This window comes from Ochlerotatus camptorhynchus, unplaced genomic scaffold (genome assembly GCF_037179485.1).
Source record: "Ochlerotatus camptorhynchus isolate MF236.1 unplaced genomic scaffold, CSIRO-AGI_Acam_v1.1 ptg000033l, whole genome shotgun sequence".
NCBI lineage: Eukaryota > Metazoa > Arthropoda > Insecta > Diptera > Culicidae > Ochlerotatus > Ochlerotatus camptorhynchus.
The window spans coordinates 2,843,505-2,915,593 of NW_027040524.1; the positions used below are offsets into that span (position 1 = coordinate 2,843,505).

The 72,089-nt window shown below is 38.6% G+C and overlaps 2 protein-coding genes across 4 annotated transcripts; both read left to right on the forward strand.

The window, feature by feature from the left end:
* The first annotated feature begins 11,563 nt into the window (after window positions 1-11,563).
* LOC135709224 (uncharacterized) lies at window positions 11,564-46,184 on the forward strand. 3 transcript variants are annotated; one of them, XM_065231483.1, is made up of 7 exons: window positions 11,564-11,907; window positions 12,220-12,763; window positions 30,513-31,202; window positions 33,757-33,834; window positions 44,865-45,002; window positions 45,281-45,377; window positions 45,440-46,184. In XM_065231483.1, the coding sequence occupies exons 2-7, from the start codon at window positions 12,595-12,597 to the stop codon at window positions 45,591-45,593; spliced, it is 1,326 nt and encodes a 441-aa protein (XP_065087555.1). In that variant the 5' UTR covers window positions 11,564-11,907; window positions 12,220-12,594; the 3' UTR covers window positions 45,594-46,184. The 3 variants fall into 3 exon arrangements, with proteins under 3 accessions (XP_065087555.1, XP_065087565.1, XP_065087574.1); XM_065231493.1 differs by having other exon boundaries at window positions 11,564-11,895; XM_065231502.1 differs by having other exon boundaries at window positions 11,564-11,808.
* Window positions 46,185-64,630: 18,446 nt separating this feature from the next.
* LOC135708800 (ribosome biogenesis protein BOP1 homolog) lies at window positions 64,631-67,728 on the forward strand. Its single transcript, XM_065230956.1, has 6 exons — window positions 64,631-64,847; window positions 64,911-65,768; window positions 65,829-66,504; window positions 66,564-67,051; window positions 67,116-67,411; window positions 67,476-67,728. Exons 1-6 carry the CDS (start codon window positions 64,698-64,700, stop codon window positions 67,627-67,629), a joined length of 2,622 nt encoding a protein of 873 aa, XP_065087028.1. The 5' UTR covers window positions 64,631-64,697; the 3' UTR covers window positions 67,630-67,728.
* The last annotated feature ends 4,361 nt before the right edge of the window (window positions 67,729-72,089 follow it).

The following is a 72,089-nucleotide window of genomic DNA, read 5'->3' on the forward strand; positions in this document are numbered from 1 at the left end:
ATGTTAGTCCGACACTTACTTGAGAGAGATGCAGAGGACTCTACGACCCCTCATAAGTGTCACGGGAAGGGTGGATTTTTGTTAGTAGGGAGAGTAAGCCATAGGATACGCCCAGCCGGCGTTGCTGGCAATCGTTATATTAAGCATTTAATAAATATAAGCTGTAAGTAGTTTATCTGTCTGTTGTTGCTGCCCATTATCTTAACATATTATTCAAAACGGTCTTCAGATTTTGGAATTAAGAAACGTTGTCAGCTCGATCCTGTTGCTCCTTTGCGCCTGAAAATGTTGATCCTAAACATATGCACAATTCATTCTGATGTGTAAAAGGTGGAATCGTAGATTAGAATGAAGATTCGCCTTTGGCCTAACTCCCACTGTCTGGCAGTGGTATTATGGATAAAATCTGCCTGCAATCATTTCTTGTGCAAAGAAGCTTGAACCCGGGAGTTAGAAGGTGACAGCTCTACCACAGCTATAATAGCCCATTTCAAGATGACAAGCATTCCGAACACATGTTAAGCCCCGCTCCAATACATTATCGATGCAAATATACACCATTAATAATGTACTGAAACTTCCAATCAAGCAGTAGTGCAATACTTGATTGACACGTATTTAGTAAGTTTTAAAATGATCGTCTTGAATTAGATGGATATTTTCTGGGAGGGAGAAGCAGATAGCACGCACGGAATTCATTGTATACTTGTTCTTCTTGTCATGAAAATTTGTGCCGTTCAAATTAAATCAAAACAGGCGTAGCAAAATAGCGTGTTTTGCTTTGAGCGTGTAGTGATTGTTTGGGATTTTTCAGTGTGCAGTGAGAAACTGTACTTTTTTTTATATACAATGAGTTTATTTTTCCAGGCTCATTTGCTGTAGCTTTGCCGAGCCGATATTCATTTTAAAACTAACGTTAGTAAAGCGGGGGCCGATTACTCGCGCCTATTTCGAGGTTAGGGGTAACAAATTGTAACAAATGGATGGCAGACGGGATGTGGATAACTCAGATCTGACAACACGTTGTAAGGTACATGACCAAACAACATGCTCAATATCGTGATAATCACTGTCATACGCACATAAATTGCTGCCTAAGAGCCCAATTCGATAGAAGTGCGAGTCTAACGAGCAGTGATTGGACATAAGCCTTGATATAACGCGTATAAAGTCGCGGCTCATGTTCAACCCTTTGAACCATGGTTTGTTTGACACCTGTGGGAGAATAGAATGTAACCATTTTCCCAATTCACCATCATTCCATTTTTTTTTGCCAACTGATGAGGACTTGCTGACGAGCAATGGAGAAAAATTCGTTGAAGGCGATTTGTCGCTCAAAAATATCGCCTTCCATAGCGCCCACCTTAGCCAACGAGTACGCTTCCTCATAACCCGGAATTAAGCAACGAAATGGGACCCAAGCTAAGGTGATAGTATAGGAGCAGTTTGATAAAGCACTCAGTTTAGATCGTATTTCAGGCAGGAACATTGAACGAATAGCCTCCAATAAAACTGTACTTTCCTGTTTGGTATTTTACTATGCCACTAGATGTTTTGACAAAACCTTGGCTAATGGTATCTTTCAATATTGATTTGTGTGTATTTTGAATTAATTAAAAAGAAACGGTGTCCCATTGAATAAAATAGCTTGAAACGACAGTTTGTCACAAATTACTTTACGCAAGATTTCAATACCGCCTTGTGCATTCTTGTTCAACTGTAAGAAAAGCATCATACAATTGCTTGGCTCCAAATGACAGTTCGTAACAGCAGCCGTCTGGCTGCATTTGACGTTCCATTTTTCTCTCTTCGCGAGTCTCCCTCAGGATATTTCCTATCGAGGACAGAGGACCGAAAAGGTAAATAAACTTAACTGAGCGTAGCTACGCGTAGATTAAAACAGTCGGCACCATATGCAATGGATAGGAATTTGAAAATTTTCACTTAATGCACTTTTCAACATCACTTCTATACTTTCAAATTAACACTTTTCTTAAAATGAAATTGTAAATTTATAACATTTTCACAAGAACGAAAACGACGCAGCAAAACGAAAACACGTTATTTTCGCGGCGCTGCCTACTTCGATCGGGTGTATTCGATAAAAATGGCAAACCAAAAATCTTCTGTAACTTTTGAACCGTATGAGTAAAAAACCTTAAAATTTGAGTAAATCTTATTCATATTGTATATTTTACATCTGTCAAGTTTCATAGTTATTCATTCAGTAGTTCCAGTCATGTCATCGAAACAAGAAATAGTCCGTGACAAAATGTTGTGCACTTACAATCAAAATCCAGAGGCGTCCCACGTGGATCGCTAAAAAGCTTGGAATTGCAATTTATTTTATTTATTTTATTAAATCTTCAACATAATGTTGTACAAATATTTTCTAGGCTAGGTGTCGAATTCTATGTCTGTAAGTAGACTTACTAATGTTAAAATCATATACATCAAACGTTTCATTAAACACACGACAGCACAAAGTCCACGGTTCGTTGAATCCATAGTTGGTCCGATGGGTAGGTTGCCACAGAAGCGTGTAACTACGTAGAACTCTTTGAGGAGCATTGACGTAGATTTGGCTCACAAGAGAGTTGCAATCCACGTCACCATTAAGTAATCCAAACACGAAGAGTCGCTGAAGTAGTTTTCTCCTTGCTGCCAACGTGTTCAGGTCAATCAGCCTGCACCGTTCTTCGTAAGGCGGAAAATTTACCTAATCGTTCCAGGGCAGAACACGTAAAGCATATCTTACGAAGTTTCGCTGAATGGCTTCGATTCTGTTAGCTTGAATAGCGTAAAAAGGTGCCCACACAACAACAGCATACTCTAGAAGACTGCGGACGAGAGCACAGTATAGTGATTTCAGCGCGTAGATGTCCTGGAATGCGTTTGTGTTTCGTTTCAAGAAACCTAATGTGGCGAATGCTTTAGCAGTTATCATGGAGATGTGCTCATTGAATCTGACTTTAGAGTAGATGATAACACCCAAATCCTTAACTGAAGAAACGAAGAGCAAACTACTGAGACCTATCCTATGATCATGTCGTAAGGGCTCGCGTGAACGGCTAAAAGATATTGCGCAGCATTTTGTGACATTAACCTGCATACCGTTCAATGTACACCAGCGCAAAAGGGAATCAATATCCTTCTGGAGTGCGCAACAGTCAAGTCTTGACTTAATTGTACGAAAGATCTTCAAGTCATCGGCGAACATAAGTTTCGAAGAACACAGTCGACTACACAGATCGTTCACGAACAGGATGAAAAGTAAAGGCCCCAAATGGCTACCTTGGGGAATACCAGAGGGTATCTCGAAACTAGGCGAATTAACACCGTTAATGCTCACATAGGCTGAGCGGTCAGTTAAGTAAGACTGTAGCCACTTCGTGGCCCAATTAGGTAATCCCATACACCTCATTTTGTCCACTGCAAGCACATGTGGAACGGTATCAAACGCCTTACTGAAGTCCACGTAGATCGCATCAACTTGTCGTCGTTTTTCAATGGAGTTGATCAGCGAGGCCTCCCTTAGCTCAGTCGGTAAAGGCGCAGCTACAAAACAAGACCATGCTGGAGGTGGCTGGGTTCAATTCCCGGTCCGCTCTAGGAATTTTTCGGGTTGAAAATTTCTCGACTTCCCTGGGCATAGAAATATGATTGGACTTGCCACACAATTATACAAATGCAAAACTGGTACAGGCATCGAAAGCTCTCAATTAATAACTGTGGAAGTGCACCTACAACACTAAGTTGAGAGCACGCAATAAGCTAATATGCGATATGCAATAAGCTTGAAATGCGAAGAAGAAGAAAAGAAGAAGATCAGCGAGTTGACAAACACAATTAAGTTGGTTGTTGTAGAGCGTTTCCTCACGAAGCCGTGCTGATGTTCGGTAATTATTGGCCTAACCGCTTGATATACGACCTCATATACGATCTTCTCCAGAGCTTTTGGGAGGCAGCTTAGATTTGAAATTCCGCGATAATTTTCAACGTTGTGGATGTTTCCAGCTTTGTGAATAGGTGTGATGGACGCAACCTTCCACATTCTGGGGAAAACACCACTAACTAGCGAATTATTGAAGATAATCGACACTGGTGAAGCGAGAGATGCAGAACATTTCTTAATGAACGATGGTGGCAAACAGTCTGGACCAGGGCCTTTAGAAGGATCTACAGATGAAAGAACTTTCATCACCTCTTCAACAGATACATCCATCTGCGGCAAATGCAAGTTGTAATGAGCTATGCTGCTCATCCAGTCACGACGATCATCCGGAGAATGAGCGGGAGGGTAGTCAAAAAAACATCCTTGAAGAATTTTGCGAAGAGATCAGAAGCTTCTTCCGCACGAGCTTCTTTATAGGACGCATCGAGTGGTATACCGCCATTCCGCCTAAGTATCTTCACGTAGGTCCAAAAAGACGATGGATCCCGCTTTGCCTCCGACTCAATGCGCAATACATATTCATGGAAAACTGTGTTCAACCGGCTGGTGTAGTGCTCCTCCATGTCGTGAAGTAATCGCCTGTTTTCCTCAGTCCGTTGTTTGAAAAGACTCTTCCTTGCTTTCCGTAACCTGTTTCGGAGGTTCCTAAGTTCCGTGGTCCACCATGGTTGATTGTGAACACGGAGGCAATGTCGTCGAATAGGAGTATATTCGTGGATGATATCGAAAATGGCACCATAAAACCGGAAAACAGCATCGTCAACGTCACAATCAGTCAAAAGCGTCGTCCAGTCTATCGAGCCTATCCGGGCGTTGATAAGGGTTTCATTGCAGAAGTTGAAATCGTAATAACAGCGGTCCAGCCCAACGTCGTCAGTATTACGAAGGTAGTCAAATTTGATGAAAAAAATCCTCAGGGCGATTCGAAAAGTTCGATTCTGTCAGTACCACTAACGAAAGCCAGGTCAAGTAATCTCTCGTTTACGTTACGTACATCCAGAACCTGCTGTAATCCACATGCAAGTATCGGCTGGGTCAAAGCGATTTCTTGTTCAGATGAAGCGTTGGTCGGGATGTAAGAATTCATGTCGGCATCAAATTGCCATGATAGTCTAGGCAGATTATAGTCTCCCAAAACTATGACTGTATCGGTAGTTTCAGCAAGCTCACACAATTCTGAACACAAGATGCATGATTGGAGTACATGGCGCAGTCCGAGTTAGGCCTTAAGTAGACGCAACGTATGTAGACCGACTGCATTATCAACGAAACACACACGGCCACTTGCTCTAAACAGTTGGCATTAACTAGTGGGACCAACTTACAACGTAAATGCTTTTTAACGGCTGTGTCTCGTGTAATAAGAACATGCAAGGAGCGTCTGAGTGCCCGAAAGAAGAAAGGGAGTGGTCGTAAAAGTGGTAGGACTACGTCTTTGATTTATATGTGGGGGTACACTTTGTGAAAACCGAAAATGGAACATGTAACAAACGTTAATAACTCAGCTGCCCCTGGTCCAATTTCAATAACTTTATCACCAATCGATCAAAACAATGCTTCCGAATGTTGATTTTCAACAAGAAACTATTGAAAAACTGGTAAATATCCAGCATTGTCCAAAAGCGTCGAATTAACTAATATATCCACCAATTACCTACATGCATATGCTGCTTCCCCAGCACAGTCGTCAGAGAGTAGTAAGTAGACGAAACAAGTCGAAGTGGCATTCGCCTCCGATCCTCGGGCACGTGCGAATAAGGAGGATGGAATTGCGTAATATTTTGCACACTCATCGCCATACTCAGAACCACACGCTCCCAACGACCACACCACTGTGTGGTGGTATTCGGTCGTCGAAATTAGTAGCAGCAGTAGCAGTGCTTTCGGCGTGTGGCGTTGAAAATTGTTCTCCAGTAACAACGAAAGGCTGCCTGCAAGCAGCGAGTTGCATAGCCCACATAAGCAACCATCAAAGGAGGTAAAAGCTGCACCGCTATGCTATGGATCGGAATCAGTAGCTCTTCGATAGTCGCTGCGGGTCGGTCATCTATGCCAAGCGTGTCACCCTCGCTCCAAACGACATACAGCTCGACAGCCTCATCCGTGTTGAACACCCAGCTCAGAATTGCTCAACCATCACTACAAAACGGTCCTTTTCAGGGCCACCAAAAATTAGTTAAAGAGTATTATTTGGACATTGGTCAAGGTCATCAGTTCCCGCAAGCAGCTAGCTATCAAGGCTCAACCTGTCTATAGAAGGCGTGGAATTGTAGGCCTGAATATATTGGTGCAATTAGTTTTTCCTCGGCTTTCATTCCGCACGATTCGTTTCTTTCGTTTCAATCACCCATGTAGTGACGTCAAAAAGATTGTTTCAATCGGCGCTTGCATAATGAAATTTAATGTGGATTATAGAATTTTTTGTATGTTACCAAAATTTATGAATGGTTTGCCACTAAATGTTGAGATAATTTATTGATTATTGAATTATCACACTGTATACCATGAAAAAGCAGCCTGTTTGTGAGTTTTTGCCTGCTTTCAAGTAAGGAGTTATCATACACTGAGGCAAATGGATGTAAGAATTCCATAAGATCCACTTATGAATTTTAGCCACAAGAAGCCAGTATGAATTTCATAGATTTGCCTTATGAAAAATAATGTTGACAAACAAATAATAATTCTGAGCAGGACTGGAACCGAACCATGAACGATGAGATTACGAGGCCCATGTGTTGACCACTCGTCCTTCAACGCTTATGAAAATGAAATGGTTAAAAGCGTATAAGAGCTATCTAATATTACCCGAAAATCATTCATAAGTCACGCTTATGAAATTCATATGTGTTGTTCATAAGTCGAGCCTTATGAAATTCTTAAGTCTATTTACCTCAGTGTACCGAGGCTCGGTAGCTCAGTGGTTACCGTTTCTGCTTACTGAGCTGAAGGTCGGGAGTTCAATCCCAGGCCCGTCCCCTTCTTGCAATTTTTCACTTTGCCTTATTCTATTACCCACTAGATTTGAATGAAAACAAATTCTTCTTTAACACCGATCGCATCACTTACCACAGTGTGTGGGTCCTGATCTAAAAATAGAAATTCGATGAGTGCGCGCGCGCGTGTGTGTGTGTGTGTGTGTGTGTGTGTGTGTGTGTGTGTGTGTGTGTGTGTTGTGTATTATAATCGCTCTACCAAAAACGATCCCTGCGTGTGCGTGTGCAACCTTTCCCCACATCCAACATCCCAGTGATTTCTCGTGGAAGCGCAGAGGATTTCTCGGTTTCCTTCACAGCGAGTACCACGTCACAACACATTCCTTCCCATTCCCTAGTTAACCTGCATTCGGACACGGCCGGCGCTGGTATTGCTAAATATTAGATCTCCAGTTCTTACACATTGAGGATGAATGTTAGTCCCAAGCATCATCTGTTGGTTCTCTGTGTAATTGCAACTGATCTGGTAATAACAGAGCAGCAACCGTGGGCGGTCAATCATGCTTTTGCTTCATGCTTGCTTTTGCTTTCAAGTAAGGAGTTATCATAAAAAACAAATTGCCAGCTGGTATTTCCCGGCGACTTTACAAATAAATAAAATCAAACAAAATCATCATGCAGAACTAGCTAGGATTTGTTTTACTTCACGTTTCACAAAATTGCTTTCGAGTGTTAAGACATCGTCGCCCGCTTAAAAGTGACATTTCGAAAGTTATTTTCTATGTTTGAAAATCCCCGTGCTGTTGACCAACCGGTTTTCGAGCCAAGGTTGTCAAAATTTAACTTCTTGTCTGTCAGAAATAACCACGCTCGGATAGCAGGGTTAATCAATAACTTTTCATCTGTCAAATTTTAACCAAAAGTTTAAAAAATCCACAAAATGGTTCAGAGCCTGAATACACTTTAATACCAAAATGCTCAAAACTTAAAAATTCATATATAACAAAAAATCGAAAATATTCAAGTTGACAATCCCTTGGATTCTCTTCATCAACTTTCTCTTTGAAATAAATACTACAAATTTGATACGCTTACAAATAAAAAACGGAAAGAGTTAAGATAATTGATGATTGACCAATTAAAAGAACTAAATGTTTCCACTAGCGGTCCTATGTCAATATTCCGTTCGTGCCCCTAAGCACTACTACTTTTTTACATGGTCTTTTTAAACGGTTAGTGCAACTGAATCGCGATTTACACGGTCCGTTTTTAACAATTTCTCGACAACGATTAAACCTATCGACTTGATTCCAATCCGTTTCCGTTACAAGATATAGGTAATCGAATGGCATACGTTTAAAAAATCACAATTGTTTGTGTAAATACAGAAATTTTTAAGATTTGTCCATATGAACCATAGTATGCTTTAATTACGAATGGCATCAAAATCCGATTTTTTTTAAATATTAAGCATGTTAAAAATCAAAATCTCGGTAGGTTTTTTCACACGTTAAGGCTTGTACTCAAAAAAAATGCACCATTTTTATCCGTGTGTAACTTTTTTTATCCGTGGGTAAAAATTGATGAAAATCTGGGTATAACTAGTTTGGAGTGAATTGTTCACATGTGCAAAATTTTATAACAATCGGTTCAGTGGTTATTGAGATGTCATCGAAACAAGAAGAAAATCGCCGGAGAATTTTGCGCGCCGTCATGGAAAATCCAACTGCGACCATGAGATGGATCGGAAGACAACTGGGAATCACCCATACAACTGTGTCTCGGGTGGTAAAATCGTTTAAGGAGTCCCAGACGAACGAGCCGCGGGGTGGAAGTGGAAGACCCTGTGAAGGCCCGGAAGGTGTTGGATTATTTCAAGCGTAATCCGAACCATTCGATTCGCGACGCGGTTCTGAAGGCAAAGTGTTCCATGAACCATGAAACGAGCTGGGCTTCGTGTATTCAAGGTCCGGAAGGCACCGAACCGGCGTGATCAACAAAACACGGCGACCAAATCCCGCGCAAGGAAGCTGTATCGAGAGTGGTTAACGAAACCGATGTGTGTGGTTATGGATGACGAAACCTACATCAAGGCAGACGCAAAGCAGATACCGGGGCTGGAGTTCTACGTTGCCAAATCACGGTTTGATGTTCCGGAAGACATAAGGAAGAAGAAAGTGGACAAATTCGCCAAAAAATACTTGCTCTGGCAGGCCATATGCCAATGCTGTAAACTGAGTAAACCGTACATCACAAAGGGTACCATCAACAACGAAATTTACCTGTTGCCCTTCCTGCGGTCCCACGGAGGCGAGACATTATTTTGGCCGGACCTGGCATCATGTCATTAGGCGCGATCGACGTTGGATTGGTACAAAGACAATAACGTTGTTTTTGTACCAAAAACCGCCAACCCTCCAAATTCACCAGAGATTCGTCCGGTGGAAAGATTTTGGGCCATAATGAAGGCCAAAGTTCGAAAATCGTCCAAGGTGTTTAAGAACGAGCTGGAGTTGAAGAAAGAATGGATGAAAGTGACCAAAAAGGTCGGCTCCACCATTGCACAAAATGTAATGAGGGGTCTTAAGGGAAAGGTGCTGGCTTTCATCGATGGAAAGGAAATTAAATAAAGGAATTATGCCGAAACATAATCCATATGTGTTAGTTCATTCCCTGAAAGTTTCAAGAAAATCCGACTTAAAATAAATTTTTGGCGAACACTTCTGTCTGGTGGATTTTTTTCGAGTACAGGCCTTACATATCCTCCGTATAAAAAAGACCTGAGTGCACACTTAGAAATTATTACCGTATTCGGTAATTTTTTACCGAACTTTCAACAGCTGAACGTTTGGTAATCAGTTCGGTAAACGAAAAGACTACTGAACGATCGGTAAACAGATTTTTCGATGAACTGTCAAAACTACTGAACAATTCGGTATTTATGTACCGAACGATTCGGTTATTTTTTACCGACCTGTTCCGTGATACAAACATTGTTGATATTTTATATTTTTTGATTTTTTTCGGTGAATTTGAGTTTCAAAATCTTAACTATTTTTTATTCAGTAGATAAATTATATATTTATAATAATAATTGTACATATATTGCTCACTAAAGTGTCCTTATGGCAGGTTGCTGTTTTCGTGGCGATGCAGTTCAGAAACAGTACGGATCTTGACTGCTGATCAGGGATGGATTGCTTTTTTGGAACTTTCTCGTTACTTCCTTATTTAGAATGCTTACGTTAAATCCAATGGAATTTTCAGTTAACCCATCTTAAAAAATATAGTTAGTGCTATATTAATCTCCCTATCAAAATTCAAAATTTCCGCACCACAAAGCCACACTCTGGTGAGGTAATATTTTGACAGTTGAGTGTGGTACCCTACAAGAGATAACCCTTCATCCATTGATTTAACGTTGGCCTCTGTTCCGCAATCTAGTGCCAATCACCGACGGACATCGATTGCCATCCATTGACGACCGAATGTGCAAGAAGGCAACTTCCACACCTGCGTAGGATATCTCACCCATTGAAACACACATGCTTTACTTCCCTTCCGAAGGAAGACGTGATCAGAGATTTTTATGCCTCAGAAAATTCCCACCGACCTCGGTTGGGATTGAACCCAGACCCATTGGGATGATAAAGCAGTCACGTTTACCACTACACCACCGGCGCCGACGCATAACTGAGTTCTTGGCATTAAATTCTACTGAGATCTCAGCAAACATGGCGTTTGTTTGCTGAAATTCAGAAAAACATTTTCCGAACAGCGACCAAGCGTCACTTTTGCTGAGATCTCGGGAAAATGTGGTTTCTGGGAGATTCGCGAAACAAAATTAAGCGTCTATGTATTTCCATTTTTTTATACAGGAAACTACTAAACTGTTACTGAAATAGAGGGAACCTGCCCCTCTCCGACTATTTTCTTAAATCCTCACAACTTTCACTAGTTCAAGTAAATTGATAAATGTTCGGAAATCATGTAGAAGACGATGAAGGTAAAGCGGAAAGTATCCAAAAACACCATTCATATGGAAAAATGGGTGTATTAAAATTTGCAAAACGGCAAATGAAACAGGTGTGCGATGGTTGATTAACCGGCTTGCGGGAATAGTTTGGCAATTTATTAAAAATAATTACCTGTTTTTTTAAATACTCATAAAATTATTTTTTTTTTAATCTCAAACCAAAATACAAGCAATAACATAACAATAACATTTGTAAATGAAGTATGCTTTAGCAATCGAAAATTGGCCAAAAAATAGAATTTTGTACAGATATGAAACATGTTTACAGCAAATTTCTTCAATTTAAAGTTTTGAAACATAGAAATGAAGCATGAAAAGTCTTCTGTAAATATTCACAAAATAAACGAAAAAAAGAAAACCCATCCTGTTTTTGATTCTCCAACTCATAGGAATAACGGAAATAAGAATATTTTACATCGAACCACTAGGTGAGTCGATTCAAAATTGTTTTCTTGTTTCATTACAGACAGTGGTTCACTACATCTGATGGCGATCAACGACCACCAGCACCGCCACCACCACCACTATCACCATTGCAGATTACTCGGAAAATCTCTATTTTCAGTCTCAGATCTGGGCCAAACAGTAACAACAGCAGTGCTAGTAGCAACAAGATAACCGCGGTGCGCAAAGCTTTCTCTCCCGACTCGAATTGCCACCAGTTCAGTTGGTCGGTTGGTCGGTCGGTCGGTCGTTCGGTCAGTTGGTGTGGGAAGAAAACGCAGCATTTTCTACTGCGCACAGACGGCGCGATAAGAACTAGTCGAACTTTTCCCTGATCTGTTTCCTGACTAACCATCACGAGAGGGAGAGAGAATTTCACGCACTCGGCTTGATCGTGTGCAGACCAGTAGTACGAATCGTGCGTGCGTGCGTGACAGACGGTGATGATGGCGTCCGAGTGAATGGGAACGTGATCTGTATTCAAATCAGCGCTGCAAGTGGTGCTTATTTTTGGAAGCAGTTTATGTGTAACAATTGGTGTGCTCTTGAGCGAGATTTTATGTTTCTTTGGAAATCGTCGAAAATATTCAAAATCTTTGAGTTTGGAAAAGTCTTTTCAGAAGAAAATTTTCCACTTTTCAAATGAATCACTTCTTGTCGGCAGAAAATGTCTTGCAGTGAAATTGAATAAATCGGCTCGGTGCGAATCAGTGCATTGTCCCAGAGGATTATTTTTACAGCGCTCCCGGCTCACTTCGTAAATAACAGTGAAAAGTTATCTGTATTTTCATCAATTTCAGCCGGTTTACGATTCGCGACGTTGGAGCGTTAATTTTTCTTCTTTTATTTAGGAAACTACGGATCGAAAAGGCAAAAAGAAGAAAGTGAATAAAAATGTGACTTTCAATCTCACGATACGACGTTTGATGAGATATCAGATAAGTTTGAATGTTCAAAAATAAATCTCCACCATAGTGAATAGCGTACATAGGTGAATTACATTGTGAGCAGTGGCAAGGTGCATCCATTCGGAAGAGAGTCAAAAGTGTGATAGAAGTGGGTCAAGCCGAAGAAAAATCCCAACACTGTTCAGTGAACGAGGTGAAAATCGTTTCATTGCCTAGGAATTAACCAAACCCACTTGAAAAGTGTTCAAACGGCTGCCAATCAACAATTTGCCAACATAAATTGAGCGTGAAGCGCTCCGTTATAAGCAGTTAAGAAAAATGTCCACCTCATCGATTGGTCGCGAGGAGGAGCGGAAACCTCTAATGGAGGAGTTCTACCGGCAACGGCGGATACTGCTCGGATGCACCCTGCTGATCGGCGTCGCTGTGATAGTGTGGATCGTTGCCATTTCCACCGATCATTGGTTCGTCGTAACAGGTGGTCAAGGTACGTACGTCTGACTCCGGCAATGTGTGTTTGTATGTGTGGTGTATCAACAACATTTCCTCGACCGCGAGCCGATTCTATTAGGAGCGGAACGTGAACACGTACGCATGGAGGATGGACTGAAATAATCTAATTTGGCCACGCGCTTTATAATTTTAGACTGCTCTCTCATTTCCTTCACCCCACTCTGATTGTCGGTCGGTGCGCGGCCGGCGTAGTGCAACTTAATTTGCATTCATGATTGCAACGATTTACCACTTGTGGAGTGAAAATTTGCGAATAATTAGCGGATAAATCGTTTGGAGCCGGAGAATTTTTCCTGAATTTTTTTGCCAGAACATTTTTTTGATGGCTGATTTGAACATTAAATTGAGGCCGGTTTTAATGAGATTTCTTTTCAAGTCAAAATACGGGATGAAAATAAGGACATACAAATGTTGTCAAATATTGTCTCAAAGTAGGACGATTGAATGATTTATCATTAGTTAATGTATTGCAATTAAAGATTCACGCAGCATGATAGATGATAACCATATTAATTTATGTCACCATGACTTGACCTGAGTTCTGTCTCTTTTAGAATAAAAAGTCTGGATTTGTCAGGATTTTTTTTTTTTAATAATAATGTTTTCATCAAAATATGCCAATTATGTTCAAGACGTTTTGATTTATTTTGTAATGAGTATGACTTTTCAGTCTCGACAAAATCAAAATACTACTATTTTATATTTTGTCCAACGTTTCGGTCCATTTGGGACCTTCTTCAGGGACTCAATAATTACAGTTTTCTCGTCTAGTGTGGTTCTGTGGAACCTGAAAATTGTCCAAGGTCAGAGTTTTCCCGCTTAAACGCAAACGGTTCGGATTCATTTATCCGTCGAAAACCCTTTCCATTTTTTTACGCTCTGGCATTACGTACTCAACGTTGGACAAAAAATTAAATAGCAGTATTTTAATTTTTCCGATACTAAAAAGCCATCACGCATCAATTCCCAGTCGAACCATTCCAAATATATTTATTTTAACAAAACAAAGTTATAAATTTGTTGCTTTTTGACATGCTTTGAAATAATATATTTATATTTATTATCGCACCAAGCTACTATAAATGTTGAGGTTTACATGATTATTTGAAACTAGAACTAGAAATTCTAGTATTCCATGCATTGTCAAAAATGTGTATCTGTATTAAGATTTCGGTCAATTTATACTGAATTCTCATTGGAATCCTCCAAACAGTCGGTTGACGGAAGAAGATGAGTGTGCAAGGCCAAAATACTTAGAATAAATTTTCATAGATGAGGAAATGCCAGTTCACCACCACTTTTTGTTATGGCTCAAACTTAAACCCCAAAACTTAACCGCATTGCTTGGTTCATCCATCAAATAATTCAAAAAGTTAAGATTTATTAACTTAAAAATTGTATTTTGAAATGTTCCGTGAGCGGTAAAATCATTAGATGCATCTCGACTACTTTGGGCAGCTTGAGCCCTATAATGGAGTCTTGTGGAACTCCCGCCGTGATCCTAAGCAATTTCTGCGCCGTGTCTGCCTCGTAGACCAGGACCCGGTTCTAGAAGAAACTACTTAGAATCCTACAGAGGTAGCCTGGAACCCTCATTCTATGGAGCGTCTCGGTGATGGCCTCCCAGCTGGCACTATTGAATGCATTCTTTACATCAATCGTAATCACGGCACAGTATCGATCTCCTTTCCGCTTCTGTTTGGAAGTTTTCTCGGATCTGTCAACCACTGTCCGAATTGCATCCACCATTGGTCTCCTTTTCCGGAATCTGAACTGCCTCTCCGACAATGCATGTTCACTCTCCGAGTATTTCGTCAGCCTGTTCAGAATGATCCTCTCCAAGAGCTTTCCTACAGTATCCAGTAAGCATATTGGCCTATACGATGCAGGATCCCTCGGCGGTTTTCCGGGATTCGGCAGCAGCACAAGTTTTTGTATAACCTATCAGGGAACTGACCCTCGTCCAGACATTTCTGCAACACCATCCTGAACATGTCCGGGAGCGACTGGATCGCCACTATCGTTCTCCTCATTTCCACCGGTGTCCGTTCTCCGATACTGTACCGGATCACCTGATGGTCACTATGGGTGTACTCTTCGCACACTCTCCAGTTCATACTTGCCACTAGCGGCAGAGCACAGAAAGTTACGACGATAATGGATTCCCTACCATCTTTGCCGAAGGTGCTGATGGTTCATAAGTTGCCCAGACTGACTTTCAACGTTGCCAGAGCTTACAGCAGACTATACCCTCTTGCGTTGGTACATCTGCTCCCCCAATCCACTTCCCAAGCATTGAAATCTCCTGCGGGGACGACTGGTCTCCATCCAATGGGCTCTCCAGTGAGCCTATCTAGCATCTGGTGGAACTGCTCCATTGTCCATCTCGGAGGTGCGTAGCAACTACATACAAAGATTCGATTGATTTTGACGATCACGAAACCTTCGTATAAGCCCACCACCACTTGTTGAATGGGATACCTGTCCATGACTTGTATGGTAGTCATTCCTGCTCTATCCGCCACCCAGGTACCATTATCGAGAGGGACTCGATATGGCTTTGCAATGATTGCAACGTTGAATTTTGTTTACGATGTCGACTGCCACAACAGTTGCTGTGCTGTGTTACAATGATTGAGATTTATTTGGGTTACCACCATTATTATTGGCCCACCATCCTCCTTTTTACAGAGCATGCACCTCGGTTGTTTCGTACAGTCTTTTGCATTTCCTGCACATATCAGATCTGTCAGGGCCTTTGCAGTTTCTCACCTTGTGACCCAAGCTTTACTGGCGTCGATCCCAATGTTCCGGTTGGTACTCCTTCGGGTTGACGAAGCATTTCCTCTATAGTCGTGCTATGGTTAACGCGCCAGTTTACGTATGTAACGTATAAAAATGTAATAGTGTATAGGTCTTGAAAATCATAGCTGAACCACTTAATAAAGCCCAGCATACTACTTGCTTTCGTAATGATGGTATTATAATGTTCTACAAAAGTGAGTTTGGAGTCTAGGATTACACCTAGGTCCCTACCATTTTTCTACTTTTTGGTTGCCTAAAAATATTTAAAAAAGAGTTTGAGTAGACATTTATTACCTTAATGCCTTGATGAGAACCCTAAGGCACCCCAGAGGTGACCGAAATGGGTTTTGAACGTTTATTTTGAAAAAGAACTATTTGTTTGCACGCGATTAGAGCCAATTAAAAAGTCTAGATTCCATCCCTATTTTTTACAATTTAAAGAGAAATAATGGTGTGTCGATTCGGTCAAATGCTTTTCTTAAGTCAGTATAAAGAGCTTATAGAGGGTGTATTCGATGAAAATGGCACACACACATTTAATCACCAAAATTATACCGATAATCGGATCGGAAATTTTCAGGGAATGAAAAACTACTAATGAGTATAGAATGAGTAAAAAAAATATCAAAAAATCAAATCTCACCAAAGCCCAAGATCACGTAGACAAAAATCAACAAGCACACAACTGCGGTTGATATTGCAAGCTGTGAATATCAAGCTCGGAATATCAAGTTAACAAAACTCATCAGCTGCAAATCTCTCCAAACTTTGGTGAGATTGAGTTTCTTAATTTTTGCTTTACACCCGAATGCAACCGAAACTTCCATAACGGCTGGCAGCAGTCGTTTCGTGTCTGCCATCGGTGAAGATAATAAAGAGAGCATTAGTATACCTTCTCTTTCTAAGAAAACGAGGTGCAACGGAATCATTTTTGCGTCCATTCAACTCTCAGCTTCTATCGAGGCTTCAACTTTACACTTTGTTAATAGTCATATTGCGAGACTTGTAAAATCAATATTAAGCATCAAGCGTGAGATTGAGAGCGTATGAGGGCTGCAAAATATCAATTTGCTCATGATCATGCCATCACTGGTTATGTTTTACAAAATTAGTTTTATTCAATTTTGTCTCCCATCTCGAATGCCAGCACATTCCTTTTCGCTCCACCCATCAAATTTTGTACAACTGATTTTCCCAGTGTTTTTGTTGTTTTTACCCAAATTTTCTTCAACTCCAACTCTGTTTTAATAGTTTTGGGATGTTTGCGAAGTTCCGTCTTCATAATTGCCCAAAATTTTTCAATTGGCCGAAGCTCCGGTGAATTTGGTGGGTTCATATCTTTTGGCACAAAATTGACTCCGTTTGCTCCGTACCACTCCAACACGTTTCGAGCGTAGTGGCAGGTGCTAGATCAGGCGAAAACTGAGTTGATCCTTTGTGCTTTCTTATGAATGGCAAGAGACACTTCTTAAGGCACTCTTCCGTGTAAATCGCACCGTTGATTGTTCCGGAAGTGATGAAGGGAGCGCTTATTTCACCACATCCGCAAATCGCCTGCCACATCAGGAAATTCCTTGCAAATTTCGATAATTTCTTCTTTCGACCATCCTCCGGAACATCGAACTTAGACTTGGCAACGAAATATTCTTGCCCAGGAAGTTGACGGAAGTCGGCCTTGACGTAAATTTCGTCATCCATCACGATGCAACACGATTTGGTGAGCAACTTCGTGTAAAGTTTCTGGGCACGGGTTCTCGTAGTGATGTTTGGCTTTTCACTCCGGTTTGGCGCTTTTTGCAACTTGTAAACATGTAACCCAGCACGCTTCATGGTTTTCTGCACAAAACCGACTGACACCTTGGACTTTTTAGCAACATCTCGAATTGACATGTTTGGACGGGCCATGAACGGTTGCACCACTTTCCTGGCCATTTTACTGTCCATTGGACCACTTTTACGACCACTCATTTCCTTCCTTCGGACACTCAGACGCTCCTTGAAGGTTCTTATTACACGAAACACAGCCGTATTTGCAATTCTAAGCTTTTTAGCGATCCATCGGTGGGACGCATCTGGATTGTAAGTGCACACAATGTTTTGACGGGCAATTTATTGTTTCGACGACATGACTGGAACTACTGTATGAATAACTATGAAACTTGACAGATGTAAAAAATATACAATACGGTTCTAAAGATACAGAAGATTTTCGGTGTGCCATTTTAATCGAATACACCCTTTACTTGCTTGCCATTGTCCATGGCGTTAAGAATGAAGGCTACAAATTCATGGAGATTTGATGTAGCTGAGCGACCTTTGAAGAAGCTGTGCTGATTGTTTGTAATTTGATTTTTTACTTGCTGAAGAATATTACCTTTTACTATTGATACAACAAGTTTTAAGATCCAAGAGATAATAGCAATTTCACGATAGTTGCTGATGAAAATAGTCACCAAATGAGACGATTTCCAAATTTCGGGGATTTTTTCAGAGACATATTGAAAAGGCGATCTAAAGGAAGAGAAAGTTGTTCTGAAAGATTTTTCAAGAATACAGGTGCAATTCCGTCAGGACGCATCCAAATTGTTTAGTGCATTGAGGACTTCATGTTGACATAGTTGATTGACAGATATGTTGTTAGAAATTTCGGGAATGAATCCAAAGAAGTCGCGGTCGTGGTCTTTTTCAAAATATGTGGTATCTACATCCTTAAATAAATTTGCAAAGGGATTGCAGATTTCAGAAGGATTTGCCCTGCATTTCCGTCAAAATGCATTCGTGACGGAAAATTATTACTTTTCAATTTCGTTTTTACAAAATTGATTAGATTTCATTTTCGACGATTATATTCTTCATGTGCAGAGTTAATGGCTGTGTTGAGTTGGTTGCATATGTTTTGATAGTGCTTAAATTTGTGCTAGGGATTTCGTTTTTGTATAATTTGTGTGTTTTCTGCTATTCATTCTTCAAATGTTTTAGTTGTGGATTGTACAACGCTGGCAGTTTGTTATTTTGTGTTCGCTTTTTTTCTATTTATTGGTACGGTTTCTGAAATTAGGTTCTGAATAAATAAATGAAAGCTGGTAACTACAGTGTCAAAAATCACATGCAGTATCCTAATTTAATGTTTATAGTCATCTTTCAAATTTCGATGAGCAGCAGAATTTTGGGTTGAGTTTAGTCACAAACTAGCTTATAAATTGAACATTTATAAATCTGCAGTGCTCGAGGTATTCCGTTTATTTTTTATTTTGTTACCATCCTAATAAGACTTTTTGAAATATTGAAAATTCAAATCAAAATTTCGTGATCTCTGGGTGGATTATTTTCAAACCCATGCAGATTACCTGATGAAAGATTAAAATCGCTATGTTCAAATATTGAAAGATTCAGTGATACTTATGTTTTGTTATAATATTGCTTCACCATGCACACCGAGAGAAAGTTTATTCAGTCGCGAATGTCATCCTCACACAGCAGATTTCACCCCTACAATACAAATGCGAAAAACAAGCGACTTACCAAAATAAACATAGGTAGAAAGATTCGTATTACGTGTAGGTAGCTCTGCGACAGACGAAAGATTGGTCGCACGAACAACGTCGGCGAATGCATCCGACAGCTGTTGGGAATTCATGTTCGATCATTTCGGATTTCATTTGGCGGACAATTCGTCCGAACTAATGTGGAAGGATGTTTGACTCAGGGTTGCCTTTTCATTTCCTATCAACTCGATGCATGTTTGGTTTATTTGGAATACAAACAAACGAAAATTAATTTGATCAGGAAACTTAACGATCGATGTCTTGTATATGTTTAGGGTCATGTGGTTTCCTGCGGTGTTGAAAGTGCTATAAATAAATATTCATTGGTAGCTATATAATATGAGCATGGTTTCCCCACAAATCTGCAGAGCTTATTTTAACGCAATGACTACGAAACATTGTTAAACATGAACTTTAAATTGAATGAACACAGACCCATCAATTTAAATATTTGTCAATGTGTGTTTTCTACTAGAAGGTAATTAAAACAATATAAATTTCCCAAACAAAAACACACTCGGTATATTAAAGCTGGTTTACTGCTGATGGTTCTCGTTGTATTTCGCGAGTTTCAATGGATGGATAAATGCTATATTATAACACCGCTTAATTTCCACTCAGCTGCATAAATAAACAGTGAATGAATTACATCAAACAAGCCCATCAATTAAGAACGTAATACCTACCATTCCAGTAGCAGGCTTTGCTCGATGATTCAGGTTCTGGATAGGCTGTAATGGAGATGATCAATGCCATTCATGAAATATATGATAGTTGATATGAAAATCCATGCATTCTTGTATCTAAATTATCTTACCTACACCCAACAGGGAAATGTAAGATTCTATTACAGATTTGCATGAAAAGTATGCAGAATTAGAAAAGTTTCGCGACATGAACAAATTGTGTAATGTGGAAGAATTTTAAAATAAGTTTGATATTTTTATGTTAGCTAATTTTTCAAACAAAGTTAATAAGCATTCTGGAAAAACTTGCTTAAACGCTGCAGTCCTTTTCACAGTTGGCCAGGAATGAAATCTAGCAAGAAACTATATCAACGCTCTGGGATTGCATCCAATTGAGTTGATGTATTCAAAAAAGTTTCTAGACTTAGTTAGGACTATAATTTGATGGATCCAAAATTTTGCTGCAAAAATGAACGTTCTCAAACAACAGAGATATACGATGTGAAATTCACGTTTTAAGTATTAAATTTTATTAATTCGTACATATTAATTCTTTTAAAATGCCAGCGCCGGTGGTGTAGTGGTAAGCGTGACTGCTTTCCACCCCAATAGGTCTGGGTTCAATCCCAGCTGAGGTCGGGCAATCGATGTCCGTCGGTGTTTGGCACTAGATTACAGAACAGAGACCGATGTTAAATAAAGGAAAAAAGAATTCTTTTAAAATTTGTCATCGATCGGTTTTGGTCCAGCCACTCTTTTTTTCAGTACAATATTTTTATTTTTGTTGTGTATGTATGTATGTAAGGTAGCCACCATCCCTTCAAAGATCTTGTCTTGTATGCAGCTCCACTTAATAGCAAGATCAATTTGAGCTACCGATATGAATTCACAATATCGCTGTATGAAGGGCCAAAAACGGAGGTGCGGACCCGTAAGCAGAGACACTTACACGAAATCTACGGGAATTTAAGAATCTCCTTCCAACGATACGATCCAACAAATCGAATAACGCAATTCGCAATACTTATTAAGCTTCCTACATGATGGTTTGTTAAGAAGGGCGCGTCAATCTCACTGAAACTGTTGAAGTAGAATTCACACCATCACAATCGAATCGGTAGGATAAAGAAAATGATAGTGTTTATTCCCTCCTAGACTCCGTTTGTCATACCACTCCATCGTCCAGTCCCAGGTCAAATGATACCCTGATGCTCCCTCCCAACCCAGTATTTATTTATATAATGAAAATATATGTAATGGAGAAATGAAATATATCAAAACATTAAATATGAAATAATGAATATAAATTTATATAGGGGAAATGACGGCTTCGGCATGACAGACTATTTTCGGCAACCCAAATTGAAACACTATTTTCACTGGATTTTCTTACGAAAACACTTCGCTGAAGGCATGCAAACGATTCTTTATGCTTTCAGCTTCAATTTGACTATATTTTTACCACTGAGAAAAAGAAATCTAGCAAAGTTTTCTTGAAATGAAACACACGCACTACAAATTGTAGCTGATTTCGAGTTGCCGATAATAGAACAGCAGATTTACATGCAGTTCAAATGGAACGGTTGCCGAAGAAAAACTGGTTGCCGACAATACTCGCTCTCACTAGAGAAGATTGGAGCTTTGTAAAAGCGTTTCAGAACAGTTTTTGACAATTCTTTCGACTGAAATTGTTAGAACAGCTGGCAGCAAAAGATTGTAAACAAACCAATACTGCATATGTGTGCGTTCCATAGAGAAAAAGGCTATAGAAAGAAGGTCGCTGCTTAGGATGCCGAGAATACGTAAATTCCCCTAGATAAAATAGTTCATATTCTGCAATGAAAATAATAATTGTTTTACATATAATAAGATGCAGCTCTATGTTTCCTCAGCTCACAATATTAAGTGGATGTAACACTGAAATTTCAAGGTTATATTAAGCAAATATATATTTTCATTTCTAATTACTAATTATATAAGGATGTAAATGTAAAGTGTAAAGTGTGATGTATAGCTAACATGACTAACAATAAAATGGGATTACGAGAAAAATAAAGGAAAGATCTCACCCGATATGTTGCAAAGGAATCCATGACATCACGATGATTTCGAAGAGCTCCAATAGATATGCTGCCGCTACTTCTTCAACCGATGTTAAAAACAATATTTTTATTTTTGTTGTATACAAAAATAAATATCACATGATTACCTACATGTACCTACATACATTGCTGTCAACGAGATTTATTATGTAGAGATGTGCGTCTAGCGAGTAGTGGTTGGACATAAGTCTTGACATCACGCGAATGAATCCCCGACTTACACCTTTGAACCACACTCTCGAAGAACAATTTGGAGTAATGGAATGTAACCACCACCAAAGAAAGAATTACTTGTCCAATCGTTTTGTCAACTTAGAAGAGAACTCTAACGTACTAATGGGAAAAATTCTTGTGAAATTCTTATATCATAAATCTCGCATTGTTGTGCGCCCACCTTTGCAAGAGAGTCTGCCTTCTCATTGCCTAGGATTGAGCAATGTGAAGGGACCCATACAAAGGTAATCCTGTATGATAAGGAAATAAGATGAGTGTCTACCTTGTTTCATCGACCGAATAGCCTCAATCGAACTGAGACTATACGAGAAGATGAAGTAATGGTGTATGGGCGTATCGGAAATCATCCCCAATGCGAAGTTGATTGCTGCTAGCTCAGCAACATAAACGGAACAAGGTTCCTGAAGTTTCCGGAAGGCGGTTGATTATTCATGAAGACACCAAAGCCAGTGGATCCATCAGGGAAAAATCTTCTATTGCAATTGACTTGTTGGTACTTTTCAGCAAAAATACGGGGAATTGCGATAGGTCGAAGTTGATCTGGAACTCCTTGAATAGCCTGTTTCATAGAGAGATCATAGTCAATGGTGGAACTGTAACGGCGCCGGTGGTGTAGTGGTAAGCGTGATTTCCTCTCACCCCAGCAGGCCTGGGTTCAATCCCAGTCGGCGCCGCCGGGATGTTCTGAGGCATAACATCTCTGATCACGCCTTCCTTCGGATGGGAAGTAAAGCCGTTGGTCCCCGGTTCATGAGTTGATGGGTCGATAGGTAGGGTCCAGGTGTGGGAGCTGCCTTCTTGGCACGTCGGTAGCATTGGTGCTCAGCACGGAAAACAAGATCGACGGAAAAAACAAACCTAAGGAAAAAAAAATGGTGGAACTGTAGTTAGTAAAGCGTACATGAGGGGGGTTATAGCACGGAAGGCTAATATCCGATGACATATAATTAAGGTAGATTCGCACGAATCTAGTCTGGGTGCTCAATTCGAGCATTGCTTCAAAGTTTTCAATCACAAGGTTGTTACTGACACTACATTTTATCAATACTCTTAATGAGAGCTCCCAGAAACGGTTCCGCAGGGGTTTTACGCCCGCGTCTAGGCTCATATTGTGTGTTGAATGCATACAGCCAAGGGCAATACGTAAACAACGATATTGAATACGTTCCAATTTAATTAGGTGGCTTTTTCTTGCCGAGAGGAAGCAAAAATAGCCATACTCAAGAACTGAAAGAATAGTCGTTTTATATAGTTTAATTAGGTCTTCCGGGTGAGCACCCCACCATGTCCCTGAAATTGATCGTAGAAAGTTGATCCTTTGTTGACAGTTTTGTTTCAAATACGTAATGTGGGTACCCCAACCAAACTCCAAGGTATTTGAAAGTTAATTATTGGGTTGCCTTGAAACAAATATTGAAAACCGATTTAAACATTGCCATTTGCCCCATTACATCTGTTTCAGAAGCAACCAGAAGTGGGTGTAAATCTGGATGACATTTTTCTTGTCGAGAATTAATATGTCATGTTGTAACTCTGTAGTCTGATCGTGGTATAAGATGTCATTTTGATCATACGTGACGTTTATTGTAAACGGCAAAGACGCCATTTTGAAAAAAAAAATCAAGTTCTCAAATGTGCTAATTTGAGACTAAATATGAATGATTTCCCATGACAAACAATTATGCAAAGTTTCATGCAAATCAAAGAAGGTTAAGTTTTTTTGATTTATTAAAATTTTGAAAATGGCTTTTCTGAAAACAAATTGGAAGATAAAGAAAGGCTGAATTTTAGCAGAAATGTGACTGATAGTCCTTAACAAACACTTATGCTAAGTTTGATGCAAATCGGAGAAGGTTGAGTAAAAAATTCAGTTTGTTTTTTGCTATTTGGCCTGGAATTTTTCAAAACCTTTCCTCAGTGATTTCTTCTATCTTCAATCTGACTGGCAGTGGTATTATGGAAGAAATCTGTTTGAAATTATCATAGAGTTAGATAGCGATCGATCCATTGTGTATCCAAAGACCCATTTCAGAATGTCTGGTAATTCACGCTCATTCCAAGGTCACTTCCTCAAGCAACAAGTTCCGCTTGTCCACAGTTCCGATATCACATATACAATGGAACTGCAAGTACACTTCAAGATTCAGAGCAATATGCTTTGAATCCAGCACGTAGGGTTAATGGGATGTAATGTTAGCCTAGCCCCTCACTTCCGCCTATCGAGCAAATGACTCATTCATTCATCAATTATACACGGAATCGGAAAATTTCCCAAAATTAAGTTTTTTTCACTCATCTCCCATGTTCCGTTCAATAAGCTAATTTTCAGTAAACCGCTTATAGTAGTATACATTTGACTGCGGCAACAATAACTACTTACTAGTGAGTATTTTCTACCCAAAATTAAGTTCAATTTACTCAAATTTGAGAATATCTCATATACTCACTAGTAGCATAGAGGTAACTCCAAGACCAGAAGGTCCCGAAGAAACGTGATCAACTTTTTGGTTCAGCTCTGGTACTATTTTCGGTCCCAAGCTAATCGATGCACCCCTCGAAACATAGGAAAATCCACGAACCCTTCATTTTATCTGTCAAACTTTCATAGCGAATCAAAAACAAAACATAGAGTGGTACTAGAATTTCTACTAGAATGAGGTAAGCTTATATATGTACTTGGGACCAATAGGCTAGTCAAGTAGTGAGCCAATTTAAAATCATCAGTTTCCACTTATTGAACGATAGTCATGAGAACGATAGTCAAATCTCTCGTTCCGTTTTTACAACAACAAAAAGTGAGAGTGGGATGCAAAACTCAAAATTAAACAAAATTAATTAAAAAGAACTTAAATTTAAGGTATTTTTTTCTCTGTTTACACAATATCAATGGACTACTAATATCACATCTGCTGTGAAATTGTAATCCGTAAATGAATTGCCTATTTTTGGGACAAATTTAAAACATTTATTGCTCTTTTTCAAACAAAAATTTTAGGGAATTTTTATATTTTTCGATTTAAGGCGCCATGATCTTGCCGTATTATTGCACTAACGAAAATATACACTGCAGTGGTCATCAGAAGACCGAATAATTTCATGAATTCAAAGGACTTACTTTTATGTAACATGCTAGTCTAATAAATAAATACATATCGCACTTTTCACTCTTATTGTAAATTAAGAAAATTTAACGCGTTTTGTGCTTTATAGCTATGGACCGAACTTTAGGGACGTAACTTTAAGACGTGTTCCTAATTATGGCCTATGAACTTTATTGGATAAACTTGTTTTAATATTGGTGAAACCCTTCGCGTCGACGACGACTCTGCAACCGTTCACTCCTATAAGAAAACCCCATAAGCAAATGTTGAATTTTGTGAAACATAGCGGATTGTTTCCACTGAAAAACCCCATAGGCAAAAGGTTAATCTTTTCGTGAAAGAACGAGTCGACAAGGCACACAAGCTATTTCTAAGCAACCCAAATTTGAGTAGGATCTACTCATATCCGTCAAAAGTAGGGTAATTCAAATTGTGTAAACAAATTGTGTAAACACAAGATGACGAATGGAAAACATCGACCTAAATCTGAACGATGTTATTAGTTTGGGGGCTGTTCATAAACTACGTAGACAGTTTAGGGGGGGGGGGGGTTGACAACTATCCAGGACCCATACAAATTTTAAAAATTTTGTATGGACAATTGTCTACGCAGGGGGAGGGGGGGGTCAAGAATCCCAAAAAACTGTCTACGTAGTTTATGAACAGGCCCTTGTCAGCTTTTCAGTTCCAACTTGTTTTGGTTAATTTAGAGTAGCCCTACTTTTGATGGATATGAGTACATCCTACTAAAATTTGGGTTGTTAAGAAATAGCATGCATTAAATCCTGCCATCAAAACAAACTGCACGGTAAATGAAACTAACTCATAATTAAGTACCGGTCACTCAAATTCGCAAAAGCGTGGATCACTTCTAGAATGAGTAAATTTTTATCGAATATGAGTAAATGTCATTCATATTTGAGTAACATTTACTTATATCCGGAGAACTTTGAGATAAGGATGAAATTGCTTTTGTAAACAAACACGTCTATCGTCGATTTCTCGCAAATTAAAACTCAACCTAAAAAATTAACGGCACAAACAGGTAGATAAATTATTCCTCTATCATTTAGCATGGTTTGTTCGTGAGATTGAGTTTAAATTCACGAGAAATTGGCGATATACGTGTTTGTTTACAAAAGCAATTACGTCCAAATCTCAAAGTTTTTCGGAAATATGAGTGACATATACTCATTCTATGATTGACCTACGTTTTTGCGAATTTGAGTAAACAAAATTATATATAATTTGAAGCATAGCTGACACATCTATTTGAGCATACGTGTCGAGGAAGGAGGGGCATAGTGAACAGGTGGGGCATAGTGAGCTTCCTGTGCTTTAGCCTTAGATTTCTTATGGTTTGAAGCAAATTCATTGCTCAATAATCATTGCAATGGTAATATTGAACCTACTACCAATTAATTTAATTTGAACCATTAGAAGTTTGGAACTGGAGTGCGGGATGCTCATTATGCCCTTCTTACCCCTATGCACGATTAAAACTGTACAGAATTGAGCGTGCTTGGCGTCCACGGGCTAGATTTGCGTTGGTAAGAAAGAGAGAGTGAAAAGTTCTAGTTGTCGCTCTCATACCTACGCAAACCACAACCAAAATCAGTAGACTTGTAAAAATATAAAATGGCTGGTGTCTATACTAGTAAAACGGCCGTAATGTTGGACTTGTTAAATTTTCGAACCAAATTAATCAAGTAATTTAACAAATAAATCGAGTAACAAGGGTACCGGTGCAAAACAAGGATTATACTTAAACATGCATAATTTTGATCTTTTAGACTATTGCAACCAATTAACTGAGTATTTTGTACAGCGTACATATTTATTTTTTAATATGCCATTCAAAATGAGCAAACTTGTATATTTGACACGTGGCTTATTTGACCCCACATTCTCCTTTAAATGTTTCCAATAGTTAATCAAAACTCACTTACTGACTTCTGAACGGTATATTTGGAAATTCCCAAAGAAAATTAATTGTCTTTTTAAGCCAATAAACCAGTTTAAATGCTTTCAATTGATAGAGGATTTTGGAGTAAATCAGGCACTAAAAATGTATTTATTTGTCCGTACACAGTATAAAAACAAGCACATTTGATGCTTGGATTCCTTTTCCCGCAAGAAAACCTAAATCTCGTGTTAGCATTTCAGCAGCAGAAATTGTTCAGTCATCAGAAATCTTTCAAAAAAAGTTTATTGTTTTGATATAAGATACCGGGGCAAAATACACTCAAAACATGCATTTGAATCAGTTTTGTCCTTTAGACTATTGTAATCCACTTTCTGAACATCTATTTTTTATTTTTTATTATTGAGTTTAAATTCGGAAAAGTTTTATATTTTATTACAAAATCTGACTTATTTGACCCTATGCTCTCCTATAAATGTTATTAATAGTTTTTAAAAGGCACAAGCTGACTACTAGAAGACAAATTGGCTATTTCTGATAAAAGGTACTGACTATTTGAATCAGTGAAGTATCATAATGGGACAGAACTACAGAAAAGACGGGTTTTTTAGGCAAAATTGGCTCCACACATGCACTTATCACCGCGTGCGCCAATTGAAAATATGCAGAATAACATTCTTGACATTTTTCTCAAAGGAAGTCATATTTACAATGTGTGGTTTGAGCGGCAGACAATTTCAAGCCTTTTTGCTGCCAAAATCCCCACTGTGCATCGGATAGGGGAAGTCTTTCCCTAGCCGATGAGGATGTTGGTTTGCGTGGGCGAGTCATTGTTTATAAAAGCTGTTAGGCCCTAATTCCAGCTCTATCTAGAATTAGAATATCTAAGCTTACATGTGTGTGAAACATCGACTGCAGCTCAATTATTACATAAGATACGGAATAAAATGTATTTGAAGGCTTCATATTAGACCGAGGTAAGGGACATATACCCTATTTAATAAAGCATGCTGTAAAAAATTATTGGAAATATAGGGGAAATGAATATAATGTCGGCCGAAATGTCCCTAATTTGGGCCCATACATAATTTCAGGAATCGACTAAATTTTCAATAGAAACCAAAAATATCCATTAGTACCGGATAATAGCAGATGTTTAGCGATGGGCCCAATCTTAGATCCATAGGCCAACATTAGAGCCATTTCCCCTACATTGTCAGAAAAATAATATGGAAAAATCTCATCAAAGGTTGTGTCGATAGATCCTGTCTCAACGCATCATAGTCACCATCGTCCTCTTCCTTCTGCTCATAGATATATCTTTCGCAACAGCTAACTGTCCAAAATCTTCCATGCACATATCACTACAGTTTACAGTACGTGTTCGCTAACTGGACGTTCTTTAATTGTGCTGTTTTTTAACTGGGCATTCGTTAACTGGACTGTAGCCCAGTTAAAAAGCAGTTATACGTAAAACATATACGTCACATTTAGTTTGACATTTCGTTGTCAAAATTGGTGAGGGGCATTCGAATGAAATATTAAGTGTTAATATAAATAAATTTGAAATTGTATTTATTTCACACTGAAGCAACACTTGAATATGTAGCGAAATTGGATGCTGAGAAAATAAGAATCAGTAAGTTTTTACTATTTCAATTCAATGGACATTAATTTGTTTAACGCCGATCAAACAACCCATTGAAGCTCCCTCAGTATTTTGACGTTTGACAATCCAGCCCAGTTAGCGAGTGGAATTCGCTTGCTGGGCTCCACTTTTAACTCAGCTAGCGAACAAGTACTGTAATCGATTCTGGATTCTCATAAAAAGTTGTATTCAAAACACAGGAACTAATGCCGCAGATACACTTGAAAGACCTACCATGACCATAAGTGTTTTTTGTATAATAATTATAAGCAGTATACATCAACTATACACAGACTATACAACTGTGACCATGGATGTGCTCATAATTTATTATACAAATAATGCTCATGCACATAGTTTGTTATCCAAGTGAATCCGTGGCATAGCTTCTTACTCTATAGCATAAGTAATTAAAAAATAGCTAAAATACTTCGAAAAAATTACCGTAGCTAACGAAAAAACAAGAAAAAATACATATCTATCCGGTAGCAAAGCACACTTCAATCTAGATGCGTTACTCACAGGTTTTGGGAACTAGTAATAATCAATTTCATATTAAATTTCAAATTAATAAATGTTTAATTTTTATATTTCTTTTAAAAATATTGAATGGCAACTTAAATAAAAAATTTAAATAAATATTTTTTTAAGTTCTTTTGAGCTCTCACGCTACAATAACAAGTTGAGCTATATATTTTATTTTAGGGTACAAACCGTCAAAATCAAAACATGATTGTATTGTAAGATTTTAACTAGATGAAAGCTTCAATTCTTTGAAAAAAAAATCATTTGTACATTTCTTGTTTACACATTCGTTCGGTAATCTCTATTCAAGGAAGATTGTCTTGTAAACTAAATGGTAACAATATGTCCTACTAAGACTTCTTCGTCTTAGCAACTGATTGACAAAATAAGAAAACAATACTTCAATGTCCATTTATTTGGTGATGGTGACGAAACCGCGCAAGAATATAGCTTGAAAAATAGACTTTTGAATATTTTTCGACATTTTCTCGTTTATCTCTTCCCATTAATTACCGTAATCACCAAACGATGCATGAATCACTAGAAAAACTCAAACGTAACATCGTAAAGTTGGAAACAGAAGGAAGACAGCAAACCGTGCCAGGTGGAGGAAGAGAACCAAGAAATAATTATTTTGGCATGGGACTTTCTCCTCATTGTCTCAACCGCAGTCAGGCCCGCACATAGAGGCTCGGTTTGAATGTAAATAATTCTGCCCGGCATTTGATGTATATTTTTTGCCAAGCTGTCTGATGCGAAAAAGTTACGGAAGTAAGTTTTATTCACTGCTGTAAAGAGGGTGCCGCATTCGGTACTGGCTTGGCTCGGATTTCCATGTTTCTAGGATCCAAGATGTCATTTGTTGCTTAGTGAACGAGGAAAAGTAATTTGGCAAATTGTCAAGCATGTGATCGAGAGCCAGAGACCGGTATATCACTGAATCATCCTTTTGTTTTCGAATCAGACTCTGTGACTTGACTCTGTTCTATATGTTCTGATGAAAAATATACATTATGATGATTCTAACTGCCATGGCTTTCAATTCAAGACTTTTGATCATAATCTCCTCGATCAAAATTGGTCCAAGGAGAGCCATTCATCCATTGCCGGCATTCACATTTTTCTCACATATTTTCCATTCTTCTCTTTCTAGGCATTTTCATACCTGAGACCAGACGTTATTTCAAATCATCACATTCAGGGCTGTGGAAAATATGTCGATACGGTGTGACCCCAGCCGTGCTTCCCCAATCGAATGCCACCCGCAATTTCACCACCCTTTCGTACATCAACGAGAACCGTATCGCCAACATGAAAAAGACAATCTCCAAGGAGGATTACATTAAAGACTTTCTCGCCGACGAGCTGCGGGTGGACAATCTGACCGAAATTGATGATACTTTCCGGCGGCACCTGTTTGCCTATTGGATCAAAGACGAAACGGAACACTTCAACGCGTTGAAGAATGTGTACCATGAAATGACTGCCCGACACAGCCAGCAGGAAAGCGTTTCCGTCCAGAAGTTGAAAAATCCACCGCTGATGATGTTGGATCCGACGGATATCAGCTCCCTCAAAGAAACGGTCGGCGTGTCCGGGGCGCTAACGACAGTGACGATAAACTCAACGGAAATTAATGTCCTGGTGCCGCAATCGTTGCGGGAGGCCCTCTTTGACGAGTGGGAACACAAAGCGGGGGTGATATATTTACTGTGGAGCTTCTCGAAGGCGATGAGCATCGATCCGTTCATTACCAGCCCCGATGGAACCAAGTACATCATTAGGCCACCGCTGCCACCGAAAAAGGGCCGCATTGGAAATGGATACGAGTACGTTCCGTTCAGTAAGTACTGGATGTAAGAGGTGCAATTTTGGCAAGTATGCTAAAATGGAATCCAATAGAAAAATATCGCGTTCTGCAGTCCACGTCATCTAAAATTGTTTAAAACAGCGCTGCCCAATGTGCGGCCCGCGGGCCGGACATGGTCTCTGGATCTCAGTAATGATATCATTCTGATTATATAATTTCATTATGAATTTTAGCCCAGAATGAATAAGAAATAAATAAAATGTAGCTTCAAAGCAAGTTTAGAAAGGTTGGGCAGGCCTGGTTTAAAAGGTCAGATCGAATCTCTAAGATCAACCAGGACTTGCATTATGTACTCAGCCACAGAATATTTCCAAAGATATCCATATAGCCTATAATTGCCATTTAGAGTCTACTTTAATGTATAATGTATAATGTTAGCAACTGTTTGAAGTTTCAGAATGATAAATGCTACTTACTAAACAAATTTCTTTGGTCCAAATTATCAATGTCTGAATTACCTAGGTATGTAGATTATTTCTAGATATCCATAAGATTACTGTTTATAAGATATCTATGAAATTTTCTCAATAATTTTAGGATTCCCTTGAATAATCTTATGATTCTCTCTGGCATAGAATCCCCTCTATGAAACTCTTAGAACCTAAACTATAAGTGTTCTAAAAAATTGTCGTGAGAATTCCCTTAAATTAATCTACATATACAAAGAGGTGTCTTTGAAATCTAAACAGAACTATTCAGCAATTTTTAGGATGTTTATCACTAAAATCCTTTGAAATTCAGCTTAGCCTTTTCAAATCATCTTCCCGGAGTTCCCTTATAATTCATGTAAGGTTTTGTTTTAATTTTTCAAATATTCTCCTTGGAATGTCCTTACATTTCTGTTTTGAATGAAAACAACTTATTTTGATCTCACAACTATAGATTGCATTGCAGAAGGTCAAAATTTATCCGAAATAATAATCTATTTCCCAAGCGAAAGTTTATGTTTTATTATGCTCTTGTAGACCATGACTGAAACTTGAATAATGCACAGCAAAAAAAGTGTAGTGAAACTCCTTCTTTTTCATGTAAACTGTTTGCCAATATCAATACACGTAAATTAAGAGGAGAGAACGTGTAATTCTACATCATTTAACATGAAAAATTAAATGATGAACATGATAATCATGGATGTTTACATGACAAGTTAGTAAATTTACATGTTTGAAGAATTTACATATCAAAAGCTGTAAATGTACATTTTTATTACATGTACTTTCTAATTACGTGCTCCATTTCTTATGGTTTGTTTTACAGTGCGATGTTACTTGGTGTGTTTTACCATATTGAGCTGTTTCTGTTAAACTGGGAAAACTATGATAGACAACCACGAATCTAAATTCCTTAATGCAGGGACCACCCTGTGGTATTTGAAATTTACTATTTTCTTCCATATGCAATTTAAGTGCATTCTTGATTCAAATAAAACATTTTTTACAGCAACCCAGCCACCTGTTTGTTACTAAAATATACCAACACAGCAAGCAGTGTTAAGAAAATCAATCTTTTTCATGTACACGTTTTGCCAATGTAAAAACATGTAAATTAATAGGAGCAAACGTGTAGTTTTACATAATTTTACATGGATGTTTACATGAGGCACATGATCATCTTCACTTGCAAGTAACGTTACGTGAAAAGCTTGTAATTTCATATTTGAAACAGCTATATGCCAAAAGCTGTAAAATTACATGTACAATTTCTTTACATGCTCCAGCTTCCATTCCACTTTTACGCGGTCACATGGATTTTATATGATTTTTCAATTCAATTCATCGACCTCATAATTTACATTTAATTCCTGTGCTCACAGGAAAGCAATGTGAAATGTATCTGGCCTTTATCTATTGGATATGTGATATTTTTTAGGGTACATTAAAGAGAAAATTGGAAATTAATTTGATTTAACCAGGGATGAATGACTGCATGTGCAGTTGAAATCTCTTTAAACAAAATTCATCACTACTACTTTTATTTATTTTTTTCTTCATCTGCAAGTCACTTTTTTGCTGTTTTGTTCACTTTCCAGTCGACAATAAGTTATTTTTTAGGCACTTTTTTTAAAACTGCCCTGCTTATATTATTTGTAGATGACTTCAATGCTTGGACTTCACCTACTTAAACAACGTTGTTTACTTGTTTTCCTTGAAAAAAAAATCTGAACTTCCATTTTAAAAGGGCTGAATAGCTTTTCAATGTTTTGCACAAACCATTCTAGCTTAAAATTGATAAGACGTACAAATGTTTGGCCAAAAGAAAAATTTAAGAAAATTATTTCTACTTTCATAAAAAAATATTAAAATTAAAAACGTCATTCCTACGATGAAAAAAGAATAAAAATTAGCCCTATGCGGCTCCCGAGATGTAAACGGCGCGCCGAACCTATCTTGTTATCAGTAAACTGGTCTCTAGAATGATTTCGTTTCGTAGCCATGCTCATACTGATTGAACTAAGGGAGGCCTCAGCATTAAGACAACATGATTAGATATCAATTTATTAAATCATTATTACTCTTTCTTATTTTAGAGAAATGTAAACTTCATGATCTCTTTCCAACTGAGGAAACCATCCGTCAGGATCCGTCCATAGACGACGAAATACTTGGTAAGTTATTAGCTTTCTCAAACATCAACTGTTGCCAAGCTTGCAGTCAATAAACGCATGCTTCAAGTAGACGTGCTACTTGTAATTATTAATAATGAAGCATTGTAGGAATAGAAATAATTCCAAGTGATTAATACAATGTCCCATTTTGTCTCCAAATACATACCAACCACATTTCTTCCATTCCCGCGCTTTATGCAAATATTGGCACAAAATCAAATTTCTCACGCACTCCCCAACACAAACCAATCGCAGAAAGAGGAGACCCTTTCTACGAGCCCGAGTTTGATTCCGAAGGTATGAACATTCATCCAGTAGCTAGCTCTCAAGTAACCGTTGTCTAATCAACTTTCTCTAACTAGAAGTAGTACCAGTTTTCCAGAAGCAAGCATGTATCGTTGAGTTTCTTAACCTCTCTGCCACTTTATCTCTCTCTTGATGGCGCAAAAGCTTGAACACACTGCGCTTCCCTGTACACAACACCAAGCTGGGTGTTGCTTGAAACAGACTTTCGATAGTAGTAAAAACATTGGCGGCTTCTATATTTAGGTGATCCATTATCTTCAAATGCTATTAGTAGTAATTTTACGCTATATTTTCACTCACGCATTTCCAAACTACATAATAATTAATTTTCGTTCAAATGTGTTTCAGATATCGATATAACTACAGAACACAAAAATGCAAACAAAAAACGAATAGGTTAATGTACTTTTAACTCGTAGAAGTTTGCATTATTTGCTATTTTTATTTTCGAACCACATTGCATCAGCTTCAGTCTTTTTAGGCAGTAGCAGCAGCGATGATTAATTACCGCTTTAACTAACAATTATTAATTTTGTGCCACTACCTACGTGAAACAATCTAATCGTTCTTAGAGCGAAACATGGAAACGTGTGCACGTGCTCCGTCAAGAAATGCCGGTTCGTAAATTTTGCGTTAGATGAAAAATCTCCGGCGAAACAGTTTGACCAATCACGCTCTGTTGAGATTCACATTCCGCAAAATGTGATCTTCCACGCCATGTCGTGGTCTGTAGTCTTCGTCGAGAACTCGAGAAAATGAAATACTATGTAAATCGGGGGCCATAAATTCCACGTCAAATTGCTTAGCGACATTTACACTGCCGCGTACTTCTTCCTGTTTTGCTGGTTGTCTACAGTGTGGACTCCACACACGGATTGGAGAGAAACATGGGAAAATACGCTGAAAAATAACACCATCAAGTTGAACTTACGGCAAAAAAAACTGCATCATTGAGTGTGGGATGAGTATAGGTATTTAAAAATTTCTTGGAACAAGAGTCAATGACTTAAAATTTAAAATGTTTTCAATGTTTTAGAATTAAGAAAATTTCAACAAATAGCCAGTGCACTGCAGTGTGGCCATTTAAGGATGTTCCGTAGAAGATGATCCATCATTCGAAAACCAATCCTGGGGATAGAACCTCGGGATCAAGTGAGAGGGTATGGCCACAGGTATTAACACGATTTTTTATTGTACTGATCACAGTGGCAGCATACTTCTACTAATGCTGTACACGGACCCCTTTTATTGGTAAATTTGCCTCTATGAGCCTCTATTTTAAATCAGCACACATACGTTCCTAGGCTATGATGCCCGTTTGGTCACTGTTGTTTTTGTGTTGATCCAAATAGTTTTGATAATTTAGTTGCGTATTCCCGTTGTTATGATAAAAATAGTGATATCAATGATAGGGTGATATGGTTATTTCTATTAATTAATGAATTATTGACAATTACCTCTTATGATTATTGGTTGCACTATGATTTTAACTTGCCACTTATTGATAATATATCAAATGCCTCTCCGAGTAAATGTGTGTGTGTGTGTGTATGTGTCATCCTCTATCCCTCACCCAGCCGGGGGCGCTGGACAAGTAGAACTGCGAATAATTTGATCAAATCTCATGCTCCGTAATGGTGCCCTTTATGTTGTGAAGACTAGTACTTCAAAAAGGGTTAATTTTGAGGCAAGAAAGGGTGTCCTCAACAAGTTAATGGAACAGGATGTACTAGATGACCACAACAGGTACAGCAAAACATCACATAGACGTCCTTATTCACACTAACTACTCAGGGGGTAGAAGGTCAAGAAGAGCCACCGCCGCCAACTAAAGCTTGAACCGGGTACCTGGGACTACCACGATATACCCGCGGCAATGGTCAGCAGACGATGCCCTGTGCGTATTTAGTATGTAATATGTTTTATTTGAATACACAAAATGTCTGAAGCCATGCCTCATCTAAACCATAATTTGCATCACCACAAATACATTTTTCAACAATCTTCAACTGGACCGTACTCACCAAATCATTACACCCGGGAGCGCATTCCCGATGCTTCCACGCATACTTTTCTCTAGTCATTTTTAAACAATTCCTCCTCCAGCGATTCCAACCACACAATAACTAAATGTCACTTTTCTTCGCTTTTCTTTTTCAAGTCACTCTGTGCACAAAAGCAATGCACATCGCAAAACCCTAACAATAGATCATCGCCGTTCAAATCAAATTATCGCGCCCGGGAAACAAAAGTATTCAAAACTAAAATTGAAAACTATCCCTCGTGATGCCTCAAATTTCTGTTCCGGTAGCACAAGTGAAGAAAAAAAAACAAATAACGTAGATGACGACATCTATTCTGATGCTTGCAAACACGTTTTCTTTCTCGATTCTAAAACTTTCACCAATCACACACGTTTAACCGTCCGGGGGGCAGAGTGCCAGCGCTAATCAGACAAAAGCACCTGAAAACTATGAAAGCAAACGCACGCACAAAACATAGAGAAAATTTACAACACAACCGTATCCGAAGGGGTTCGAAATAGGACTCCAGGAATCGGTGGGCAATTTTGTGATACGGAATTTCCACTGAAAATGAACCCCGAGGAATCCGAGATCACGGCTGACGAACTGTTGGCTTATATCAAAACTTCCAAAAACGTGAAGGCCCAAGGTTTCGACAACATCCTGAATCTGGAGCTCAAGCACTTGAGTTCCAGATTCTACAACTATCTGGCACGGATTTTCAATCAGTGCCTCCGACTTGGCTACTTCCACTCGTGCTGGAAGTTAGCTAAAGTCATCCCTATTCGGAAACCTGGGAAGGATCCTTCCTCTCCTTCAAGTTACCGACCCATCAGCCTTCTCTCAGGGTTATCCAAGCTTTTCGAAAGGGCAGTTTACAGCCGGTTTCTAACATCTGCCGAAGAAAACAATATCTTACTCGAGGAGCAGTTTGGTTTTCGAAAAGGTCGATCAACCGTCTACCAACTGACCCGAGTAACAAACATTCTTAGACGGAACAAGGCTGTTTCAAAAACATCTGCTATAGCACACACTTAGAAATTATTATTTTTATACGAGACGTAATTCAGCTTTGACGTAAATCATGGAACGTAAACAAACATAGCATGTAAAATTAAGTGTCCTGAAACTGAAACATATGCAACTCGACAAAATGTGCGTTTAATTGAATTGATTTTCTCGTCCTTTTCAACTGATTCTTATGTTAAAAAGGCCGCTTGCATATGTCGGTCTCAGGGCACTGAAATTTACATGTCTTTTTCTTAGTGTGCATTGTTAGACGTTGAAAAAACGTTTGACAATGTATGGCATGATGGCCTGGTGTACAAGCTGCATCAATACGGTCGTCCGATCTTCCTCATGAAGATCATACAAAATTATCTATGGAACAGGACTTTCCAGGTCTCTCTGAATGGCATCACTTCGGATTCCTTTAACATCGGTGCAGGTGTGCCCCAAGGAAGTATCCTTGGGTCCATCCTGTTCAATCTATTCACCTCGAATATACCGGCTATCCCTGATGGTGGATCGTTGACTTTGTTCGCAGACGACTCATCCATCGTCTACAAGGGTAGGGTCATCGAAGCTCTGACTACCAAACTCCAGAGAGGCTTGGATGTCCTGTCTGAGTATTTCAACAGCTGGAAGATCCGTATAAAGGTGGCGAAGACACAGGTCATAATTTTTCTCACTCAAAATCTCCCAGACTTGTTCCGTCTGGGAATAAGAAAATCTGCCTAAACGGCACAGTGGTGAAGTGGTCCAAAGACAGCAAACTGATTGTCAGGGAGCATGTTGACAAAACAAAAACAAAATGCAACATCTTGCTAAGGTCGTTGTACCCGCTAATCAATATAAGATCCACCTTATCCCTGAAAAACAAGCTTGCTGTCTACAAGCAAATAATCTAGAACAAGATCCTGAGGATGATCCTCAACAGTCCACCGCGTACTAGAAATTCTGAGGTCCACCCAAACGGGGGATGTAAGATTCGCTTACATTTATGTGGGATTCATCATCAGAGGATGTTAGTGGAGATCGCATGAACCGAGGATGTGATGTACCTAGCTGCGGTCCAATGCAAGAAAATTCGAGACAGAAAAATGTAGAGTGTATTAGTGTGGTAAATTAGTTATGTCGAAAAAAAGAGGAAACAGACTGCCGACTGGACTCGAGAACCACGAACGTTGAGATTATCAGACCTGTGCTTTCTCCACTGCTCTTTCCAGGCTTCTGTTTATGGATAGCCTAAAAGCAAACATGAAGCGCTCATTTGATCGCATACTCGACTTCGTATACTTTTTCTGCTGGAGAGATTCGAGGCAAGTGTGTGCGTCGTTCTACAAGCTTACTGGTATAGTCGAAAGCGTAGATAGAACACGAAATAAAAAAGACAAAAAACCATTACATCGCCTGCATGGTCAATTTCTAACATTCTTTGCGATGTTCAGATGACAGAGGATGATAGGAAACGGAACTAACATTCATTGTAATAGATTTTTGGTTTACGTGTATAAAACCGGATTCCAAGGATTTCCCGGAACCGATGCCAATGTGCCCATATGTCATCAGATACACTACAACCTGATTTCATTGATCATAGCTTGTCATTTTGGCATAATATGATATCATAACCTCAATGTAATTACATTCCAACAAACCATTCGCTGGAATTCACAGATCCGCGTTCGGGAACCGATGCCAAACTGGCCAAAATCATCTCAAATCATCTTCATTCACTTGATTCTACCTATTTGACATGCCACAAGATACTTTTTCCTGAGATATTACCACCGACAAACCGACATGAAACTTAAACTTAACTCTTGATCGAGAATCCATAACGGCGGATTCAAATGTGCAGCGATCCCATCTGTCGAAACCATAGAAATTTGTTATCTAGATAAAAATAATTTCCCCGGACTAGATTAGACACCAACCAACTCATTCATTTTGTATGTGTGGACGTGGCTAGAATACAGATTTTTCGCGAACACGGTGGCAGATGTCAGTTTTGTGCTTTGATCAGAAATTTGATGATACTTTGTATGGTCATTCATGTCGGTTTGTCGGTGATATTACTATGTCCTACAGAAACAATTTCTGGGACTCCCGGAACCGATAATATCGTAGCCATACGTTATGGAAATATCTAAATCCAGTCTTACTAATCATATCTCATCTATCTGATATCATTTGCTGCACCAGACAACCGATTAGCGAGAAAATTTAAAACATTTGGTTAAAAAAGTACAAAAAAACACAGACGTATTTACATCTCCCAAAAACAAGGAGGGTTCTAAGGGGGTGGTACCAACTACAAAAGTTAGTTCAACTATTCCCCTTGAATAAAAATCCAAGATTATGAAAATCGGATGAGGCATTGCTGAGAACGAGTTGGTTGAAAAAAATTCGTTGGTCCTGGTACTTTACGGGTTAATGAGACCCTATTTTCCAACATCTCAAGAGCCGCCAAAATAGCTCGAAATATGTTCAATAGCCGTGGTTATCAAAAGAGAAAGTCGATGAAGAGAATCAATCTGAGTAGATAGGCCGTTTTTGAAATGTTCAGACTTTCTTTGAACTACTCTAACTTATTTTTATCACTTTTCTCCACTTTCAAAGAAGGGAAACTAGTGTGTAATAATATTTTACCTTTTACTTGTGGTTTACGACTTTTCAGTCAGTATTAATTGTTTTATAAGGAAGTTAAAGTTACTGCTAATTGATTTTATAAAATTTGCTCAAAAGGGTTTAGTTTACCCCAAGTAACAATTTTGGTTTTATGAAGGTTCTGAAGACCATGATTTAGACTTGTAGCATGCTAATTCTCACCTCAAACATATCAACCTATTTAACACATCCTTCCCAAAACTTCGCTTATTCGTAAGCGCCTGATCGAAGAAATGATTTTCACTATTGACATTGCCTGTTATTAACAAATATACTGTTTATCAATTTATATGATTAGTCTCAATCGAATTAACTTTATAGAGCCAAAGATTCTTGTTCATTTAACATAACATCTTGAAACTATAGTCAAAAGGTACAACACAAAAAAAACACTTTATCTTCCGCCATCAAATAAGCCTGATCCATAAAAATGAAAGCCGCTTCCAGTAGTTACATTGTATGGCAGATTCGCCAACGGAGATCAGAGCACTTCCATTGCAGCAATGGACGAAAAACGTGGCCAGTACTCACATTTTCATCACGAAACGGTTGCTTTCCAAAGTCGACGACGCATCGACCGAAAGAACTACTGATGAAGAACAATGAGGAGGACCACACAATGGTTGCTGGCAAGTAAACAGACGATCGCGTGACACACATAGAGAGTGGCCTGCTTCTGCCGAGTGGCACTGATACAAGATTGTCTCGGGTAGAATCTATGCTGAACACATGAAATCTCGACCAAAAATTGTTTTCCGTACTGAGAATCAATGCTAGCGACGCCAGAATGGCAGATCCCACACCTGAACTCTATCTATCGACCCATGGACCAGGGACCAAAGGTTTTACTTCCCTGATAAGAGATTATATGCCTCAGAAAATCCTGTCGGCGCTGACTGGGATTCAACCAAGGTCCCTTGGGGTGAGAGACATCCTTACTACTACACCACCGGCCCTTTCATTATTTCTCGAATTCGAAAGACAATGAAAACCACTCGGAAACTCTCTTTGCAGACTTCAGCAAGGCATCCGATCGCATTGACGTATACTACTGCTACTCTTTCAATTGAATGAATGGAAATTGAGTCCGCATTCCTCAAATGGCTCTAAGGGAAGGTCCATTAATTATGTCACGCAAAATTGGCCCATTTACAAGCCCCCCCCCCCCTTTGTCACATTTTTAAAATGTACCTTAAATTTTGTATGGCTCGTCGCAGTTTCCAAAGCCCCACCCCCTCTCAACCCTAAAAGTGTGACATAATTGATAGACGATCCCTAATCACATCTGACTAATAAATAAATAGTTTGTTTCAATGGGAAGAAATCGAATCCTACTCAATCCCTCAGGAGTCCCCCAAGGCTCTCATCTTTCTTTTGTTTGTATTATTTGTCAGTGACATTTCCTTCATTATTAAAAACATAAAAGTTCTAATTTATCCCGAAGATATGAAGCTCTTTTGAGAAATAAGAAACACGGAATACATTGTTATAATTGGTGTAACAAAAGCCTTGTACAACTGACGTGCCATAAAAAAATAATTCAGTAGCTTTTAGAAGGCAACTAAACACACCGAACATTACAATCGTTTTAGGAAATTATCCAGTAGATAAGTGTGAAAGAGCTAGGGATTTAGGAGGAATTGTATAATACAAACAAACATTAATGTATCATTATAATACAATCATGCCAACGACATGCTTGGATTTATAAAATGATTTAGCTATAATTTTCGTGATCCGTACACAATAAAAACGCTGTACATTTCCATTGTGTGGTCAATTCTGGACTATTTCAGCATAGTTTGGTAACCTTATTCAATAACGCAAGAAAACGAAAAGAATCAATCAGGATAAAAACCATTTTTAATAAATGCACTTGGTAAGTTAGGTTGGACAAGATTTTCTCTTCCATCTTATGAAACATTCAAACAACCAAACACTAAAAGAGTGTCGTGAATTTGCAATGATCCCATATGTAAAAAATATAGTTTGATTCAGTTGAACCACAGACAAACAGACGTAACTCTTCATTTTGTATCTTCGTTCACGCATTAACGGTTGATTTGAATATTATCAGTTCCACGAACTACTCGCCGCAGCGCTGGCATCGGATCACTTTGACGTTTCTAGACATTCTATAGATCTTTTATGCAATATTGTTTGTGAGTTAGTGAGCAAGATTGTTTTTCGCGAGAAACTCGATAGATGTCGTTACTGAGGTCCTATGTTTTGAGAATCTATGTTTTCAAGAAAAACATTTTTCAAAGAGTTACGTCTGTTAGTCGGAGGTAGAACTATTATCAAAATTTAATTTGAACGTACCTTCCCGTCAACTACGTAATCAATATGAATTTATAACAAACCACCATCGAATAAATTATAACAATTTTTTAACATTAAATCAGATGATGGCCACTTTTGACACATCTTTATGCCCAACGTCCGTAAGCCAATCGTCCATGCCCACAGACAGTCGGTAAATTGCCAATAGATAATCGTAGACACTCGCTAAGCCTGCACACCACTCCCTTCACCCCTAAAGTGCAACGTGACCTCTTTAAAACAAAGAACATCTTTCAAAGAAGGGAAACTAGTGTGTAATAATATTTTACCTTTTACTTGTGGTTGACGACTTTTCAGTCAATATTAGTTGATTTATGAGGAAGTTAAAATTATTGATAAGTAACCACATATCATTGGTAAGAGACGTGTGTGTGAGAAAATTTGCGAACAATTCTACGGTCACCGGTGGAATTCGAACCCACAATTTTCAACTCAGTACACGGGGAATCCCAAATTATACAACGGTGGACCTACGGTTGTATAGGACAAACCGACATGAAACTTAAACTTAACTCCTGATCGAGAATCTATAACGGCAGATTCAAATGTGCAGCGATCCCATCTGACAAAACCATAGAAATGTTTTATCTAGATAAAAATAATTTGTCCGAAATAGATTAGACACGAACCAAGTCATAAATTTTGTACGCGTGTTCGTGTCTAGGATAAATATTTTCCGCGAACACGGCGGCAGAAGATATTAGTTTTGTGCTTTCATCAGAAATTTCTTGGTAATTTGTATGATCATCTATGTCGGTTTGTCGGTGCCGCAACCACTCAGTATCAGTCGTAAACGTAAACAAACAACTTAGTATCTTCTAACCTGAGTGGTGCGAACCACTTTCGAACTGTCAAATCGAACCACTTTTTTATCATTGTGGTTCGTTGAAATAGATAGAAGTATTGTTATCGTCCAAAATAAAAAATAAATATTTTTCAGTAATGTTTTTGATCTTTTTAAAAACGTGATTCGAAACGACTCAAACAATTAAAATTAACAGTATTATTGCGTATTTTGGACCAAAGTAGACTCCTGCGCTGAAAAAAACCCCTCCGATTTTTTTTTCGCTCAGGAACGACTGTGACTTTGGAGAACGTTCTAAGGAGATTTGTGATGATAGTACAAAATTTCCAGGAAATTTCAACAGATTTTTCCCGCGACAGAAGAGGTTTCAGTGGATATTTTAGTTGCTGCCAGCGAGGTTCTACGGGGGTTCTATAGAGTTTTCATATTCGAGTTTCACACGATTTGGAGGTCCCAGGGAATTTCGACAGCACTTCCATAGATATCGTCGGCCACATTAAATTTGCATCTGATTTGCAACAATTTATACAAATAAAAATTACTAACACAAAACACTTCATTCTGAATTTTTTTCCACTCCGTAAAAACTCCAGCTATGAACAATGTCAACAAACAATCACAAAATCACGAATCGGCTCTGCACAAAAAGCCGTTTGACACTTCTCTCTACCAACCGACGGTGATGAAACGTTTATTTCAACACTACCAACATGAAGAAAATTTCACTTCGCACCACTCAGCTTCTAACTTTCTCAGAAAATAATGTCTTAACTTTGAAGAATTGCTTTGAAGTTATGAAAATTTAGTTTCAGAATATTGACATCAGTTTTAGGCATTCTGACCTTTCAACAATTTATCATTTTCCACGTTTTTTTCTTTCGACCTTTTGTCTTTCAACCCATGGGTTAAGATGGTTCAATTCAGCGTTCAACTCACTTGAACTGCGAAATGAACGTCCAGAAATCTGACAGATATCGGACTTGCTCTATTCGTTGCCAAGTCAGCTGAACGCCTACGACCAGATCGGTTTGAGTTGAGTTCAACTCACCTGCCTCATCTAAATCCCGCTTAATGCAGACCTTTTCCGTGTAGACTTTTTGTCCCGGAACCTTAAGCAGCAAACAAACAATCGTCATATGGTCGCAAATAACCTAACATTGTTTTTTCTCTGTTGCTCGTTGCTTCTAACGCCATGTTAATAGTTACTGTTCATACAATGATCTCCTTTTGTTTTGCAACTCTTACCATCAATCTGGAGCTACTAACAATTGTTTTTCGTTTTGTTGATAATATAGGTTTCGCGTCTGTTTAACTCTATATGTGTAATGATATGTATCGATATTCTATGCACTCTGATCCAACTGATGGGTAATCAACTTTTTCTCCCCCTAAAACTAGACTGTAAGACGTAAAGGATGCTGCCAATCACCCTTTTGCTTTGACCGTAAATATATGCTTGATCGCGTGTCTGAGTCCTTTAACCCACAAAGTATTGCGGAAAGCAGTGTAAAACACAACATCAAAGTCTGTGCTGACGTTTCCTGAATTCCTCAAATTAGAAACAAAAATAAGATTACGTGTCTTTGAGTAGCAATCATTTGACGCCCTTTCGCCAATCATCAGCCAAACCATACGCGTCTCATTAACCCGTGGCTTCATTCTTTCCAACCCATGTATCAGTACACTAGAGATATTTTCTCACATTTCACTAAATTACTGCCGTAAAATTGGAACTCCAAAACATAAAATAACTGGACTGGAACAGTTTCGGTTTACACTTGTGGAACTTATAAACCTTCTCATGTATGTGTTATTTGTCTCTTCCACCCACAATTTCCGAAATCCGAAACACATTGTCTCTCTCCCTCTGTGCAACACAGACTACAGCCGCACGGAAGCATCGTTCGCTTGCATCTCGCTATTCATCATGGTGATGGGTTTTGTGTTCTCCGTTTACACTTTCCTGAACCCGCGGTATATGTTCAAGCGATTAGCAGGTGGCATCCACTTCATCTCGGGTAAGTTTAGTACTCAAACTGCGTTTAAGCTTCTAGATACCGTCTACAACCAAAGGTTGCAGAAAATGAATGCTTAATACTAGACAACGGGAAATAAGTAACTGGTGGGGAAATGTTCGTTTTACAAACAAAATCTCTCGATTGTAATACAAATCCCACGTTTGGAGAGTTTCTATAGTATTTAAAAAAAACACTCTCAGATCTCCTTAATATTCTTATTCTACCGTACCCAATGTTTCATCTTGTTTCAATAATCACATTTAACTATATTCCTCCAGCTTCTACCAGCATCGTAGTCATTCAGGTTCTGATTGCGTCCGTGGAATACGAGAAGGAGAATATTACCTACACCTTCCCGAAAGGTGCCAAATCTAGGTATGGAACACATTTGTCAACCTAACTGAATAATAATTGCATCGCGACATTTATCGTTTCAGCTATGGCTACGGTTTCTACCTGGCATGGAGCGTGTTCCTATTCAACCTTTATGCCGGACTTACCTTCATGTGGTACTCGAAAAAGAAGAAGGGAAACAAAGCAGCTTCCGAAGAGCTAGGAATGGCCGACGAGCCAATCAATATCGGACGATAAATTATCACCTCTCAAGCCAAATCTATACACGAATGCCAAAATTTAATTGAAAAACTATAAATAAGATCCAAATGCACATAAAGAACCTTCATAAGCACTAAAATTTCGGCTCAAAATTTCACAAATTTTTATAACATAAATAAAAAAAATCGTTTTTCATGGAAAATAACGCATCAAACAGAAGCTTTACCATTGTTTGGCTTCTTTACTGTAAACGATTTGATGCTTAACCTCGACAAACCAGAATTTTCTGTAACTTTTAATAATAAATCTATTGATTCTTGGGTTGAACGTTAAGCAAGTGCAAAGACAGATAAATGTAAATAAGTTTTTTTTTTTTTCATTCTTTATTAGATAAGAAACGGTTGATCAAAGCCATCTGTTTGAAACTTACGTGTAAAAGTAATAAACACACAAATATGAACAATACTCAATACCTACTAAACAGAACGAACGTCGAACAAAACAAACAAGACATTTTTTGTAATGACACAGCGTTTATTTCAATGCGAATATCTTTATTAATAACTCCGATTTGTTATCTCTTTTTATTTTCCCAACTGTTACTCGAAATAAATATGATTCAACGAACATTGTGTTGATTATTTTCTGCACCCGAAAGAAATTGAAAAGGTATTTTGCAGCTACCACGCTACGGGAACCGGACTAGGGTAAATGTTGACTTCGGCATCCGTTGACTGTTTTCGGCATCCAAAATTTAAACATTAACTTCACTCAAAGATAAATTAAATCAAAAAAGTTTAAAAAGTATGCAGATTCCCGCTTCACCTTATTGAGTCCGAGCCATGATTACTTCGGCAGTAGTCATGCATGATTAAATTTGAAAAAAACTTTCCGGTATTAAATTTTATTCTTTTTCAATACTGATATATAATCAAAAAAGATAAAAATTCAATCAAAAATTATTAAAATAGAATCAAAAATGATTAAAATTTATTCAAAAAAAGATAATCTACAATCTAATCAACCGTGATTAAACTGGGATTAATATCAGATGCTTAATTTTTAGAAAGAGAGGATTAATTTTTAATCATTCGATATGATTAAACTGAGTTTAATGTCAAATTGATTAAATTTCAAGCAAAATGGGAATAGTTCAATTTATCAGTGTTCACTGTATTTTCCTATCAAAACACTTTGTTGAATGTATTCACACGATTCCATAGTCTTGCAACTTCAATCTGCTTTCAGGTTTACGGCAGAGCAATCCTGTTGTGCCACACAGGTAAAAAGAAGAAGAGTAAGTCTTATTGACGTAGCTAGGCCCTCCCGTCCATCAGAACTTTTGATGTTTTTTTTTTATTCACCGGTATTTTGTTAAGCTTGTCAAGTTCGATGTTACTAATCTTTTTTTAAAGTCCTTAATGTTGACTACTTTTTTACGTTCTGGACTAGAAGAAGCAATTTTGATTAATTACATAATGTCGATATTTAATGGACGGCATAATAAGACGTCTACAGGCTTTACAAATTGGCAATGAGCCCAGGGCTTTTTATTAAACATTTGGGAGCTTCGTAAAACTTCAAGGACTTCTAAGAAGTACAGGGAACATCGTAGAAATTGAGGAAACTGATTAGAAATTTTGGGAACTTCATAGATCTACAGAAAATTTCGCAGAAACAAGGAACTCGGAAAAGTTCTGGAAACTGCGTAGAAGTGGAAAATTTATTTGAGTTTGAGAGCTTCGTAGAAGTTAAGGGAACATTATTTAATTTAAAGGAAGTTCATTATTGATCGGTAACCTCTAAATAATTTGAGGCCTCATGGTCTTGGAATAGTTGTGGAAATTACGTACAAATGCAAGAAATTTCGTTCGTAGAACTTCGCGGAAAATCAACGAGAAACGTAGAAGTACAGCAAACTTTCTAGAAGTTTTGCGAATTTCGTAGCATTTTGAGGAGCTGCGTAAAACTTCATATAAGTTTAAGGATTTTTTAAAAAGTTCAGGGAATTTTGCAGAAGATCTACAGATAGTTCAATCAAATTCTTGAAACTTCGGGGATCCTCGCTTCAGTATAACAAACTTCGTTACAGTTTGTCAGAGATTCGAAAAAGCTCCATGAACTTCTTGGGGGTTTTGAGAACTTCGTTAAATTTCAAGGAACTTCCAGATGTTCAAGAATATTTGTAGATGATAAGTGCCTTTTCAGAAGTACAAAAATGTTCAGAGATCTGTGTAAAATTAAGAGAAATTGACAAAATATGGAATATGGAATAAATTCAGGGAACCTCGTAGAAGTTGAGGAAATTTAGTAAAACTTAAAGGAGTTTTGTAGATGTTCAGGAAACATTGCATAAGCTACAGGATATTCTTTCAGACATCTTTCCTAGACAGCAGGAAATATTCAATAGGTCTCCATATACACTCCCGGAAATAAATATAAAGACACATAAAAAAGCATGGCGCCTACCAAATATAAGAATCAGAGGAATTCTAAAACATGTATTTTTGGAAGGCACATTATCATGCTACAATATCACCCATAGAAATAACCAATTGCATCATGTACGCAGGGGAAATAAATGGAAATGTGATTTTCTCCTTCGGAAATAAATATAAGGACGCCATACAAAAATGTATGGGAAATTGGTCATTTTCGAAACATTACTAAGCATGTCAACAATTCTTGTAGCACCAAAATAACCAAAGAGTTAGTTAAAGTAATAATTAAACTTAATTTCTGAAACGTTTTAAGCAGATCCAATCGCTAGAAGTTATCGAAAATTACAAAAAATCATTGGTTGATCAGCGATGATCAATTAGGAGCTACATACATTTAGGCGTTTTCCGAGTTAGAATTTGTCTTGAAATGTTCAAACAAATTAATAGGAAGATGGGAAGAGCGCGTAGGCCCGTCACCCCCTCACTTTTACTAGATATCAGTTTTAGTGTAACTAAATAAACACAGGTCATCTTCCTATTAATTTGTTCGAACATCTCAAGACACATTCTAACTCGGAAAACGCCTAAATGTATGTATCACCTAATTAATCATCGCTGATCAACCAATGATTTTTTGTAATTTTCGATAACTTCTAGCGATTGGATCTGCTTAAAACGTTTCAGAAATTAAGTTTAATTATTACTTTAACTAACTCTTTGGTTATTTTGGTGCTACAAGAATTGTTGACATGCTTAGTAATGTTTCGAAAATGACCAATTTCCCATACATTTTTGTATGGCGTCCTTATATTTATTTCCGAAGGAGAAATCACATTTCCATTTATTTCCCCTGCGTACATGATGCAATTGGTTATTTCTATGGGTGATATTGTAGCATGATAATGTGGCTTCCAAAAATACATGGTTTAGAATTCCTCTGATTCTTATATTTGGTAGGCGCCATGCTTTTTTATGTGTCTTTATATTTATTTCCGGGAGTGTAGACAAAGATATTAGTAAAGCTCTGGATATTTTTTCCAAGACTTCAGGTTGATTAAGTTCTGAGGATCTTCCACTGTTTTAAAATTCAATGTTCTTTCAAGACTGTCGGTTGTCCAGAAAGTATCGTAATCCGGAGGAAAATTGATCACCGGGTGACTTTTAACTGTCACGTATAACATGGTCGGTGATAGATATCAAGAGAAATCTTATAGCGAATTCGTTTATTATCTAGTTCCAACCTGGTCTGCTTGTTTTCTGAAAACGTCAGTTTGTTCGTGTGTTTTTAAAACCTAGCTCAGGTTGAGGTTCAAACTGACAAAAAGTTCGGTTTCGCACTGGGTTGGAACTGGTGTTAACCCCGATAATAAACTAATTCGCTATTAAAAGTATATCATCATAAGACTCCAATGATTGCTATCAAGGGCGTAGCTAGGTTTTGAGCTAGGGAGGGGCGAAACAAAAATTAGTATGGAAAATTTGGCCGAATGCCATTTCACCGAAAGTGTTGTTGAGTTTAGTTGGAGGGCAATTGCCCCCCCTGGCCCCCTTTGGCTACGCCTATGATTGCAATGATGTGTTTTTCCTAGCAAAATAGTGCATAAATTTCAATTTTATAGAGCTGACGTTAAGTAGCATACAATATCAACATCCCAACAAATGATCATAGGACTGCAACGATTGATGTCGTTACCATTCAAGTGTCTTGTTTTACTAAACTAAGTGTCAATGAATCCAAGTTACTTAATATATTGCGGTAGAATGTTTCAAATATCAAGAAATCCAGGGTTTTTCGAAAAATTACCAGTGAATTTGAATGAAATTTTAGGCCTTTGGACTGAAAACACTTTCCACACAAGGGTTTTAGCATCGGAATCGGATTCAGAGAACCCATATTTAATAAGAACAATTACTAGGAATGCACTGGGGAGCCCTTTGAGGGGTTGATCAATTTCACCCCATGCTAATATTTTTAAATTTAAGATATCATTGCTGCTGATTTAAATAACATTAGTTTTTCAAATTCAATTTTCAATTAGTTTTTTCATTTCAATTTCAACGTTGAAGAAACGCGGCTTGGAGGGGGCGAATGTGCTGTACCCTCTCCAGTTCCAGAAGAAGCAATGAGGGGCGTGATATGGGACGTCTCTTTTCAACCCGTCAACTACCAAACTTCCAATTCTACCGAAACCAAACAAAAACTGGCTATACCTATATTAGGAAACTCAGATTACTGATTCGCCAAGCGCGAGGCCTTCCACGTCGACCCTGACCAGGGATGTTCCGGATTTATCCGATGAGCCTCTGGCGGCAGTCGACGTGGATTGTCCCTATCCTCGGGCAAGTACCATTTCATGTTCAGTCGTTAGTTCAGTCAATCCTGCTCCAATATCACACCTTTCAGGAGACCGAGCAAGAGATAACCAACGTGAAGCATCCCCTAGTTCTACCAACGGGAGCACAACCAACGAAGATCAAACAACGAACACACTACTTTTGCATTGGAACATCCGTGTATTATGGTGCAATCACACCGAACTAGTACATCTAATTCAACATGAGCAGCCAGTAGCTATTGGACTACAAGAGATGATGACGAAAACTCTCAGCAAAACTCTTACAAACCTATATGATTGGGCTTCTTCCCACCGTCAGTGCTGTCAGGGGGCAGGTGCTGTGGGGCTTGGAATTCTGAATGAAATTCCACACCAGATGTACTCAATGAATTCACCCAACCCTCTCTGTGTCGCTCGTCTGAACGATCCCTACAACGTCACCATCGCCTCAATATATATTCCACCCAATAGTACAAGATATCATTGACACACTCGAAAATCTCTTCGCTGAACACCAACCACCATTTATAATTGGAGGTGACTTTAAGGTAGCCCATGAAGTCTGGGGCAGTGTAAAATCATCGAAGCGTGGATGGTTACTGCTAGACTGGTTTGTAAATCATCAACTAGTAGTCCTCAACAACGGTGAACCAACATTCATCAGTTCCGTACACGGTAGTACCTCAGCTATAGATCTTACCGTAGTGTCGCAGAGTCTTGCAAGCAAATTGTTTTGGTCCACTGAAGAAGATACTCGCGGAAGTGACCATTTTCCCATTCGAACACGTATCCAAAATAATTCTCCGCAGATTCAGCGTCGTAAGCGTTGGCTGTACAAAGATGCAGATTGGCCAACATTTGAACATAGTATATTGGAATCACTTTCTACAGAAGAAATAGTACCGATCGAGCGTCTGGGAGAGATTATCGTCAACGCCGCCAAAGTATCAATTCCAATGACATCTGCGAGCTGTAGGGGAAAATCTGAAATCTGGTGGACAGAAGATGTGAAAAGGGACGTTAAAACCCGACGCACGGCTTTAAGAAAACTCAAGCGTCTATCCGCTGATGATCCTCAAAAAGAAGCCGCCCGAAAAAGCTTTCCAAGAAGCACGATCTATTGCTAGAAGAACCATCATACAAGCTAAAGAAGAATCCTGGGAGACTTTCTGCGAGTATTTTAATCCTAATACACCTTCGGAAACGCTATGGAATAATTTTCGTCGTCTTAATGGTCAAAGGAAAACTATTCAAAGAGGGCTCACAATCGATGGAAAATACGTTATAAACCCATCTGAAATTTCCGAACACTTCGCCGATTTTTTCCAGGTATCATCGGCCTCGAAAGACAGTCAACTTCCAAACACCTCAACGGACGGGCCGGAAGCCGGGATGACCTTGACAGTAGAAGAAAATTCAGTTTTGAATCGTGACTTCTCTATTCATGAGCTTTTCCGTGCTATTGACATAGCTAGAGGGCACTCAACCGGAAATGATGATGTTGGCTACCCGATGATTCGTCGTCTCCCATTTGCTGCTAAACTAACAATGCTCAAAAGTTACAACGCTGTTTGATCTGAAGGAAGATTTCCTGAGTGTTGGAAAGAAGGAATGGTTGTGCCTATTCCGAAACCCGGTGCAAATCACCAAAAAGCAGAAGGATACCGCCCTATAACCCTCCTAAGCTGTATCGGAAAAATCTACGAGCGTATGATAAACCACAGGCTCATGAACTTTCTAGAGGAGCACAACATTCTGAACCCAAACCAGCATGCATTTCGGGCTGATAAAGGCACTTCTTCCTACTTCTGTGATCTTAAAGAAATCATCGAGGACATCAAAACTACTTGGTTCTCACGCCGAGTTTGCTATACTCGACATCCAAAAAGCATACGACCAAACCTGGAGGCCAAATATCCTTAAACAAATTGGTGAGCTCAACATTGGACACCTAATGCGAAACTGCATCACTAACTTCCTCGATAATCGTCGCTTTCGCGTTAGTTACGGAGGATCTTCATCAACTGAACGAATTCAGGAAAATGGAGTTCCCCAAGGATCTGTCCTCGCTGTAACACTGCAATGACATTTATATAAGGTCTGGGCCAACAGGCAGCTTGCTGGTGTTAGAAGCAAAAATGTTGTAAACATTGCTGAACATCTGCGAACAGATAGATATACGTCACTGCCAACATACTGAGAACAGATAGAAATACGTCACTGCCAACAGCTGTTTCGTGTAAAAAGATAAACATTGCAATGTAATACGAACACCACTATCCATTTGCACATTTCACTAACACCAATAAGCCCTTTGGCCCAGACCTTATATAAACGTCATTGGTAACACTGTTCCTGCTGGCCATTAATCCAATGTTTGACGCTGTTCCCAACAACGTCCGCGTCCTCGTCTACGCCGACGATATCGTTTTAGTGGATCCGAAATGCTCTTAAAAATGCAGTTGACTCTATCAATGCAATGCAGTTGACTCTATCAATGCTTGGGCTAAAAGGGTCCGCTTCTCATTGTCTGCTCCAAAATCTTGCATTATACACATATGTACGAGAAAAAGGCATCGATGGCGCAACTCTCGTAAGGATATCAAAATCGGCGATGAAACCATTCCGGAAGTCAACCTTGCACGATTCCTTGGCGTCTGGATCAATCGTAAGGGAGATTTTTCGGCCCACGCAGCGAAAACAAAGATGGCTGTACAAAATCGGATACAATACATAAAAACCATAGCACCAAAAGCCACTAGATCATCGTTGTGGAAGATCGCATGCATGTCCAAACTACTATATGGAATTGAACTGTTCGGTCTCAAGCTGGACTCTTGAAGCTACATTTTATGGTCCTTCGAGCCACGGATGTGTAGCTAATCGGAAAAAAATGAACTGATCGGATTTCCTAGCGTGGAAATCGCGAATTCATGAAGTGAATTCGTTTGGTTGATTTTGGGTGTGACCACCATTGTGAAGTTGATTTGTGGAAAGCAAAATGGCGCCCATCATTCATTCACCCAAGAGCAAGGATGATACAGAGAACTCGGAAAATGAGAGTGAAGGAGAAAACGAGAGTGAAGGGGAAGATGAACCACAACCTGTTCTCCCCGTGAATGAACAGAAACAGGGTGTCGACCCCAACAAACAATTTTAGCTGCAGACTAGCTTATACAGGCAAAAATTAGCTGTATAAGCCAATTTTTTGCTGTATAAGCTAATCTGCAGCTAAAATTGTTTGTTGGGGACTACCTGCAAAAACCTGGAAAGTCAGGGAATTCTTTTTATGATCTGGAAAGTCAGGGAATGTCAGGGAATTTTAGTGTAGGTGAGGGAAAAAAAAATAATGTTGATGGCAATGCTTAAAATCATGTGTGGGACACATAAAAACAACACTAATTTCTTCAGGTTCTTTCGGACACACTTTAAAATAACGCGGCGGTTTATTAAATTCTATTTTTATATTCTCTCACCTATATACACTATCAGCTGACCGGCTACAGCTGCTGAAGATCGAGAAGCGATTGGGATAAAAGGCCTGTTCGCACACTACTGTTACCTATCGATCGTTTCTTAAACTTAAACAGACCGAGAGCCTACGTGAAGATCACGCTAACTTGAAAGTACCCATTAATGGTTGAAAAAGAACCATTTTGAAGAAAAGTGGCTTAACTCATTAAATGAATAATTTTTTTACCCATTAATGAGTATCTGTTACCCATTAATGAGTAATTGTTAATCATTAATGGGTAACAGATACTCATTAATGGGTAAAATTGTTTAATCATTAATGAGTTAAGCCACTTTTCTTCAAAATGGGTCTTTTTTTACTCATTAATGAGTACTTTCAAGTTAGCGTGATAACAAAGATAACAGCAGTGGTGAATTGTGTGGAACCAGTTTGGTCACTCATTTGCCAATTAACCCTGTCCATGTTTTTGGGAAGATCCCGGGCATCAGAGCTACTCAGGAGTAGGCTGTGCGTTTGTTCGAACCTGACGTTTTTTTTTTCGTGGAGTTGATCTGGCCATAACCAGGCCCAGGAGACAAATTCTAGTTCCTCAGTGAGTTCATTAAGACAGAAGAAGCCCTGCGAGAGCTGCATCTCATTCTATTTAGTTCTACGTCCCTGTTATTTCCCGCTGAGAAGCTGTTCCGAAGACAAGTAGAACCTCCATAAGGCGTTCGATCATTCATCCCATCATTAGTTCCATCATTCGTTGAGTCGCAGCGTTGAACCTGACTATTGGCCACGAAAAGGCTTCCCGCATAAATCACAACCATACGATTACCACATTAAAAATGGTTTATCTTCCTCTGAAAACCATAATGAGAAAGGTTCAGTCAACTTTAATCAAACCATACCTAGATAAAGTTTTGACCATATTGATTAAGGTTTTCGAAGACCCAACCATATGAACAATGGGTGGTTAAGAACGTTCACCATACGAAATCTCGCTTTTTCTCATACATTTTTAGCAAAACAACTATAGCCTTACCACATCAGAAAAGGTTCTAGTTGGATATGTGAAACTATTTCCATTAACTTTCGAATAAGGTAGTACGGTTTAGAACCAACCATTGTTGTTAACTTCATGATATACTATGAAATGGTATAAACTATACTTATTGACGTTATAATAAATACTGTCGTAGCTTATCCGGAATACAGCCATCATGGGTTGTTCTTTAATTTTAATGTGATTTACAAGATTTCTTTTTGTGGACACCTCCCTTGCTCTTGGTAACATGTTTATTGATCTAATATAAAATGAATAGATAAATGAATTTGCCCTGCAAAACAAACTCCATTCCATTTCTGGAAGATAAAAAGGCCCCGGCATAACGTACCTGCTTCGATTTCCTTTTTGGATGATGTGAGCCACCAACATCGAAATCTCCTTCACATGTAAACCGCTGTTAGCCCTGAATATTTGTGTAGAAAATGCATGCGCTTTTAAGAAATATTTTATGCTTTAAGCTAATATTACCAAGGGTTTTAAAAATAAAATAACGAACAAAACAACACAATGAACTCACGAGCACCGTTTCAATCAAAAGCGTTTTCTTCTGTTTGTACAAATTGTAAAAACATAAAGCAACCATAATCGAAACACGTAAGCGTTGTACAAGTTGTTTACAACTTTTATTCGTAATGTTTTGTAACAGTTCAGTATAGTTGATCAACCGTAACAAAATTTAGCTGAAACATACCAGAAACTGTAACAGTTGAAAGTAGTGCTTCTTTAATGTTTATTACATTCCATAAACCATAACAAAACTATTTTGTGAAAAGTTAACATAGCTAGTAAGGTGTCAGTGAAGTTTGAACTGTTCTAGAAATGGTATTTTTCTATGCGGGTTGCCAATGCACATCAAAAATCTCCATACATCCGAAAATTTGTTTATCTCAAATCGAAGGAAGACATTCCGCGCAACTACCATAAACCGGACTAGTTCATGTTGATCTTCGTCAAGCCTCATCTACAATTTGGACTTCTACATCAACACATGTCAAGCAGCCTTCATGTTCAATTGGCTAAACTTGGTGAGTTCGTTCCATTTTGTAAATTTTTACCTTTTCAAACCAGTAACGTTGGGAGTTCACCTTTTTGTGGTGCGTTACTGGTATAAGATCTACCACCGAACCACAGTTGTGACAACTTCAAACTAGGGAATCAGGATTTTCCAGAAATCAAAGGATCACATGTTAGTCCTTGTTACTTTTAATGACATGATAATAGTGACAAGACTCGGTGACCATACTGCATTTCTATATTGTATATTTCAAATCAAAAATATTGTTTATGTTCATATATTTCACATAATCCTTTTCCCTTTGTCCTTCTCCTTTTCCTTTCCCTCTTCTCTTTTCAGAAAGCGAGTAATGGCGCTATAGCCATAAGTCATAAAAGGCTAGGACAAGAGTTAGTGCTCATGCCCCAACCGTCAGAAGAAAATGGAACATCACTTAACCTTTCTAGATTTGATGCTTCCAACGATCAACCAATCATATAATTACCAAAATCGGAACGTACGGTACGAGATGTCCACGTTTCATCCATTTATTGGATTCTGAAGCATCGTGTTTAAATCTTGGATTTAAACAGGCTCGATGTTTTCTGAATCATCTTGCCCCTTAAATGCTGCACAGTAGGCCTGGCCGTTTTGATATGTGTGACGCATCTTCGATGTGAAACATATATCAAATAGACATGAAAAATGATGTAGGTTTATATATAATTTTCCAGGATGCTTTCAAGAACTGGCTGTGTTGGTGTTAGATTAGATTAGATTAGATTAGATCCCGGGCGTCAGATCTACTCACTGCGTTTATGGACGCCCTTGCCGGTATCTCTTCGAACAAGTTGCTGCAAGTGTCCATGGATGGACCCAATGTGAATTGAAGCTAGAGGTGCAAAAAGGTGGCGAGAAGCTGATAGATCCGGGAAGCTGTGGGCTGTATATTTTGCATAATACATTCAAGGATAGTGTTCGCAGTATCAGTTGGGATGTTGTCAAATATTTGCGTGGTATCTACAATATTTTCAAAGATGTACCAGCAAGACGAGCGTTTATCACGATGTATTCTGGATCTACCATATTTCCGCTAAAGTTTTGCGGTCACCGATGGTTGGAAAATAGTGCTGCTGTTCAGAGGGCAATCAAAATTACTCCGCAAATACGAAAATTTATTCAAGGCGTACAGAAAGACAAAATCAAACCAACGTCAGCTTCCTACCAAAATGTTAAAACTGTTTGAATTACTCGCTGCTGATGGCTAATAGTACGTTCAGTCTACAGATTTATAACATGTTATAGCACTTGATGGGGGTTTCTGTGTTGCAATTATTTGACAACCGTTATAACATGTTATAACTCTGTAGTCTGAACGTGGTATTAAGCTAGCTTTCTTCAAATCAGTTGCTGTCGAAGTTGAGCCGTTTCAATGCGGATTTTAGACGGACAACCCTATGGTGCCTTTTTTGTGCAACGCGATGTCTCAAATGGTTAGAGGCATTATGGAAAGGTTCATTAATATTGATCATCTGAACAATATTGCACAGGTAAATGCACATTTGATCAAAATGATCGCAAAAAGGAACGACTGGGCGTTTTTTGGCACAGGTTATTGGTCGGTATATTCAGAACTATTGTTGGTTGTTAAAATGATTTGCTGCTTATCGCATGGCAACGCCAATGCATGAAGAGGTTTTTCGGTAAATGCAGAATATCTTTTTCAAAAAATGCGGGAAGAGTCAAGGCCCAAGCGCAATGACACCGAAACGGCAGTGGTAGCGGAAAAGCCCGATCTGAGTAAGCCTATTTGTCGAATTGAAAACTAGTTAGAATCAAATCGACTGCGGATAGGCATCTTGATGTAATTTGTGACAATTGTCAAACTTGCCGTTTCCGTTCCGCTTCCGCCCACATAGCGTTTGGGTCTTCAGTGGTAGCGCGACGTCAGATCTATGATGGTGTTACTCATGCAGGCGGGTTGGAAAACTTACAAATTTTGAATGAACTTATTCAGCGAGTTCGAAAAATTGTATTCACTTTTAATGTAGGCAAGGATCGTCGTATGAAAGAAGCTCTCGATTCCGAGAGCTCAAGATGCTCAAAAAGAAGCCGAGAGTTTGCAGGAGAAAATTGTTCTGCTCAAATGATAAACATTTTTAAAAGTAATCCGAAAATAAAACATGTTCAACTTGCAATTTCTCGTTGTAATGTGAACTCACTGAGAGAATAAAATGTTAATGATAATTAAACTTACATTATTTTGCCATGTCTGCGGTTGTCAAATGGAGTTCCAGAGAGTACGAAACTGACTAATGTTTGAGCAGTGCATCCTGAGGTTCGGTTTCCAAAGCAATAATAATCACTGCTCTGTTATCTTACAATAATTTATATGTTAAGAGAAAGGATCGTCTACGGGTTGATTTTTATTTGGCTGTGAAATTATGAACACAAATTGAGAGCTTGGTGACATTGATTAAATATTCCTATTATTACTTAGTAATGAATAGTGAGCCTAGCTGTGAGCAGTAGTTATTCATTATTATATTATAATATGTATTTATAGCCCTCGGCCTATTCACATCCTTCGTAGGTAGTCGGTCATATGTTCTGTAAAAACTGTATTAGTATCAAGTTCTGGTGTACGTGTCATGAGTATGCTATTCTTGATATTTTCGAAAGCTTACCCTGCTGCTCATTTTAAACTAACCTTAATTTACACTACGGTATAATAAAGCACATCACGTTGTAGCTTCTTAGATTAAAATAACGAAGTTTTGTGGACTGGAATTTTTCTGAAAACCGACTGGAAAGTCAGGGAATTTTACTTTCGACTTTGAGTCGACACCTTGAGAAACGTCAGCAGCAGCAAAAGGAGCTGCAAAAAAAGAAAATTGAAGATACGACTGTGCTGGTGAATAAAAAGGATACAGTGGACAGAAAAGTGCGTCGTATCCAGATCGCGTTGCAGCATCCAAATGCGGAAGATAAGCATTATCTTCAGCTGCAACTGAAAATGTTAGACAATGCTTACACCGAGCTAATGAGTTTATGGGTTAAGCCTCTTTTCTTTAAATTGGGTGAAATTCTACTTATCAGTGGGTATTTTAAAGTTAGCGTGTGCTGTGCATTTGTCAAACAAAACGTCAACATTGTGAGTTTGATCTAAGAGGAAGAGGTGACAATTGGCTTCTTCCTCTTTTATTTCTATCACTACCTCTATCTATATCTATCTCTATCTCTATCTCTATCTTTCGCACATGAAATCGGCCAATCAGGAGCTGGTTCACGTTTGACAGAAAAGTGGTTCATTTTCGCCCCCGTATTGTCACCTCTTCTCTTAGAGTTTGATCGGTTTGATTCGTTTGATTCTCGGTTCGAGTGGTAAACATAAACACTGAAATGACAGAATACACTTATAACTGATTTTCAATACATTAATGCATAAAAATACACTTTTATTTTTCTATTACACGATCATCTAACATTATTACTGGGATAAGATTATTTTGCGGCCGAGTGTCTAGGAAGCTATGGAAACCGAAATGGCTCTTGATTTTGTTTTATGCCCTTATAGTATAAACCACCATCGCACTTTGTGAGTTGCCCCAATAGAACCCTTGCTTTTGGTTTGAATCAGTACAAATTCGTTCTATTACATAAAAAAAAAGAAGTATACATATTCATTTTCTTCCGAACTAAATAAACCACCATCACACTTTGTGAGTGGCCCCAACAGTATCCTTGCCGTTGGTCTAAATCGGGTCAAATCGGTTCTAATAATTATTTTATATTCAATCAAGTAAACCACCATCACACTTTGTGAGTGGCCCCAACAGCATCCTTGCTGTTGGTTTAAATCGGTTCAAACCGCTTATAATTAATTATTTTGGTCATTGATAAAATAAAATAAACCATCATCACACTTTGTGAGGGGCCCCAACAGTATCCTTATTGTTGGTTTAAATCGGTATACACACATCTAATAATGATCTACATCTCTAGACAGCCGGCTGTTTAGAGCATAAATCGAAAACACTTATAAATAACTACACAAAACAAAAGATCGCATCACTTATCAAGGTGAATCCTGATCCAACGAACCTAACCCACTAACAAAACCTCCTTCCTGTGACTTTTGTGGGATGCAGAGGTAAACACGGTCCCAAAACAACAAAAGTCACACACTAACATTCCTTCCCTCTCCCACCTGATTGCAAGGACGTGGCCGGTGACGTTATTGATCTTTAAAGGTAGGAGTCACTGGAACATGTACACTGAGAATGGCAGGTTACTACCAAGCCCCATTCAGTTGATTCTTTGTACAATTTCACTGGTTCAGATCAATCACGGAGTGCAACTATCGATACGTGCAGTCAGACTAAGCTAAGCTAAGCTAAGCTACACGATCATCTAACATTATTACTTTGTTTCTAACTGGATGTAATATTTAATTAAAAATGAAAGTGTCCGAGATTTGAATCGTCCGAAATTTGAAAAACGGTATTCAAAAGGTACAAAATAATACATTATTACGCAAAATACACGTTTATTCGATAAAAAAATACATCAATACGTTCATCAGTAGGTTGGCTGAATCGAAAATTCACAAGTAAATCGCCCCTCGGCTAGAAGTGTGTATTCCATAGAGGCACACAGAAAAAAAAAGTTGTTGAATATTACATCCAAACTGCTGCACAAAAAAAAAGTCATTGCTTCAATCAAAAAGATCGTTGCTAAAATTAAAAGTTTGCATTGGTTCTTTTTGGTAGAAAGCGGTTCACTTTTAAAATGAAAGTCAGCCAACTTTCACATTAAGAGTTGCCCGTTTACTACTTTTAAAAGTTTAAAATTTCAAAATAAATTGTACAACTGTCAAATGAAAAGCATTACAGTGTTGAAATTAATACTGGTTTAATTTTGTTTAACAACAAACTTTTTGGCATGAAAGTTTGATACAGTAGAAATGTCATGTCAAAGTTTTCAATTGAAATAACAAAATTTTCATCATAAAAATATATTTTTTTTTATTTTAAGTTCTAGTGCTGTGTAAAATTTACAGTTTCTAATATTTATTATGCACTGCTCAATAATTTCTAAATCCTCCTATCCAAGAATGCTTGATCGGGCAGCTGCAGCAAACGACGCGATTTGCGATATTTCCTAGTCCACAGGCCCGTTTATATGTAAATCTGTTTTCCAATGTAAATGTGGATTGCTTGACGAACGGGCCATTTCCACCGAATTACTGGCCACTTTCAGATGCGCATAGGAATGTTTCCACTGGGGATCCAACGAGGGATCTAACGGATACGAGAAATTGTTCTGGATCTAAAAAAAAAACAAGGGGAAGATTTTACTTCAGATAATTTATTTTCAATGCGTTATGGTGCCTATACTTACTATCATTTTATCCGCAATCCGGCAGATTGTCTCGAATGTGGTGTGTTCGAGCGACTATGCTTCCTCTTATTAAAATCCCGCTACATGTTCCTATTTTTGATGGATGGCGGAACTTTCCACATGTCCAAACACTCAAGCCGGTAGATAAAATTGTCCACATAAAATCGGTTTAAAAATAACGTTTCAGGCCGCATTCGATCGCCGCGAATGAATAATTACGCGGTCTTCCATTTTTGAATTGAAACAGATCGAATTGGGGCACATTTTACTAACGGAATTGAGGCAAACGTTTGCTAAACTCATTTGATCCCTATACACACGTGACTGTTTTCGCTCTTTATGCACTCACACTATTCTAAAACTACTCATAAATGAGTAGAAGTCCACCCAATGAAGAAGTGATTTTGACAGCTCAACAATTTTCGATCTGAAAATTTGCACTTTCAGAACTACAAGACAAAAACATAACATTTACTTTAAATTGAAAACTACCTAGTTGTATTAAATGTTGTCATTGCTAGATTAACGAATTAGTGGATACTTTTAAATTGAAAGGTCAGTATTTTTAATGATACAATTTTTGTTTTTTGTGTGTGCAACCAGGTCAATCCATCGGTTGTGTAATATAACGTTGTACGATGTACATCGATTTTGCGAACAAAATTACATCCATTGATGTAATATTGTATCTGATTTTTGCTATTCCATCATTATTCCATACATCAGCTTGAATTACATTGATCGATATTACATTTTATTTTTGCTGTGTAACTCTACACACCAAATTTCAATTTTGAGTTTCAGCAAAATAGTTTGCTGAAATGAGTTCAGCAAAACAATTATATGCTGGAATTCAGTATTGTATTCGAGGGGGACGACTCTATCTACGATGCAGGAAAGATTGTGCTTTTGCTATGGCTAGCTGCGTGCACGCTGAGTAGATAGAAAGAAGATTGACGACGATTCTGAAGATTTCCTGCAAAAAGATGATGTACGATGCAAGTAGATGCGAGAAATGAAAGAAGATTTTTCGAAGATTGATTAGCTAGTTGGAGATTGTTTAAGCATCTAGACTTGAGATTTAGATGTGTCGCCCCCCTCGATTGTATTAGCATTTTTAGCATTACTGGAATCCAGTAAAATAGACAAACGTCAAACAAATTGGCAAGATGAACTTCTTGTCTACTTAAATGACAGGTCGCGCAAATCCCGTGTAGGCTACCTGACAACACATTTTAACATTGTTATTGACACGTTTTTCAACGCCACGATTCCAAAAATATTCAACAAATCCAAAAGTTAATAGTTTTCTTTTAAAAATTGGAAAACTGTTTCATTATTCTTCATTATTATTGCAGTTTCAAGCAATGCTTGAAGTTGCCCAATCTCACCTAATGGCGTTATTTCTCGGTGGCTCTATCGCGTTCTGTTCATCGGAAACATTTTCCCATTTTCACCGTGGACGGAGAAGCAGCACGAAGGGATTTGAAAGCTACGAACTTATGCTTGACGAGCTCAGTGTAGGAGTGCGGTCGTATTGGACCAACTGTTCCGAACCCATCATTAGGATGGTTTGAATAGAATGAATTGGATGAACAGAATGAATGCAGTTATCCTTTGTAGTTCGAATGTTTACATGTAAAAAGGCCTTTCAATGAACATCTGTTTAGTTTTTACTAGAACTCAGAACAAGAGACTAGTGTTATTATTTTATATATTCCGTGTCGAAAAAATCCCTAAAGTGAACAAAGTTAAACTCAGGACTTCAACGCGAAATCACAGACAAACAGACATAACAGATTGAATATTTCTCACTGTAAAACATCGTCGCTAAAACATTATCGCCATCTGTTGAGTACAATGTGGTGGGTAGTACGCTGAACAGATGGCGGTAGTGTGTAAACGTCGAACGCAAGGGAATTGACTATGTGCGCCACAGGTGGCGGTACTACCAACTACAATACTTTTAAATTGACCGTTAAATGCTTGTTAGATGAACAACTTGCGAGTGTTATGTCTGTTTGTATGTGGCGAAATGGAAAGTTTTAACGAAAGTGATCCAGGTGACCTACTGCTGCCAGTCTGAACCGAATTGAAACCACCAAAGCTGCCACCAAATTGCAAGGTCCCTACCGAGAGGGTCGTTCCAATCAACGGTGGTTACTAATGACATGTGCCTTCAAGTGTATAGTGCTTTAATTGTATTTATCGAAGTGTTTTATAGTGTTGTATATTGAAGAAAAGAAATAAATCAATTAGTAAAATACAATTAAAACGTGCTATCAGTAAAAACAGCTGTTGTTTAAGTAATATTTTCCAGAAATTTACTGGAAACTCAGTTAATCGCTGCAAATTAATCTTCTACTGCAGCAAAAAATAAAATGTTTACTGAAGATTCATTCAAATTTTGTAATTTTGTCAGAAATCGAATTGCTGGAAGTTTCAGCAGCAATAGTTTGCTGATCTTTCATCAAGTCCAAAATCAGCTAATTTTTGCTAAATTCCAGCGATTTAAATTTGGTGAGTAAGAATAGAAGGTCCTGAAATAACGTGCTCAACTTTTTTGTTCAGCTCTGGTACTCTTTTCGGTCCCAAGCTAATCGATTCACCCCTCGAAACATAGGAAAATCGGCTAACTCCTCATTTTATCTGTCAAACTTTCATAGCGAATCAAAACAAACATTGTGTAGTGGTAGAATTTCGACTAGAATGGGGTACGTTAATCGTTTGCTTGGGACCAAGGGCTAGTCAAGTAGTGAGCCAATTTAAAATCGTTAGTTTCATATGATTGTTGTGTATTCTCTCTCTTTAAATCAAGTTATGCGTCGGTTAGACGAGTTATTGTGATTTAGCGTAACTTTTAATCATTTTAGATTTGAAAATCTTTTGAGTATATAGGGGAAATGTAGGTAATGTTGGCCTACATGTATCTAATTTGGGCCCATACATAAATTCAGCAATCGACTAAATTTTCAATAGCGACCAAAAATATCCATTAGTACCATCATAATGACGCGTTCATCTTGATAAAATTGATAAATAGTAAACTTTTAGCGATGGGCCCAATCTTAGATCCATAGGCCAATATTAGAGCCATTTCCTCTATAATCTAATTATAATGAGTATGAGCGGGGTTTCTCAAGAGTGCTTGAAATGGTACGACAGTAGAAAAAAGATAGTCACTTAAAATGGTTAAACATTAATCATCGATGAGTATATTTATGTTTCCGTGCCTAACGCCATATAGATAACGCTTCATTTTCAGCACCGGGAATCTATTTTGACACTATCTGATTTGACAGTTTGCTCGCGTTCGTAATTCATAAACAAAACATCAAAACACGCATGGTTCGTTTGTTGGTTGCGCCGTACACGTGCAGTTTGGATCGTTGGTGTTCCATTTTTTAATTGTTGAATATTTGCCGTACAAATAGTGAAAAATGGTAGCAAATAAGCAGAAAGCTACCAAGCGCAAGGTCCTCACTTCGGTTGAAGTGAAAAAGATAGATAAATTCGGTAAAAAGCAGCATTCTAAGACCGCGGACATTGCCGAGGATGAAAGTGCCAGCGATTATTATGAATCAGATGAGGTGGGTTTTCTAAATAAGTTTTGGTCAGTGCTCGTTTTAATGGAAAATTGTATAATTGTCTAGGGAAACTTGCTAGCAAACATCGACAACCAGAACGACGATGACAGCACGGATTCCGAAGGTGAGATCGAGGAATCCGATGACGAAGAAGTTCAGACATTTGAAAGTGCAGATTCTGACTTCGAAGATCAATCTGGTCAAGAGGAGGAGGAGGAGGAGGAGGAGGAAGAAGATCAAGACGCGGACGAAGAGGAGGTAGACTCTGCGGATGATGTGAACAGTGATAGTTCCCCCGAGCCCGAAGAGGAAGATAGCGATGATGATGAATTGGAATTTGAGGAAGATCTACAAGAACCGGATCAACCAAAAGCGATTAAGGATGTGGTTGGTGGAAGGAAAAAGACCACTAAAGAAAAACTTTCTGTTAGTGGTGAGGTAGATGAGGAGGACGAAGATGACGATGAGGAAACTCGGGAACTTTTGGAAGCAGCTCAGAAAGAAGATGATAAACTTGGGGAAATTGACGCTGCCTTGGGAATAGTTCCCACTAAGACTAAGGGTGTCGGTATTTTCCCTCCGGAAGCTAAATCGCGATTCAAGGGTGGAAAGAACCAAGATGAATACGCAGCTGGGGACACTTCGGATGAAGAAGACATAAGAAATACTGTCGGAAATATTCCCATGCATTGGTACGATGAGTATAAGCATATTGGCTACGATTGGGACGGAAATAGGTTGATCAAACCGCCGAAATCGGATGCCATCGATGACTTCCTTAAGAAGATGGAAGACCCCAACTTTTGGCGTACGGTTAAGGATCCCCAAACGGGTCAGAATGTGGTCTTGACGGACGAGGACATTGGGTTGATTAAGAGAATTATGTCCGGAAGGAATCCGGATGAACAGTACGAGGACTATGAGGTATTAATCGTGGTTTAGTGTTATGTTTTTATTCAACTCATTTTCGTTGTTTTTTTTTAGCCATGGATCGAGTGGTTTTCTTCGGAAGTGGAAAAGATGCCAATCCGCAACATTCCTGATCACAAGCGGTCGTTTTTGCCTAGCAAGTCGGAGAAGCACAAGATTGGTCGCCTGGTACATGCTCTCAAGATGGGTTGGGCAAAGACTCGTGCCGAAACAGAGAAGTTGGCCGCTCAGAATCGAGGACCCAAGTTCTACATGATCTGGGAGAGCGATCACGCAAAAGAGGAAATGCGTCGTATTCACGATCACGTGGTTGCTCCGAAGCGTCCACTTCCCGGTCATGCTGAATCGTACAATCCTCCTCCGGAGTATTTGTTTAACGAGAGAGAATTGGCAGAATGGAACAGTCACGAGGAGGAACCATGGAAGAGGAAGCTTCACTACATTCCTCAAAAGTTCAATTCACTTCGAGAGGTGCCCTACTACGACAAATATATTCGCGAGCGATTCCTTCGTTGTCTGGATCTTTATTTGTGTCCCCGCGGTAAACGAACCAGGGTCACCGTAGGACCGGAATATCTTATTCCAAAGCTGCCCTCACCGAAGGATCTACAGCCGTTCCCGACCTTGCAGAATTTGATCTTCAAGGGACACACCGACATGATTCGTTCGATTAGTATTGAGCCGAAAGGAGAGTACCTGGTTACGGGCTCTGATGATCAAACTGTTAAAAGTGAGTTCTTAGCTATTTATTTAAGGTTGCTTAAATTTTTATGTTTGCTTTCATTTTAGTTTGGGAAGTTTCGACGGCCCGTTGCATTAAAACTATCCCGACTGGCGATGTGGTGCGCTCGGTAGGTTGGTGTCCGAACAGCAAAATATCTCTCATTGCGGTGGCTAGTGGAAAGCGTGTTCTGCTCATCAATCCCCAAGTCGGTGACAGTTTGATCGTGAAGAAGACGGACGATCTACTCGCGGAAGCACCCAAATCCGAAACGGTGGACAACGACCGAATCACCACCGCAGTTCAGTGGGTAGATTTCACGGAAGAAGAGCAAAAATCTGGTGTTCGAATTGTGATTAACCACTTTAAGGAAATCAAACAAGTTACATGGCACGCACGAGGAGATTACTTTGCTACCGTGATGCCCGAAGCTGCCAATCGTTCGGTGTTGATCCATCAGCTGTCCAAGCGTAGATCACAGTTCCCGTTCTCGAAGAGTAAGGGATTGATTCAATGCGTGCTGTTCCACCCGGTGAAACCTTGCCTTTTCGTTGCCGTAAGTATTTCAAACAAACAAAAATTGCCTATCATTTTCCTAATACTGATTCCAATTGTTGCAGACTCAACGACACGTTCGAGTGTACGATTTGGTTAAGCAGGAACTTCTGAAAAAGCTGTTTCCCAGCTGCAAATGGATTTCCAGCATGGCAATTCATCCGAAGGGTGATAACCTTCTAGTGGCAACCTACGAAAAGAAAATGATGTGGTTCGATTTGGATTTGTCCACTCGTCCCTACCAACAACTAAAATTGCACTACTCAGCCATTAGAAACGTAGCCTTCCACCTGCGCTATCCTCTGTTTGCATCGGCCAGTGACGATCGCAGCGTGATTGTCTCCCACGGAATGGTTTACAAGTATGTGTTCTAGTGGAACCCACATTTAAACATCAAATAATGACATTTTTCCTTTCCACACCAGTGACTTGCTGCAGAATCCGTTGATTGTCCCGTTAAGGCGGCTGGAAAATCACGAGCGGACGAATGATTTCGGTGCGTTCGACGTTGTGTTTCATCCGACCCAACCGTGGCTGTTTTCGTCCGGAGCGGATAATACCGTGCGGCTTTACACGTAGGTCAAATGATTTCTTATTAGCAGCGGTTTAATATTTGCAGTAGGGTGTCATTCATATTTCTTTCAAAGTTTGAAATATATCTTTACCGTAACTGTAAAATTGCTTCTTGAATTTATTGCTTTGGAAAGAAAGAAAGAAACCCAGAGAAACAAGGAACTCCAACAAAAATATCCTCTCGACCGTTGAGTTCCGTTTTCTCAAATTCGGAAAAAAAAAACGCAGGTCACTCATAGATTAGATTGCTTTATTAAAGAGACTTTCAGCCGGCAGAATTGGTCACTCATAGACTGAGGGATTTTTTTATTTATTTTCTTCATATTCGAGAATATTTTTGAGGATAATCTAGGATAATTCCTGCATGCATTGGAGCAATCGAGTCTCAAACAATTTTTTTTCCTTTGGTTTGTTTTTTCCGTCGATCTTGTTTTCCGTGCTGAGCACCAATGCTACCGACGTGCCAGGAAGGCAGCTCCCACACCTGGACCCTACCTATCGACCCATCAACTCATGAACCGGGGACCAACGGCTTTACTTCCCATCCGAAGGAAGGCGTGATCAGAGATGTTATGCCTCAGAACATCCCCGCGGCGCCGACTGGGATTGAACCCAGGCCTGCTGGGGTGAGAGGTAATCACGCTTACCACTACACCACCGGCGCCGTTGGGTCTTAAACAATGTTGGAGACATTTTTCGATAAGAAGAAAAAAAATATTAGGGCTGCTACACGCTATTTCAAAACTACCCAAATTTGGGGATAATACATCCAGATTGGTCAAAACTGAACCTACCCAAAAATGGGTAAACTATGTTGGAAGTGACAAGTTGACAAATGAAAAAAGTCGATCGGATTCATGTCAATGTTCATTTGTCAACTTGTCACACTCAACATAGTTCACCTATTATGTAGTAGATTCAGTTTTGACCGATCTGGGTGGATTCTATCCAAATTTGGGTAGTTTTGAAATAACGTGTACAACTGCTGTCATACGAAAGACAGTGCGTCTCCATGATTCGGAATGTTTTAAGTGTTAAACTGCTAGTTCGTAACTAAATTATACTATACTCGCTATATTTATAGACTGGAGGAGAGTAATTCCATCTAGCAAGAAAGGGAACCAATTTAAGATGTTAAAGGCCAACAAATGAAAAGAGTCTCACATTTTATAAACAAAATAAATAGTCCATTTCTTGTCAACCGAACGCAAATTAAAAGCAGCATTGAATAGGGAAAACTTTTCCCAAGAATTACAGTGTTGCTTTGCGTAGGCGAGAAAATTGTTTCCGGAAATTCAAATAAAACGATCTTCATTTATCGATTCTCTTCATTGACTCTCTCTTTTTTTAGTAACTCGGCTCCAAAAACATGTTCAGCTATTATATGCTCAATAATACCTAGTTTCTTTTCCCGAAAAAAAAATCCAATAAAAATACAATGATTTTCATTGTCATTGAACCATAATATTTACTGTCAAAACATTGGACATTTTTGTCCATTACCATAACATCACAACGATAACAATAAAAATCATGGTATTTGAGAAATTTACAGTAAAAAAGGGGGGTTGTTAAGCATCTTAACAATAAAAAAAAAGTAATTTTTCTCGAACAAATTTGAGCTCACCAGACTAATTTTCGTTGTTTGAGCATTGTATCGTTAAAAATCGAAATTTATTTTTTCTCCTGTACAATAATTTAACAGTAAATTTTAATGTACTCGAAATTCAACAGTAAAAATTATTGAAATTTCGTTGTTTTATTATAATTATTTTTTTTCTGGTTAACACTACTACTAAACCGTTACATCTTCAGCAAACCAACCGGTAAACACTCGTGTTTATTTCAGTTAACGTGGGGACGTAATTTGTGATTAGCCCCGGTCCCTTTCAAATTGCATTATTATTTATGTACGGTCCTTATATTTGAAATGACGTTTCACATTCATCTAGTGACGGCCGATTTTCATTTGAATAATCGATTAATCGATTAACGAACCAAAAAGTAAAATATTTGTAATCAGTTATATCATGCCGATATAAGCATTAACATCTCCAGAGGATCATCACCGATCGTTCCAAACATGTGCTGCACCCTCATTGGTGGAAAAATGGCAGCACAGCTAACAAAAAATAATCGATTAGTTGTTAATCGAGTAACTAAAAATAAACACCTCTGAATATAGTGTGATTGTTTTGACTAGGGGCACGCAATAACCTTTAACTCCCACGCAGGCAACAGCTGTAATGAAATTAATTCCATTAATTATACAATGTACATTAACTACTTCTTAACTCCATTAATTACAGTTGAAATTTCGTAATTAAAGTACATTAATTACATTTTCAATACTTTCAATTACATTCATTACGGATAGATAATTTTAATTACCGTCAGTACTACTTCAAAACGCATTAATTATTTTAAGTACTTTTGATTGCATTTTAACTTCAACGCATCGGTTCTTTGTATTGCGTGCCCTCGTGTTTTGATAAAAAGTACACAAAATTTCATCTCTACCGAGGGGGCAGCAAAACCACAAAATTACCTTGCATACGGGGGTAATCATTGGATGAAAGGGACCGTGAAAGCCGTGAAATAGGACACTAAAATAGAAAGTTTTTCTTCCAACAGTTTCATCTTAGTTTTCTTCTTTGAGCAAACAGCCACAGTGTGTTGGCCTTCGTGAATGAACCAACAAGGCGAAACGGTTAGTTATCGTTGCTTGATGTTACAATTCGCCAAATCAAAACGCATATTTCATATATTTGCAATTCACCTGAAGGTATACCGACGTATTATTTTGCAGCGAAAAGAAAACCAGGCATAACATTTGATAACGGCACAAAAGCATTTGTAAACAAACTTTCTAAGCCCCTTTACACGCGAACCAAAGTACGCCCACGCAAACCAATACCACTTTCGGAAAGGTGATAGTTGCCCCTATCCGATGATGTTGGTGGTTTACGTGAGAGTTCTTTGGTTCACATGTAAAGGGCCTTAGAAAGTTTGTTTACAAATGCTTTCGTGCCGTTATCAAATGTTATGCCTGAAATAAAAAGAGAAGGAGATCGTTTTTTTTTATTTACGTTCGCCCTTATACGGCAGCGTTGCCAAAAGCTTTCCTGACTACTTCAAACTACGGGAACAGGATTTTTCAGTAATCAAAGGAACACATCTTAGTCCTTATTACTTGTTATGCCTTGTTGATAGTGACAAAATTCGGCTTTGTCCACCAGAATGACCTTGAAATAGCTTACCTTACCTTACCAATCAGGCTAAGGCCTTGGTATCCTCTGCTGTCCAAAGAAGTCGTCTCCACAAATTGCAAATTGCTATTCCCATGTGAACAAGACATCCACCAAGTGTAACTTCTTGATCAGGTCGTTCTACCCTCTGATAAACAGGAAGTCCACCCTGTCCCTCAAAAACAAGCTTGCTGTCCACAAGCAGATCATTCTGCCGGCTATTGAGTATGGTAGGTTCAGAGGACCCAAAACAAGATCCTCAGAATGATCCTTAACATTCCACCGCGAACTCGTAATTCTGAGATTCACCACCTGGCCGATCTTCGAACACTCGACGAGCAGGGCTGGTAGCAAGTCACTTTTTAGTGACTTGGTCACTATGTTTAAGTCAGTCACTAAAAAGTCACTTTTTTCATCACAAAGTAGCTACAGTCACTATTCCTTAAAATTTAGCCACTAAAGTCACTTTTTTACGACCAAAGTTGAGAGTAAAGAATTTGACTTTAAAAACTTAGAGTAAAGTCTGACGAGAAGAGTTGCGAACATATGGAAACGTTAACCAACCGGTGAACACTCTTGTTTATTTCAGTTACCGTAGAGACGTAATGTGTGATTAGCCCCGGTCCCTTTCAAATTGTATCATTATTAATGTACGGTCCTTATATTTGAAATGACGTTTCACATTCATCTAGTGATGGCTGATTTTCATTCGAATAATTGATTAATCGATTAACGAACCGAAAAGTAAAATATTTGTAATCGGTTATATCGTGCCGATATAAGCATTAACATCTTCAGAGGATCATCACCGATCGCTTCAAACATGTGCTGCACTCTCATTGGTGGAAAAATGGCAGCACAACGAACAAAAAATAATCGAACAAAAGCTGTTACGCCCTTATTCCTGCTCTATCTAGTATTGTTCATACCATGAAATCACGAAAAGCTTACTTGAATTTCACTTAACCTTCACCAGCATGACATGTGGACTGGTCCAGTGAATCCAGTGGAATTCATTACCATGTCATTGCATTTTATGTGCGGCACGTGAACCTTATTGAATTCCTATTTTGAAGAGGTTACCTGAATTTTCAGATAAAAATTACCTTTCCCGTTGGTTCAATGTAAAAAAATGGTCTTGGAAAATTTTCAAGCTCTCGACATTTGTTCAAAAGCCAGAAATTTGAATAATCTTTAACCCCCGGTAGCTTTAGTATT

What these genes read in the sequence shown, in the direction of transcription:
- LOC135709224 (XM_065231483.1), top strand. Translation starts at nt 12,595, where the DNA reads ATGTCCACCTCATCGATTGGTCGCGAGGAGGAGCGGAAACCTCTAATG. An exon ending in ATACGAGTACGTTCCGTTCA is followed by an intron (nt 31,203 to 33,756) that starts GTAAGTACTGGA and finishes TTCTTATTTTAG; the next exon opens with AGAAATGTAAACTTCATGAT. An exon ending in TGGCATCCACTTCATCTCGG is followed by an intron (nt 45,003 to 45,280) that starts GTAAGTTTAGTA and finishes ATATTCCTCCAG; the next exon opens with CTTCTACCAGCATCGTAGTC.
- LOC135708800 (XM_065230956.1), top strand. Translation starts at nt 64,698, where the DNA reads ATGGTAGCAAATAAGCAGAAAGCTACCAAGCGCAAGGTCCTCACTTCG. An exon ending in AACCTTGCCTTTTCGTTGCC is followed by an intron (nt 67,052 to 67,115) that starts GTAAGTATTTCA and finishes CAATTGTTGCAG; the next exon opens with ACTCAACGACACGTTCGAGT. An exon ending in TCCCACGGAATGGTTTACAA is followed by an intron (nt 67,412 to 67,475) that starts GTATGTGTTCTA and finishes TTTCCACACCAG; the next exon opens with TGACTTGCTGCAGAATCCGT.